The 72,089-nt window shown below is 41.2% G+C and overlaps 1 protein-coding gene across 2 annotated transcripts; it reads right to left on the reverse strand.

Moving 5' to 3' along the window:
* Positions 1-9,044: 9,044 nt before the first annotated feature.
* On the reverse strand, positions 9,045-58,145 carry NIPAL2 (NIPA like domain containing 2). 2 transcript variants are annotated; one of them, XM_027657056.1, is made up of 11 exons: positions 57,765-58,145; positions 39,927-39,995; positions 37,534-37,705; positions 28,799-28,858; positions 26,701-26,822; positions 21,556-21,652; positions 17,319-17,454; positions 14,837-14,925; positions 12,980-13,043; positions 11,583-11,677; positions 9,045-11,270 (listed from the first exon to the last, which is right to left on the reverse strand). In XM_027657056.1, exons 1-11 carry the CDS (start codon positions 57,867-57,869, stop codon positions 11,176-11,178), a joined length of 1,104 nt encoding a protein of 367 aa, XP_027512857.1. In that variant the 5' UTR covers positions 57,870-58,145; the 3' UTR covers positions 9,045-11,175. The 2 variants fall into 2 exon arrangements, with proteins under 2 accessions (XP_027512857.1, XP_027512858.1); XM_027657057.1 differs by lacking the exon at positions 14,837-14,925 and having other exon boundaries at positions 12,980-13,132.
* Positions 58,146-72,089: the final 13,944 nt, after the last annotated feature.

The raw sequence follows: 72,089 nt of genomic DNA on the forward strand, positions 1-72,089 counted from the left end.
ATTTTCAGCTGATTTTCATGAAGACTGCTGCGTTAAGACTGCTCAAACAGCCTGCAGCTTAATCCTCCAAAAAATTGGTGGAACTTTGGATTAAGGAGCATGGAGAACCACTGCTTTGGAGAAGTGTGCCCACTATTTCATTTATTTGTGAAGACACAAAGTCTTCATGCCTTCTCTGTACTCTTTAGAGTCAATGACAGATTGCCTCATCAGGCTTCCATCTTCCATCAGGTGCTTAATACTCACAAATGAAGCACACTACGTGCAACAGTGCTAACAATAAAAACAGCAGGTTAATATTACTTTATTGCACTCCTTTCGCCTACTGGACACCACCACAGATGCTGCCAAAGCCCTTACTACCACTGTTGCAGTAGGCCAGGTTGACCTTTCCAGTATAAATATCGCTCCTGGAATATCTCAGCTACTGCATAGCCTCCATTCAAATGCAAGTCTTTTCCCTTCCTCACAGCATTGCAGCTTTATTGCTGCAGGAAGCCAAGACTGAATTTAACAGCTATATCAGCTTGTGGAGCATAGGACAGGGAGTGACCTTCACAGCAGAGGCTCCTGTGCTGTTGCAAACAAACTCATCATACGTTTTACAGACTCCACCCTAAGATTAGTTAGGTTTCTTGCTCCTACTGTTTCTACTGTAAAGCTTTCTGGAACCTTGTTCCATTGCTTACTGTTACCAGAGCTTGCTGGAGACTTTGTAACTCCAGACACATTTTTATGGTACATGTAAGCTTATTTATTCTTTTGTTCATGCTGCTGTGGTGTCCCACCTTAAGGGGAAGATTCGAAGATGCCTGCGGTCGAAAAGAAATTGCCTTGGAGCTAAATTTATCACTTTTAATCCAAATTAATTATCATGCACAGTTTGTTTTTTCAGACCTTTCTGGAAATGAGTCAGAGCATTTTGGGGTCTTGGGTGGTCTTGATCCCCTTCTTCCGAGTCGACCTTTGGTCAACAGTCCATGTCTGCTTCTTGACCTCATTCCTGTACTTGCACTGCACTGTGTTGTGCTTATTTCTAGGAGCCAGAACAAGGATGCTTGTCCCAGAAAAGTGCTGCCCTACCTCCATATGGTCCTCTTGTCCAGCCACATCCTGTTCTTTCTCACAGGCATGGTTATTACCAACAATCCTTGGTTGACTCCACAGCTATCTGGCTATCAGAATGTTGAGCCATACACATTAGCCCCTTATCTTCGGGGCTTCTACAGCTGCCTTTTATCTAAGTGAATTATTTGTACTGCATACACACCCACGGGCCCTACCCAGATGCTGCTGAGCACTCAAAAATGCTGCATATAAAGCTGACCCAAAAGGATTCAGGACAACACTCTAAGCAGAAGATGACAAACACAAAATGTGTGCAGGGGAGTCAGATTGGTGTCCTGACTGCTGTTGCCTCCTCCATCACAGGGAAAACAGAAATACCCCAAAGTTCTGCTGTGAAAGGCAACTGGAGGGAATGGGGAAGACTCAACAGGGGTGGTTGCTCCAGAAAGGAGGGAGCCAGGTTTTAGAGCTATACCTACTTCACCTGATTTTGATTCTTTGGAAAAAGGAACCAAAACACTGCCCTACATATAAGCACCCAGGAATTCAGGATTCCTGTCTCTTACCCGTGCTGGGACACAATTTGTTGTAAGTACAGGCTCAAGGCAAGAGTCTGAATGCCTCCCAGTAAGCACCCAGCTCACACCAGCAGTTTGGTTGTTAGTTGTTAAGCAGCTGACAGAAAGCACGAGGACTCTGCTGTGGCTTCTGCAGTCTATGAGCACCAACATTTGTTGAAACAGAGTTAGGACCATTCCTATAGTTTCTTTAGCACTAGATTCTTGTAGGCTGATGACGAGACAACCTTAACCAGTGCTTTACTGAAGTGCATGTTGCACCTTTTACCCTCTTTCATGCAGTACCAGCTGCAGGTTCACTCTGCCAGTGGCTTGGTGTGTTTAAGGTCACCACTTGTCATAACAAAAATAAACACAGCTTTGAGTTTTGGGCAGACAAACACGACACATTGTTAAGATGTGATTTCGTTTTGGCCAATGGTTAATTACACATTTTAAGATCTGATATTATTTTGCATTAGAAAACACATTCATGCACACTAAATAACTACTTTTTCCCAGTTTTAATGATATTTACTGCATGTTGCACAACTTCATTTCTAAAAAAGAAATAATGAAAAGGTGCACTCTGAGAACTGAGTGGCACGGTATGTTGCACACTAACAAACACATGATAGGGCTGGTACCACTGAGATACTAATCTCTGCCACATATGTATGCAGTTAACCACACATACCCACAAACACTTTTTCCTCCAAATAACAGTATTTCAAGAGGGCTTTGTTCTCTGCTCTAAGATCACATTTTGAGCTGACCATAAAATTGCCAAATTTCTACTGTCTGAGTGGGAATTTTTCATATGAGGTGTTTACCTCAGAGTGCTGCTGATGGTTATTTATAGTTAGAAAATTTAACAATACTGTTTAACTTCAGAGAAGAAGGTAGTGAAACTGTTTATTTTTTAGGAAAACAACAACACTGGATTTTTTTTTTTTAAATGTAGAAGGAAAGAAACATCTTGTCCTGACAGACATGTGAAGTACCACCATAGCACCCTCTGGACTGCAGCAGCAGGGTCATGGCCAAGCAGAAGTCCTCTTTCCCCAGTAGCCCAGTTCTTCCAGTTCCTGAAGACATAGCTAATGGTCTTCAGTTCAGACTCGGAAAGGATTTCACCTTGGACTTTTAAACTTCACATTAACGTTTTGACCCAGAGCAATGTGAATCCTGACCTTATTTAGGTCATAGAAAGGCATTTGTTTTGTACAGTGCTGCATCCTTTGAAGCCATGCCCAGGACTTCAGGGCACCCCACTGGTGAGGCTGGTGGATAGGGCTGTACAGATGGTGCCTAATCTGCTTTAAGCAGTGAACAAGATTAATGGAGTTCTTCCTTCGCCGACAGTGAAGGCAATGGGAGGATGCTCAGCATGTGCTGTGTAATGGCGTTGGCTTTGGTCCGTTCAGCTGCCAGAGCTATGCAGCTTGATGGCAAGCAGCTGGGGGAAATGCCATTTTTTACTCATCACAGTCTTTGCAAAATTACAGTTTGTCTGTGCTATAAGTGTTTAGGAAATGTGTCTAGGAAGTACATGTCCAGGATGCTTCTGGAATTCATGTGAGTACTTGTTTGACCCAAGTGGGATACTTGAAAAGCTCAGCTCAGTTAAGCATCTACAGCATGAGACCCTGAATCAGGGAGGAGGGGGCTGACATTCAGATCACTCCTTGGCAAATTTGCCCCAAAACTTCTCTCCTTTCCCTTCCCTTTCAAGGGTGCCCTTTTGGCTTCCCAAACAAAGACTTTGCTGACTGCAGCTGGAGATTAAAGGAGCACCATAGACAGGAAGGTAGGAGTCTATTTATCTCTGGCACAGCTTGCCTTTTTCTAGCCTGGATGGAAAAGAAGACGCAAGTCCACGGAGCACTTGAGTGAACAACAAATGGCATAAGAACAAATGCAACGAAAGGGAATGCCAAGGTTGTCATCTCCCATCAGCAGTTTGGATGAGTTTCCTCCTCGGAGAAGCACTGGGGAGGCTCGAGGCGGGACCTCGTGCAGGAAGCAGGTGGTTTGCTTTACCAAGAGCAATGCGTAATGGTCAGGGAGCTGTGCCGCACGCCGGCCAAGCTACAGCAGATGGGCTGCAGTTTGCTTCACTCAAGGATATTTTTCACGTTATGTGTGGAAAAGAGCAGTAACCCTTGTTTGTTATATGAGGCCTTGTAGGATTTTATTTGGAAAAAAGCCATTTTTGACATTAAAAAAAAAAAGCCATTAAAAATGTGAGTCACTGTAATCACATTCAAAGTCCTCCGACGGGGCCTTTTATTTGCAAAGACTTCAGTATTAAAAGCAGCTTTTTTTTTTTCAAATGAACTCTACCACAAAATATCTTAGGCTAATTGAGGTGACATTAGAGATCTGTTCATTTGAAAATACCAAGAAGAACCACCCCAAACACCTCAGAGCACTGGATTCAAACTGTTCACAGTGCAAAGCTACTGGCAAAATAGCTGTGCCTGCTCTGTGGTGTAACGGGACCTTGGGCTGTAAAAACACAACAACATTCCCTCCAACACAGGTGAATATCAAATCCGATATCCACAAAAGGGCTGGAGAACAATCAGGGAGGAGCAGGACCAGAAGGGTAAGGTCCACCTGGGAGCAGGACCCTGTGGGAGCCTTGGAAACCTCAGGGTGGGACATCCACAGCCTAAGCAAATGGCTTATCACCAGAACGATTCAAAGAGGCCACAGCTGGCAAGCACTACTTGAGGTCCTGATGTCCTATTCAGCATTGGCAGGTGCTTGTGTCCTCTTGGAGGGGAGAAGTCCAAATTGCTGCTTTCACAACTTGTGCTCACTGTGAGGTTGTGAGCAGTGAGGGACAGAGGGAACAGAAGCTGATACGCTGATATGACAAATATCAGCATCTTTTCTCTCTGGTGCACCATCACCATCCTTGAGAAGAGATCAATAATTTGGGCAGGGACTACCCACATCCAGGCACCTCTCACAGGTCGTATTTACTTACCACACCTTAAGCAGTCACTGAATTAGTCATCCTCCTCCAAAATCTTGCTGAACTCTCAAGTCTCTCAGGTGTTGCAGAAAGAGCAGCTCTGTAGTGTTGCTTACTACAACTGCCAGGTGCCACCATGTCTGTGTCAGACCCTGGGCCAGAGGGTTTCAAGGTCTCCTGCTGTACCAGACCTCCTGGGGACCTCTGAGCAGGGGTACCTACTCTTTGGACCAGCGCTGAACTCAGTAATGAGTCAGACATCAAATCACTGAAAATAATTGATGCTGCTGCATCTCTGGGTGTGTAAAACAGCCAGTGTTAAAATACAGTGTCAAAACAAAGCGTAGGCACCTCCCAGGAGAGGTGGTAGGGCTGTAGGTGTGAGAGGAGGGGAAGCCAAGCACTCAATCATGGTGCACTGGGTCTGGTCCAGTTCTGTGCTACTTCTTCAGTGCTGCTAGGATCAGATTTTCACTTTGTATTTGACCAAATGCAGATACTGAAAAATGGAGAGAAATCAGAAAACCACCACAGAAAACAATTTGAGGGTGTAAAGAAAGATCTGATGTTGAGAGACTTAAAAGTTCCTTCTCTTTGGCTTAGCAAAAAGCCCAAGTCATCATACTATATTTCACTAGAGGGACTCACTGAATGCTTTAAATCACTGGCAAAAGACAAACAGTGCAAGTTAAATCCAAACAAGTTAAAATAGACATAAGGCGAGTTCAAAAGCAAACAATGACTCACTGGTAGTAAAAATTACTAATGGCATTGGTGGTTCCTCTACTTTGACTAGTAGGAGAGGATGGGTTGCCTTCTTCTATAGATGGGCCAAGGGGTTCACACAGAAGTGCTTAGAGGAGGTTGCCTGACTTGAACTGTAAAAGAGGCCAGGCCAGATGACATAAAGCTGCCTTCTTATATCAGCAAACTCCATTATTCACACTTCTGAATCAAATCCTGCAGCACATGCACGCACCCAGAATCCAGTCAGTATTGTCAGGACATGCAGTTAGTTAACTGTTAAACATTGTCTGGAAAAAAATAAACACATGGGTAACTGTGATGCTTAGTAAATCATATTCCTCAGCTCTTTTCCCTTATAAAACACAGAACAGCAGTTCTTGGAAAACTGAATAGAAGCTCAAGTAGTTTGTTGTATTCTATTGCTGTACAGTGTGTTACCAGCAGTGACCTTCACTGACAGGTAAGAACTACCTAATCAACAGGCTCTGTGCAGTGCAAGCTTGCTTTCTTACTCTTGGCTGAGGGCACTGGAGAGTGTTAGACAGCATAAAGCTCAGGGCTTGATACACTTGCTATTGAAACTCAGGAAAAACTTTTAACTTTTTTTTCAAATGGAGAGAAAAATCCTGATCTTGTGTTCATGCTGCTCTGGATTTACGCCCACAAGCTATCAAATGGAAGACAAATGACAGTGCTGTTATTTCAACCAGTTTAATGATTCTGGCAAAAGATCTGGCAGCAGACTCCAAAGATTTCATCTAGGCAAGGCAATGCCTATTCCAAGAGTGGAAATCTCCAACTAGAGAGCTGGCAAGTGCTTGTTTGTGCTGGAGGCTTAAATCAATCATTTCTATTTTTCCCAATGTGATTTAGCAAAGTACAAAAATTGGCTCCTTCATTAATGGCCACAGGCCACTTTTCATGTTTAAGGTATTAGTACCACGGACTACAGTGAAATATTGACTTCATGTAAAGCAGTCAGTGTTAGAGCCACCTGTTTAATCATTCCTTTACAGTAGTTCTCCTTTAAATATTGTCAACAAATTATTTGTTGACACTGTCAACAAGGAGTCCAGGAGACCACTGTAGTGTGGACCCCTCTGCATTCATGTAAAACTCTTCAGCCACCATGATTTCTGAGTCTGCCGCTGAACACTGTCCCCCTCATGGTTACCTTGTGAACTGAACTGACACAAATTCTCCCGGCACTGTTGACCGAGTCCATGAGCAATCAAAATGCTGCTGCAGGTTTTGTACTATGAAATGCACTTTGAAAGGCCTGGGCAAACCTTAGAGCAAAACTGGGATTTAGATTAAATAAGAAGCCTACTCAGCAACCACCTAACTATTTAGATCTTGAAGTTCCTGAGGTGTTAATAATTCTGCTTCTGTGGATACCCAAAACTGCCCTTGCTTACTTTGGTGGGAATCAGAAAATAAAGGCAATGTAATCTAAGACTGTAAGTTTATACAACTTCCTTGTAAAGCAGTACTCTATAAACACTTCCCAGGTCATGGGAACATTCTGGCAGTACTGTATCTTCTTATCAGAGTAATCCTGTGGTGTATATCCACCCCACAGTCTAATTTCCCTAAAGGGAGGACCCAGCAAGAGCTCTGCATGGAAGACAGTACATGCCCAAGAGACATTGACATCCTCAAGGCATGCTTCAAGAATATGTTTATGTGCCTAAGGGTTCAGATCAGCTACATATGCTCTGAACAGATGTAACACATGGCAAGAGGACCAGGATCCTTTCTAAATGGTCATGAGTGCTTAATATGTAGCGACGTATTTGCCAATGCTGCCTCCTTTTAGGTTGCAACTAAATGGTTACTGCAGCCAAGTGCCTGGAAGTTGTCTCTATGCATCTCTCGTCTTCAAAAGGTTAAAATATCTCCCATCCACCAAGGGAGATGCTTTTCTAGGCAGAGAATAGTCATCCTTCACTCTCAAATCAGTAGGAAAAAAAAAGCTAAGCTAAAACCACATACAATATGTGGAATATAATTATGGTATTAGCCTCTGTCTCCTTTGGGCTGATTGTTAACACAGTCCAGCTGATTTCTGCAGAGAGAATGAACAATAAATTCCAACAAGAAAAATGCCAAGTCTTAGAGGACGGTAACAAAACAGCAAACTGAAAGACAGCTCAGCCTGATCATCTGCACCCCAGTGTTATCAGAGGCAACACTTTTCTCTGCAAGCAACCAACAATCCTGTATAAAGTGGGCTGGAAGGAGAGATCACAAGAGGGAGACCATTTTGAGTTCAGAAGACTTTTCAGTCCATCTTTCCAGCACTGTTTATACACCTTAGAGCAAACAGTCATTGGAAATAAAAAAATTAATCCTCAGAATCATTCACAGTCAGACATATGTCTGGGCTTCTAGTTGAACCTGAGACACTGTTGGTGTCACGAGCTGCCTATCTCAGCCCCCTTTGGGGGGCTCACTATACAGAAGCCATACATAACCGGCTCACGGTTTTGCTTCAGGAGTCAGACACTTAAAAGTTCTTCAAGAAGCTCATAACTGCATTTGGGTTATGGTGATACATGAGGAGTGATCTTAGCAGAATGCTTGCTGTATAGAGAATCTCCTCAGGAGAGAAATAATGTAATATTTCCCCCTGAAGAAGAGAGGTCTCACTCCCTCTCCTGCTTTTCACATCCTTCACACCATACTCTCCAGTCAGCCTGGTTGCCTCAGCTCAGAGAGCTATCCCAGCAAGAAGGATGCAGATTGTGTCTGCAGGATGGGTTAGCTGAACTGGCTCACAGGAAGCCACAGGACCTCACATCCAGGAAAAAGAGGATGAGTCTTTCAGCAGCGCTGAACCATTCAAGCAGCTTGCCAAGTGCATGAAACCATAGCTTCAAAGCACAGAAACTCAAGCCCTTATATTGTCCAGCCTCTTTCCTTTGGTTTTAGGTAACCAGTGCCCTTACATGAAAAGCATGATGCTGCCAAAAGATGGGCTGTAGGGAGGAGCAGGCAATCAGCCTGCCAGGAGAACACCAGGCCCCTACCATTGGCAGATAGACAAATACAGTCCAAAGGTCACTTATATTTTGCCAGCTGAAACCATTTGGTAAATGCATCCTGATATTTTACAGCAAAAATTAAACAGCCTTGCTCTACTCCAGAGCTACCATTTCCAGGCCCATGGCCAGTTAATACTTCATCTCTTGCTGCAGTGTGACCAGCAGTGGAACAAGCATTAAACGAGTCCTCCTGGTTCTGGTCTGTCAAAAATCCCAAGCTGGAGCCTGGAGGACCACATGGGATGCTGCCTGCCCACCATGCCTTCCCCTGGTTTGATTTCTGCATATCCCATGGAGGATCTGTTCAGGAAAATTCAGTCTGCAGGTGCAAGTTTTGCAGCTTATTATCTAGCTCACATTTTTGATATCAGGAAAAACGTTACACTAAAATAACTCATTATTAAAGAGAAGGGCTTCAGAGATGGTTTAGTATTCCAGTGCAAAGGCTTTTGCTTTGTCTGTGGTGTTTGCTACCTAAGTATGGCAAGCAGAATCTGAAAACAGCATTGATTAGAAACTGATTCTTGAAACAAGTCATGTCCCTTTCTTGGCAGAGCAGTAATGAATTCTCATCACTGAGTTTTTCTGATCTTGTAATACACTAATTAGTTGGAACGTACTTGAGTTTCAAAGACCGTGTCAAATCACAACTTTTAATTGCATATAATTCTCACCAGTGTTTTGCTCCATAAATTACTTTCAAATATGCTGGGGTTTAAAGACAATATTTTAACCCTTATAATTTTTGTATAAACCCATAGGAAGAAAGAAAAAAGCATTGTTCAAGATGAAATACAGAAATATAAAATAAATAATAACTTTTGCCACAGATTTTTACATTTGATTTCTTACTCTAAAGAGAAAATCCTATACCTGGTAACCTTTATTACCTCCTCCAGACCTTCTGAGCCATGGAAACAGATTTCGGAAAGATGCCCAAGGCCAATCATTTAGAAAAGCAACAAAACCAAACCCTGTCACTCATTTGTTTCCCAGGTCATAGAACAAAAGCCTGTAGGCCTCCTATTTCCATCTTTACCACACACTCTCACTTGAGACTTAGAAAGAAGCTTAAATTTGACTTGCAAAAGAAAGAGAGAGGCATGCTCTTACTCCCTGGAGGAAGCACCTGAAAGTAATGTGCTTTTTAAAATCTTTATTTAAGCTTTAGAAACTTCAACTCAAGCTGTAAGAGGGGAAAGGAAGGCCAAGCCAGGCAGCTAGTACAAGTAAGGTGCAGACACAGAGCCTTGTCCTGTGTCAGCTGGGAAAGGTCCATATTGAAAAACAGCTTCACAAGTCCCCACATGCCCTAGTTCCTGGGCCATTGTTCCACAGGAAAAACTGCAGCTCTGTGTGTGCTTTGTAGCATTTGAAATTAAATTGCCTTATGGATCTTCAACTGTAGCTATTTTAAAATTAAATAAAAAATTATTCGAGAAAGAAAAAGAGACCTCATTTCCTCTTATCTCACTGAAAAAAATACACAGAGTCTATGGCCCCTATCCATTACTGCAGATTAATTTAAACTTAAAACAAGACATGCACATTTTTCAAGAGCACTTTAAGTTTTTATGCAGAGGATGTGTCTGCTCCCCACTGTGCTGGCTGAGGTGTATCAGTACTATCAGGCAAGGTTAAGTGGGCCCACGATGAATGCCCAGAAGAAGCTTTTTTTTGCTGGGCATCTGGGACTGAGGGACACAAAGACCTCCTAAATCTGAATACGGAGCCTGTATTGCCATCTTTCCCATCACTTCTGGCTCTTTAAATCAATGTGGAGACACTACCATTTAATGAAGGAAAGGTGGTACAGTTACCGTGACTCTTTGTGGTTCTGTTTTTTACAGCCTTTCCTCACACAGCTTTAGCAATGGTAACAGGGAGCTGCCCTATTTTTCTTTTTTAGGAGTGTTTTTCCAAGACACATCAAGAGAGGGAGCCTGGCTACCCCACTTCCTTTGAAGAACTACGTACTTTCTTCACTAAAACCTTCTTTTACTGAAAAAGAAGCTAAACTCAGAACAGACTATGCTAACAGGTCATAGAGCCCAGTGCACAGGACTCTTCTCAAAGGATGTAAAACGTCAAGCATAATTCCCTAGACCTGCCTTGGCTGGGCACCTCAGATATGTGCACATGCCCATGTGCCTATGTTTATGGCAAATATTCTCTTCCCCCTCCTCACACAAGTGTTTATTTCCTTGGAAGATAAGAGAACCAATCTGATGGTAGGAGATAATCGGGATTGTCCCTCTACGTATAATCCAAAATTCTTTGTGTTTACCTATTTGTGTCCACTGTATATATGCCCACAGCTTTGACTCCTGAACAGGAAGGAACAGATTTAAAAGGAATTGTACATGTAGCAGAATACTTTGAAGTCACTTATGAAAGTTCTCATTTCCCACCTTTGTCTTTAAGCAGCTACACAGATCTGAGGGGTTTCAAAGGGGAATTTTTACAATCCTGTTCTGTGCCTATTTGCATTTCAAGGCAATTAAGACTCTAAAAATACCCCCAAGAGGCATTGATACTAGGAGAATATTCTGTATCATTAATGGTTATTTAGTTTTTCTTAAGGCTTCCTTTATATTTAGAATCCATTTGGTAGAATCACAGGATAAATTAATTAGGATTAAATAATACTATGACTCATCAACATACAGGAGTTCAATGTGTACTTAAATACGTTCAACAAAAAAGTGCTGCTGTGCCTTGTTCCAGTGGTATTCCTCCTGTTAGTTGACAAGTAAGGTCCTTTCTTCTTTCAGCTTTGACTTTTCACCGAGTCATCTTCCTTATTCAGTGTGCCATAGCATGAACTGTGAGAATCTGGTTGTATTTTCCCTGTCAGTTTGTGTCCTAAGAAAATGTGGTGAGAGAAGGGAAAAAACAAGAACTCTGTAAAGAATTTTAATAAAACAAATCCCCCATCAATCCATCATTTAAACATTCTTTGCTCTAGTAATCATTGTTTTCATTTGACTGGTTGTAACAATAGTTTGCAAAAACTCTGAAAAATTCTTTGAAAAATCTGTTGGGAACAGGAATAGAAATTAAGGGAACAGTATATTTATTAAATATGACTAGAGCACATCTGTGACTCAATTCTCCTAGGTCAACCCATTATCAGATACCTCATTTAAACAGAGACAGAAAAAAACCCCTACGTACCAGGAATATGTCCACAGTCAATAAAAGGAATTTGTAAATTCTCCTCTTTTTTATTTCTTGTAATTATAAACACACCAAGGAAAGACAGTAGACACCTGCAAAATAACAGTGGCAGAGTATCATTAGAAACAGTTCGCTGCATCTGAGATGAGAATTCTTTCCATGTTTCTTTTTCAAGGACTTCCAAATACAAGTTGCTGAGTTTATAAAGAAACACTTCTTCCTGGCAGCTCTATAAATTCATCTTGGGCTTTCTTTCAGTCTAGGTTTTGCCTCCTGAAGCTTTATTATCAGTTCCAAAGGCTCCACAGCCAAAATTACACTTTCAGCAATATATACCTAATCAAATGCCTGGGAGTGTGAGACTACAACATTTGAATCCCTGAGCAAATCTTCACAGAGCATCCAAACTAGCATTCTAGCATGTGCAATTTCATTAACAATTCAGTCTAGCTGCAGACAATCAACATCTCTGTTGTTTTTCTCATTTGACTGTGTGTCTCAGGGGCAAGCTGCAAGCCAGAAGCAGTGAAAAACTGCTATGGTTGGACAAATCTTCTATCTGCTCTATGTTGGACACACAACTCCTAATTCCTATTTGCCAAATACATGGTTGCTCATCTCCAGATTTTGTCTCTTTTTTGTCTGCAGTCAGACAAAACAGCAGTTGTGTGCACCTACTCCAGCCCAACTGCAGAAGATGAAGATGTCTGTAGCTATCAGCCCCATTTATTTGACAGCACTGTGGCAAGACACCTCCAATAGTTCTCTGAGATGCTTTTAACCATCTCACACCCATTATCAAGTAACTGTCCCCTGTCCCAAAAGTTTTTATGGTGCTGAGAGCCAGGAGAAGGTTCCTGCTCTCACAACACCTAGGCCATTCTTCAGGAATTTATTTAGCATGCTCTGAATTCTTCTGCAGGCACACTGTCTTTCTTGACACGGGAAGGTGGGAGAGAGTTATTATATTATTCCCTCATAGTCAAGCAGCTCATATAGTTGCCCATGCCTAGCAGCAGCAGATACACAACTGGAAGGTAACATGGGAGATGTCTCACAGCTGTAAAAGCACCCCCTATAACTTGATATTTGGTGCAGAGCAGTGATTTCTCCTTCCTGCTGGAGCAACACATGCTGCTGGTTTTTCATTCCATCATGAGATTAGTAGTTCATAAGTGTCTCACATTTTTACATATTTGGATTCAAAACCGGGCTCCAAACTCCCAAAGCACAGACATCAATCTTTTTTTTAGTGTTTTTTTATCCTGCTATAATGGCTTTTCCATAATATTTTAATAACAAGGCAGGTTTCTTCTTACTGAGAAAAGAAGGCACAAGGCAATGCTGTTTCAGTACAAACTGAAACAGCGCAGATTTTAGGCTGATACACTTACCCGAACAGAAACATGAACACACTCAGGAAAGCTGCATTTTGGAATTCCCGATAAAATATGACCCCTGGAATGTGACAGAAACAAGAATTGCAGATCTTGACTGGCTTCCAAGTGATATGAATTACAGCTGGGAGGGTCAGGAGCAGTGTCATGCTTAAATGGAGCAAAAAAATCCCAAATAAGGTATTAATGCACATTGTGATGTGTTCACTTTATGTGCCTATATTCTATAATCTAGGCTTTTTCAAGATACTGCATGGGACTGGTGAAGATTTAGTCAATCAGGTTGGAACATGTGCTGGGTTAGTAACTGCACGGATGCACGTATTTTTTGCATTGTCAGCAACAGTTTTTATGCAGGTCAAACTCAAGGTCTTATTCACAAGCAGAGACATACCAATATAGCTAAGAGGTTCTTCATGGATTTCGTTAAGATACTCCAACAGACCATGTGGACATCTTAACTCCAATTGGGAACAGATTTTCAATAATTAACTGTGTCCCTCATGTTTATACCAAGTTAAGGGCTCCAGCAGACAAGTTCGCCAAATCTTTCTGGCTGAAGGGATCACTAGCTCTTTCTGGTCACCCCTCTTCCAGGAATTAGCACCTCTGTAGTGGAGGTGACAGAACCAGATGTGTATCTGGATCTCAGCTGCCCCGATTAGCAGCCAAGTATATTAGCTTTAAACCACTGATGAGCATAGTTCTGCTTAGAAACGCCAGTGTGAACCAGTGCAGCTGAAGTGTGACTGTGTCTTCAAAGGCTGAAACTGGGGATGGGGGTGGCACGAGACAAGATACCTTCTATGAGCAGCCCAGTAAGATTCAGCAGAGATTGTTCTTCTAAGCCCTACACTGGTTTAACTAACCTGGTGCAAATACATGTGTATCCAGTCTCAAAGCTATTAAGCCATTCCTGAATAGGTACTTGATCTCTTAAGGAGGCACCAGGCCAAACTTCCCATATGGCCATAGGAATGCAACCCCTTTTTGGCACAAGTCTTCTCTCAGTCACAAAGTGTAGGTCTCTTCTAACACAGGTGCTGAGGCAATCTGTGCGTGAAGCTAACTCCCTTCTCATTAATGGCAGCTCTGCATGAGAAACTCTGCACAGCAATGACAGGAAAGCCCCCAGTGTGTGTTAAAATGAGTCATAAATGTTCTAACAACACGATCATTTTGGCTCATTGCTGATACAGCATCTTAGTCGTCCTCCCTGCTCGTGTTCTGATGCTGCGCACCATTTCCAAGATTTGCAGTCCCTCTTTAACAATGCTGAGTTCAAAGTTCTCACCCAGAATAAAATGTTAAATGCTTAAAAAGTCTTTGGAGTAATTTTATTTCCTTCACTTAACCCAGAATTCCACCTTCTGAAACAGAATATACGCTAACTACTATGAAACACAGCTGGTTGTCATTTGAGTAGTTTGCCAGGCCATTAAAATTACTCTACCAGTTCGTATACAGAGAGGCTGGTGTGCACATGGTAAACGCATTTACTGGATGTCAAGATGGGGCTAGGATAAATGCAGGTACTTCTAGTAAGCCAGCAAGACACAGTAAATCACACATATCTATTCTGGAAGAGCTAGATTTTGATTGTTTTTCATAGAAAATAGGTTTGTGTTGGAAGGGGACCTTAAAGATAATCTAGTTCCAACATCCCTGCCATTTATTTTGCTTCAGAAGTTGTGAACTTGTTTATTTTTCAGAACTTAAACACCTGTGACTTAGGAAAAACTTTTTGTGAAGAGAAAAACCATGGCTGTTTTGGGTTCCTGTTCACAGGCAGTAATTTTTGAAAACGTGATGCTTAGAACATCATTCTGTAGAGGCAGAAGGCTGGAAACAAACCTGAAATGATGGCACTGGTGGTGAAAAACACAAAATTAATGGGCACAACTGCTGTTGCTTCATACAGATGCATTGCTTGATTCAGGAACCTGCAAGACAAGCATTATTACACCTCATGCCTACAAGAGGTTCCTTGTACTTTAAGTCAGGTTAAGCCACCTTATGTCAGTTTAACAATAAGTGCGACCGTTTCTTACCACAATAGCCCTAACTAGCATACATGTATTGAATTTACTTTCTGGTTTTGACTCTGCAGAGTACAAACAAGACACAAGAGACTTGGCATGAATCCTTCTGGCCATGGGCTATCAATGGATATTTTTTTTTTAAGCATTTTTGGAAAAATTTTGTCTGCCACAGATAAGGCAGGAATGCTAGGGTATTATTTCTTATGGTCTGCATCGGTTCTTGGAAGCAGTGATGCCTGCAAGCAGCCAGGGACAAGTTGCTCTAATTTAAACAGGTTGTGTAAGGGTATATTTACAGCACAAACATGAACATGTGAGTTCTTGGAGGAACTGTTTCACTTTGCTGAAGTCAACATTGCTGCTACTGCTCGATCCAGCTTGGCTGAAACACCTATTTGTATATTTATCCATGCAATCACACCCCAGAAACATTCTGTCCTGCCGGAAAAGTCCAGAAAGATAGCTCCAAGCCTGTGCTCCTTGGGTTGGAAACTTTCTGCTGTCGTCTTCAGAAAAGCAACATGAATCCTCACCAGATTCACGACCAAGAGTGTGCAGGACCACAGGAGCATACACTGCACACAGACCTGCAGGGTCAAGAAACTGGCCATGGAGTAGCCTGCACAGTCTGCATCAGCAGATCAAAAAGGCAAAGCAATTAACTCACTTTCACAGAGACCACAGCTACCAACATTTACCCATAGAGTGATCAACCATGAGTGTGAACTTGTGGATGCACCAGAAGATACTCTGTCATGTGAACAGTGCATTTCAGACCAAAAGAGAAAAATCAGGAGCCTTCAGAGTATATTCTAACCTATAAAAAGAACCACATTTAAATGTTTCACTGGTGCAATATATGTGCATAGTAAAAATCCAAACTTGGATCTGTTTTAGCCATTAAAGCAATTGCATAGTTATTTTAGCAACTGTTGAACAGTCTCCATGGTGCTTTAAAAATAAAGAAATCCTACATATCCACAGGATAGTCAGGATTTTGAAGTCATTGACAACACCTCATTATTTTCTCCCATTTGCAACAAACTTGGTCACAGGAACTAAAACAATGATACCAAGGCCCAGCACTGGATCCAGGAGATTGTTCCAGCACAGGCTGTTCTGAGCTAACAATCAAATAAAATAAGAGAGGAAACAAATAAAATGAAAAATTTATTCTGACAGTACTGTCCCCGTAAGAAAATGCATCCAAGAGAGAAGAGAGAAAGGGACTCAGCCCAGGGAATGAAATGGGCACATTTCACTTCTGTTTTAATTTTGGCCCAGCAAAAGAAATAAAGAAAAACTGGAAAGATGAAGCTTAATTCAGCAGCTTCCTATCTACCAAGCTCTTATTTCCTATTTTAAATGCCCAGAGTTGTTCTTCCAGTGAAGACAAGCTGGATGTAAATCACTCTATAATCTGCTACAGGGGAGTTCCTGAGTCAGCCATGGAGAGTCACTGCATAATAATGCACGGACTTTCTGATTCCACATGGGAATGGTATGTTCTGCCATGAAAAAGCTGGGTTGGCTCTTCTACCGGAAAATAATCATGCAAGTAAATACTCAGGCTCACACTGGAGTAGTCTAGATGAGATTACTGAATGATGCTATCAGCACCTGAAGCAGAGGGACAGGCATAAAGGAAACAGACACTCTGTTCAGCTGTAAGACATATTTTACCACACTGCCATACCCAGCAATCTGCAAAAGCAGCATAAACCAATCCCTTAACAGACCAGAGGCCTGCAGGGAAAACCTGGATGTCCCCTGCACACCAAAAGTTAACTATTTCCTAGAAAGGTACAGACATACAGGATAGCAAAGTGCAACATGCAGATTTAACAGAGGCAGGGAGAAAGTTCGGATAAACTCTCTTCTTCAGTCTGACTGGTGACACAAAGCTGGGGAGAAGAGATGCGTAATGAGGATAACATGGCCATTTGATTATTCAGTAATAAAGATTTCTAAAAGTAACCCCCAAAAGATTACATAAACATAAATTTCATTTAATAAGTTAAGACCTGTGCCAAAACTAGTCAAGCAAATTTGGGAAGACCTTGTAGAAGGTGATAAGGAGAGGAGGTAGTATCTATAACAATCAATAATAAACTAAGAAATAAAGCCTAAATAAGCAATACCATCAGTTAGAGACAATAAATGCATCTGTCAAGGCTCTGCCAGGAATTTGTTGCCTCAAAATGTGACTTGTATCTGGAATCATTATCAGTACCAAATAAAACTCACAGATAAAATGTGTATGAAGGTTAGGAGATAAGTAGAAGGTCACTTACTTGACTTGGAAAGCACAAGAACTTGCCATTAAAGCAACCATGATATAGAAAATGGAATGAGTTAGCTGCATTTTCCCCTTCACAGATAGTGTTATCATACTGGACACAGCCTTTACAGCAATGACAGTCATTGATGCTGAAAGGGAAAGGGATAGATTAGCAGGGCAGGATTCACAGCAGAAACCTCAGAGCACGAGGGAGAGAGGACAAGGTTCCAGGTCAGAGCCAGAGGTCTGATTACCTAAAATAAGACTGAGGTAGCATTTGGGCACCTAAAACCAAGTGTATAATTTTATAAACGCTTGCTAAGCTACATCAAAACCCAGAGTGGCCTTAACTCTATGTGTGCTTCGTGTTTTGCTTTTAAGTTTTTGGAGCACACTGGACTACCAGTTGGAGGTGGTACAACAGCCCCCTTGACTTCTAGACATACTTTACTTAGCTCCAGCTGCTAATTTGGAGCCCATGTTGTATTATACAGGAGAGGTCGGAGAGGTCTGGTTATCTGTTCAAAGCAGTTAGGACACCTCTTAATAGCAGCCTGCATGTGACATTGGCAGCCTAAAATAACACTTCACCCTCAGGATTTCTCTGCTGAGATGGGAGCCGGCCAAAGCTCGCCAAAGCTGACTTCTGGGATCACATCCCAAAGCTCCTAACTCTCCCCATGAGTTATGTATGGAGGGCAGACAACCAACACAGGGGTCTGCACTTTTTTTCAGGGGTGGTGCTCTTAAGAACATTTATGGGACTTAGCCAATAGAACAGAATATTTCAGTAGTGTGTTCAATGAGAATCACTCTCATTGCATCACCACAAACAAATCTCAGACAGCAGGCAATGGTTTTAACACATGTCAGTAGTTCACAGAAGTCTTGCAAGACAGGTCTTTTAGAAAAGGAGCTGAGAGTTTAGCTAAGAGTTACTTTAGATTTTCTTTTGGAGTGTGCTATTGGTTTGTTGAATCACAGCCTAACCCAAGTAGGCTGTGATTACTGCAAATAAAATGTAGCAAATCCAAAAGAAACGAAAAATTTTAAGAAGAGTCAGGCTTCAGAGACGACCTTTGAAGAAAGGTAATTAATTGTCAGGAGCACCTTTCCCCAGCTGGGGTCCAGTTCCACCCTCCTGCAGAGCTGAGGAGTGTTGGATTTCAGTGGTCTGATCCATCCTCCTGTAACTGCAATGTTCAGATTGGCAAGGAGACCTGCACTGTGCAAAAAGTTCAGGCCAAGGTTGGGAGAAAAGGTGGGGGGAAAAGAATGAATTCAGGTCTGTGGTTTTGATTGTAAGTATTTTTCTTATAGCAAGTCCAAAAGTTCAGGGAGAGTTTAAGAGTTGCACACATCTTGTGATGATCCTGTTCACCACCATGAAATTCACTGTTTTCATAACATTTTCACCAAGCACTTCACTTCTTTCTCTGTAATGGAAACAGGTGAAGTGGTTTAACAAACACAGCTGTAACACCGAGCAGAGGTCAAATGCTGGTCTGCAGTAGTGCAAATGGTATGATACAAAGTCAAAAATACACTCAAGCCCCAACAAGCAGTGCACATAAAAATTGAGATTTGCACTCTAATATGGGGGAGCTATTATTTTAAAAGAACACTTATAGGTAAAAATCAGTACTTTGAACTGTCCACCTAAGGGTAGATTCCTGAAATTTTTTTTCTGATGAAAGGGCAGTTTCCATGCCTTATAATTTGAATAAGGCAGAAAAGAAAGCACCGGGGGTTTTTGTTTGTTTGTTTTGTTGGTTGTTTTAGTTTCTTTGAAAAGTGGAATGGTCTTTTTTGCTAAATTAGCTCTGGAATAAGTTTCAAAACCTAGGAAATGGTTTTCGTTTCTGTGTTGTAATGACCTCCCCTCAAGGCTAGTGTAACAAATGATGTCACTTCCCAGCTGTTAGGGCAGAAAACTCTGAAATCTCACTTTAATCTGAAATATGTCCCCTCAAACGTATGATAACTTTCAGTATATACATGAGGTAAGATAATTCTCACCAAATGAATTTGCAGTTGTACTAAGCAAAATGTTTTCAGATTTTATGATCACCTCTGTATTTTCTTCATGATGAAAGTAGCTTGCATGTCCAGTGAAACACAAGGGCTGCCCTCTCTTTAAAGAAAACTTTCTACATTTAATTTACATCTGGATGAACACTCCACTAGGAATGTACCTGAACTGAAAAAGATGAAATTCCCTTGCCCAAGCTGCCAACAGGACCCCAAGCCTCATCTACTCCTCCAGCAGGCAGGGCCTTCGAAGGGTCACGTGTCAGGGGGCAGGTCACAGCTGGGAGCAAAGTTACTGGGCAATTTCTCAACCCCTCCATCACTTTGCTCAGACCAAAGAGAAGGCTCTAGGTGTAACTTTGTGGGGACTGCCAGGCACCAGCACAGCTGCAGGAACCAGAGTCAGATGAAATCATGTATTTCATCTCCAAGGGAAATATCAGTATTTCAGAACTTCTCATAAACCAGGATTTGTTTGTTTGTGTCTTTTTTAATAGAGCAGAAGTAATGACTAATTTTTCCTCAAGCTGGATATGCTCACCAAAACCTCAGCAGCCACCAGCTGAAATTGTATTTTTGGTTGTTTGCAGCCTGACTACCAAGCTGCAGTTAGTGCCTGCCAGGTCATAGGTTTGCAGCCCTGCTGCTGTTCAGCATCTCCAAGTGTCCCTTTCACACTGGCAGCATCAGGGCTGTCAGGCTCCACAGCAAAATAAGCATGCAAGGCTACACAGATGAATCACCCAGGTCTCCTGGAGCTGTGTGTTGACCTTGCTTGGGGCAGCCACAATGGTGGGCCTGCACAGAACTGTGGCAGGGAGGTGTAGGAGCCCACCTGGAGATCTTCAGGCTTCCAGCTATGCAACAAGGAGGGTGGATCCACTCATTAAGAGTGCTTAGGAGTGTACAGTGCTTCACACTCCTCATAGCAGTGCTGGAAGCTGCAGAGCAGCTCAGGAGAGCTCTGCCAAAGCTGCCACGCTCTGGGCTAGGAGCTGGGGAATGGCTAGACTCACACTTCCCTCCTGCACACCAGGAGTAGTGGAACAGTTAGACCTAAGACTTTTGGAGCTCTTCCATCTCTGCCTCATACAGGGAGCATGGACATCCTTCGATGCTTCTGCAGAGCTACAGATCCTAATGTTCCTAGTACTGGAAACCTATATGGGAGGACTATCTCAAAAAGTTGTTCTGAAAGTTTGAGCTTTTGAGCTGACTAAGAAACCACTCAGGTATCTGAAGGAAGATAGTTAATAAAGCTGTGACGGTTTTTCACATTCAGTCAAGTCCAAATTTTGTACCTGGCAAACCTAAGTGAAATTCTGTTTTATCAAAACCCTCACGATCATCTCCATTAGAAATGTGCTTTATGAGTCTTTGCAAACTAATATGTGCATTCACTGAACTAAGTGAGAGAATGACCTTTTACTTGAACGACACAGTTCAAGCACTTTTCACTTCAACCAAAGACTTGTGGTGTCCCGTGAGGCTTTCATGGAGAAGCAACAAGGACTGGACAATTTGTCACATGGGGTGGTGAAAATTCTTAATATAAGCAGTGGAGCTTCAGAGATAACCTCCTGACATTTCTCAAAACTGATTCAAGTTTAACTTTATTGAAAGTTACCTGATAAAGTGACCTCCCTATTTCTCTGGTTATTGATTGTGGTGACAGTGGCTCACAAACTTCAGTGGCCCACTGAGTTCTTGTTATGCTTCTGGAAAGGTGGTAAAATATTAAATGTTGCATATGCAACATAGATAATAGTCATCGATAATTCAAAGAAAAGTTGTTGCACAGTCACAGTATAACACTGCATTTGTTTAAGGAGTGCTTACAAGGTCTTAAGCTGCTCTGTTTTAAAGAACTGATTTTCACAGCCTGCTCTCCAAAACAAAGTTTCAAACAGTTCACTTTCCCAGGATCTAAACCTAAAGTGTTATCTAAAAAAAGCCTCAGAATACCATTCCACATAGCATATTAATTTCAGAGTATCTGCAAAAAGAAATACTCCCATCAATAAGCATAGAAACTATGTTTCATAATCAGCTTTTTTCTCCAAAAAGAGCCCCCAGTAAAAATCATGTGAAATGTTTCAAATGTTTCTCGTTCAGCACACCGCTTTGAAATGGCCCCAGCCTAAACTAGCTGAGAGACTGAGTGACAAGGAATTATCAAGTAACAGACAGGAACATTAAAGTGAATAATATGTTCTTACCCAGTAGTGCTACCATCATTAACAAAACCACGATGTGTTTCACAGCCTTTCTTTTGTAAAAATAGAGAAGAATGCAGAATATTAAAATTTCTAAGATCTGAAAATAAAACAGAAGAAAGTTAGAGCTGTGAAACTGTGTAATAAATGCTTCATTCAAAGACTGAGATGTCTTTTCATTGCACCTTCTGCTAAAAAATAATTTTATTGCCAGTTGACCGAGCTATCAAACAATTATTGTCATTTATCTTTCCTATTACAGCAAAATTTAAACTGAGCATTACTTATTTATTTAGTTTTTCTTTTTGCACTTCTATCTATATTTCATCACAGGTAATGTTGAGAAGACTTTTTTAATGTGACAGCAAAGGTACCCATATTTATTGTAATAATTCTTACAGAAACTCTGTTTATAATTCCTATGGAGTAAAGCACTTAGCTAAAGATAGAGCAGTCTACTTTTAGCTATAATATTCTCAATGTCACTCTTTGCCATGTGCAATCTCATTTATCCTACCCTTTTTGCCCCTCTCACCATTCCTACTAAAAACTCTCCTCAAAATTTTGTTCAAATTTTCTGCCATACATCATAAGGAGGAAAGCATTTATTTCACATAGTAGTTCTCAAATCAAAGGTGCCTGACAGAAGCTTACCTTGCAAATCTCAATGGCAACCAACAGACCACACTGCAGCTGCAATTGCAGCTGCTGAAGCAGCTTTACCTACACCATGCATGGTCTGGTTTTGCTCCTTCAATAACATATGACAGCTAAATGACAGACAGTTAAATTTACTGACTTGCTGTTAATTTGTGTCTGCAGATTCCCTCAGTAACTCTTGCCTTTTGCCATCTCAAAAGTGTGGGTATTCTCCCCCTCCATGCCTAAAGAAAGCAACAAGTGTAAGAACCATAAAGCTTCTGTGAGGCTCAGCAGACTTAAGAAAACAGGAGTGATGGACTTTTGCACTGAAAAGTGCTCAGAAGCCTGGTAGCCTTTGAGACAGCACAAAGAAAGAGAAATTTCAGTCTCACAGTAAGTAACTTGGCCAGCCTCCCCAGCTTTATTCAACAGTGCAACACTGGGTATGTCTAAATCATGAACCAAGGCAGGATACATGTTAAGATCTGCAGACAGGTGAGTTCATCTTGGCCTCCCTGTGGAAAACTGACAGGGCTTTGAGGGAACTTGAGAGAAGAAGTAAAAGTTAGCAGATTCGCTCTTCATGCCACTGGCAAACACATATTAGGGTCAGCACAGAATACCACATTATCAGGCTGCACCTACAACAACCTCCAAATAGCTTCAATTGCTATTTTGATAGTGAAAAATTGATAACAGAATAGAAGAAAGATGTGCTAAGTAAATACTCCTCACTCAGAAAGATAACCAGGCTAAGAAAGGAGTTCCAGAGATGCCTTAGGCATTCTTTTCCACGACACACAAGTCCAGGACTGAAACACAGGATGGTGTGCGATGGCACCAGGTGACACAGCACTGTGAGATCTGCTTCCCCCGCCAGGGCAAACCTGAGCACCACTCACCTCACCCCCTAGAGTGTACAGAAACCCATGAGACAACCCAACTGCAGGCAGCCAGCTAAACCTACACTGATTCATTTTATATCCTCTAGATGATCCCAGCAGGGGAAGCATCATCATCTGCCCTGTCACTTAAGATTTCAAACTATGCAAGAATAATCATCTAAAACCAAGGCAAGGGACAATCACTGGCTCAAACTGTTCCATCACAGCAGCTCTGGTATTCCACTCCCTCTTCCACCTCACTCCTACTCCCTGACTTGCAGGTATTGCCAAGCAGCACAAGCCTTGACTGAACCAGGACACCATAGCAGGCTCTGTCCATCAGCCTTCTGTTAATCCTCACCCTGTCATCAGCTCTTCTCTTGCTAAAACTACCAAAAAGCTCCACTGTGATCTCATCTTGCTTAAAAGCAAACAAACCCACCAAGAAGACTCACTCTGGAAAGGAAACAGCCAAGAAAAATGACCAAAAGGACATAAGAGTCCCTGATGGCAGCTCTTGAAGGGGTGCACAGATCTGTGTTCATGTCTGCTTCTGCCTCCTGAGGAAGCCCCAAGAGCAGAAGTGGTGTAGGGACAGAGATGGCAGTCCTGTGGCCAAACCTAGGGAGAAAAAATGATGTTTGCTTTTCAGGGCTGCTGTTTAAATTTATTCAGCTCTGCCAAGTCTCACCTACTAAGCATGAAATTCAAACATTAGTTCTCACCTAGTGCTGCCCAGCACTATTCTTCTATGGTTCTTTGCCACTTGGTGAACCACCAACAGGCCACCTTTAATCACAAGACAAAGGAGAATCTGTGACAATTAAGTCACTGCAAGCAGAGTGCATGGCTCCTAACAGGACCTCACACAGACAGGAGCCCTCCTGGGGTGTCTCAGCTGTTGCCTATGATTGTCTCCTGAGAACTACCCAAAATAGTGCTTGCTCTCATAGCTGTAGCAGAGTTAAATATGAACTCCAGGAATGGTAAGTGCGTAGATATATCGGCTTCACATATTCTGTTTAGAGGAATTGAAGGAACATGACCTGTTTTACAATGATCTCGGCTGCTGTAACTAACCTCTACAGAAGTCTCCTCAAGCCCTCATCAATGTTTTTTTATAATCATGATGTTTTTCATCTTTCTGAGCATTATCAAAAGGCACCAGAACAAAATACCACACTGTCTGCCTCAAGTGTTTTCCCAGCATATACAGCAACATAAGGACCAATAAACCAAGAGGGTCTTCTAGGCACTTTGAAAGAAAAGCAGAAATGCTTTGAACCTGATTTTGCAGAGATTAAATATTAACAACCCAATAGTTACTATGCTTCTGTTTAGGGAAACCTAAGAGCTTCCTCTATAATTTATGTTATCTGTAGCAACTCGAAGTGCACATAACCAAAAGACAGAAAAACAAGCTAGGCTAGTCATTCTTGCTCAGACATGATTATGCTACTGCAAAGTCTCAGAAGGTGACTCAAAGTTGTCTTGTGGGAATTGGAGGCTATTTCTGCACAATATGCCAGTGGAATGCCATGGGATGGTTTACCACCCACAGAGAACATTTTGTACCATTGGGGCTTTGTATTTCTCAGCAGACAACACTTTGGGGCTACTTTTAGAAAAACTGTTGGACTGCATTATACTTCTGAACTGTCTCCTCACTATATATTTATACTGAAAACTCTGCAACTTCTGCTGCACTTTTTTGCATCTTAAGAGCCAAACTGTGCTAGGCATTTTACAAACAATTATGAATAGCTAGCTCCCTGCCCAAAGAGAACGTGCACAACATGGTTTGGTTGATTTTCCAGCAGCATACAAGGATAATAAGTCTGATATCTCACAGTCTCTTGTGGAACCTTTCACTCCTCCCTCCCTTTTCTTTGGAGAGAAGAAGCCCAACACAGATGAATCCAGGGAGCAGAAGGAACAAATAAAGACTGATATATTGTTGATTCAACAAGATTTGCTGTGTACTTACTCCATCCCTCCCTACGACCCATGCTGTACATATAGAATTAGATGCTGGCTGAGGCAGGGAAAAGAGAGAAGAGGGGAAAAAAAGTCCAGGAGTTACCTACCACTTCCTCATAATCTTATCTAAGAAGAATACAGCACAGTCTTCCTGGGTATTCAGTTGTGTTCTTACAAACTTTTCTAAAACAAAGTCAATAAAGTCATCAGACGGGGAAAAGCCCTTTTCCAGCAACCTGTTGGTTTCAAAAAAACGTGAATGGTATGTCACCCAGAAATTTCTGGTGTCACTGGATGTGAATGGAGAGTTTTCTCTCTCCAGCATTTCTATACAAATGGGTGAATCAAAAATTTAAAATCAGTGCCTAAAATGCCAGGCATTATCATCTAAAGGTGAAATTGCATGGTAGAGGGGGATATTCAGTAGGAAAGAGAGAGGGTCCTCCAGTGAGCACTGAGATCCCTCTTCTGAACCCTCTCCTAAAGAAATCCCTCTTGCTGTGCTGATTGCACGGACTTGCTGAAGCTCTTGTGGAGGCTGAAGCGATCCTTGGCACTGCTTTCAAAAGCCTCTCTACTGCCTGATTGAAAGTGCCTGTTGTGATTTATACAACATGAACATTAATTTCTTCCATTGAGCTGTATCATCATCTTTCAGGATCTTTAAAATGCACAAAAAATTGAAAGAGTTTAAAATGCACAACAAACCGAAAGAGAGGATCAACATTTTTTTTATGGTAGCATGTAATTTGCGCTTAATCAGTAGTCTCATGGATAGTTAGATGTATGTAAAGTCTGGAGGTTGGCTAAAAGATTAAGGTCCTCAAACTATTTACTCAGTGGCTTTCTAACTGAGCGTCCTACCAAGAAAAGCCTGGGCACTAAGAATCTAATTCAAGTGAGTCACTTTACTGGGAAAAAAGTAACTGCTTCTGAAGCTCCTATATTGCATCTTTTACATTCAGCTGGAGGAAAACATTTTCAACTTTCCAGAGGAAAAGAGAGACAGAAATTCCTCCTACACTCTCTGGTCTTGTTTCTGATGCTAATTAAATACATCAAAGAAGACATATGGCATTTGAAGTTTGTACACAGATACTTTAATCAAAATGGTTTTTTTGTATTTGAATTCTAACTCAGGTTAAAGCAGGCCACCCCTTCACATCTCAGCTCCATACAAAGCTCCTTTCAGCCAGGCTTAACAGTATGGGGATAAACCAGAGTGATAAGAATGGAAAAAACAGGACCAAGAGTCTGCATAGCCTTTTTTTAAAAGCACAATTCCATCACATTCCAGAAAAGCCCTGTAACTTAGCTGTACATGTAGACAGAGTGGCATGAAAACATACATAGGAAATATAAGCGGTACCAATATTTAGGTTTTCCCTCAATATCCCCAAACCCCCAAATCTTTCCATTCTTGTTAATCCTGCACGACTATGACCTTCCCCTGGCACATAGCTCAAAAGACACCTTCTGGTGCTGCAGGGGACAAGGATGATGACCCAGGGACTTTTTCTCTTATGAAAATCACACAATTTATCACCACAAGCAGTTTTTCTACCACTAATTTATAATGCTGTTAAAGGCCCCATAACACCAGTTTTTCTGATTTAGGGAGTAGTAAGAATCAAATACTCACTGAATATACCAAAAAAGGCCAGCTCACTAAGTAATTCTGTACTTGTCTTGCTGTGAGCTCTTGAGGTACATTTGGAGCAAATGTCACCAACAAGTATGTCCCTGTTACTGTCAGTGTTCCACCTTTAAAGAAAAGGATACATTATTTTGGTAATACAGTATTTGGCAATCATGGTCATCCTTGTTCTCCAGATGATTTGAAAATGGTTTCTAGAAGAACGTTTAAGTCTGTTAAAGCAGATCTGTGCTTAGGTAATTGGATTGTCTTGCATTTGTGGTCTTATCTAGTCTAATTTTTATTAAAGACTCAGAGAATTTTGGAAATGTGAAAAAAGTTGTCAGTAAAGCCTTGTGATTTTGGGTTCCAATTCAACAAAGCATTTTCACATATTCTCAACTCTAAAACCAAGAGTATGACAAAGCAGAATCAATTCTTTGTATTTCTCACAGGCACAAAGCACATCACATAAACTTAGCCTAAACTGAAAGGACAAATTGCTTACTGGTGCAGTCAGCTAGATCATTAACCAGCGTAAACATATATAACTCTCCCAAAGTCAGTGTGGCCACTGAGATCTGCACCAGATATCAACCTGCCCTGGAAACATTAGATGCAACACATATGTTCCAGTCCAATGCTTATGTGAAGCTGCTGTGAGGCCAACATTTTGGCCACTCCCTGTTGTATTTGCAGGCCTATGAACTGTTTTATAAAAGGTTGATTTCCAAAGACTATTCAGCCACTAGGTTGCCAGGGCCCCTTTTCAAGGTCGAACTTGCATTATTGTACTTTTAATAAAAATCTGGAAGTTCTGCCTTGTGGACATCCAGCTGAAAAACACAGATGTTCACTGAAGTATCAAGATATAAGAGAGCTGATCCTGAGCTCATAAACTGTATTGGATTAAGGAAGATATTAGCTAATCAATTTTTCTTCAAGTAATCCTTAAAATTCTTGGCAAACCTATAAATTGGGGTGGAATACAAGGCTCAGGAATACAAAACAAAGCACATCCGGAGGGCTTTGCTGGCACTGTTATCTCACACAGTTCCTTTGGAAAAGCAGAATTGTTCTATATTTATGCGCTTGCAAAACCATCACCATATTTCCCATCATACAGCTCATTCCTATGGAATGTAGTGACATTGTTAAATCCTTCTTGCAAAGTCAAACTCACAGAAATAAAATAAATCAGTGCTGAACACTAGTTAAAGCAACACACAGTGTATAAGGCCATAAGGGAAACATGATCAGTGAAGGGAGGGGGAGTTTTGAATGTAGCAGCTGAGCTGGCAAACTTGGATTCCAAACCTAAATAAATAGTATATAGTATTCCTGGAATGATACTGAACAGATCTCTCCGAAACATTAATGAGAACAGCTGTCCTCACTATAGTTTGGACAATCAGACCTAGAGATGCTAGGAACGCACAGAAATATCAGGTGCCCTGCATCAGGTGTGCTGTCCCAGCTGAGATGGCTTGGTGTAAAGCCCAAACCCTGTGTGCTTGTCTCTCAGTATTGCTGTGTTCAAGGTGGGCAGTTTTGATATGCAAAAACATCTGAGACATAGACAAAAAGTTGGCATGCTTTTAGAGTGAAGACCACATTTCTCAACAAAACACTTGGCAACATTATTGTTTGTTCTTTGAAGTGATAAAATTAATACCTAAATGGAAGTTATCACTTTTAATTGAGCTTGAATTTTTGTGCGAGGTCTATGCAGTAAGAAAAAAACAATTTTTTTTTTGAATGAGTAACTCAATAACTACCCTGTTTTTATTAAAACTGTGTTGTACTCATAAAGATAATACTAAAGACAACCTCAGAGGCAAAAATAGAAAATGAAAATAAATTTGAGCAGTAAGGACACATAAGGAATGAATTATGGTTGTAAGAGCAGGGGATTTGGGAATGCAGTCTTATCCTCATGTACTGAAGATTCTCTCTTTTTATCACTTCTTCCCAGTTGTGAAAGTATCTGCCTTGAAACACTTGCTCGGGAAAGTGGGAGTGTGAAGGTGGGGGTCTATGTGAGAGTTACAGCTTGCTAAGCATATGGCAGCACACATGTCCATATTAGCAAATGCTTACTTACCCAATATATCAGCAGTCCTCATGGTCTTCTTTAGGAAAAAGACAGAAATAAATGCACTACCTAGAATAGAAATATAAAGACCTTTTATATATGTGTATATATATATATGTTATAATATCAAGTGCTATAGCAAAAAGCTGCCTTGGGCCAAGTTTAAATATATCTCATAACTATTGTTGTTGCACCATATCATGATATAAACAGCCAGGAGTCCATTCCTACAACCAACAAACGCTCAGTTTTTGTAATATTTCAGATATATCCAGCAGGCTCTTACGTGGTTGAAAAGATGCAATACATTTCCCATCTCCCAAGCAGACACTGCTTAAATTGCTCTGATTCAGTCATATGTGGAAACATCAGGAAAAGGCACCAATCAGCCTTACTGTTTCACTCCCCATTCTGCTACCAACTCACTATACAGACTTGCTCAGGGTACATGGAAAAATAAAATTCTGCTTCTTTAGAGGCTTATAAGTAAAGTAACTGCAGTACAATTGAGAGGAAGAAAGCCACTGCAAAAGCATAGCATTGAATATGAACTAATAGAGTGGTCATGATGTCTGCTAACAAACAGGTAGAAAGCCCCACATATGTACCATATGGGAGCTCTGCCCATGCTCTTCCACAGGGACTTGTACTGAGGAAGGAGAAAATCAGACGTGAGCCCTGGAAATGATGTCCCATTTCCTGGAAAACTCCGTCCCTTGTTCAGCTCTTGCATTTGCCCTCTGCCAGCTCCTAGCCCTGCCCGTTTAGGATGGGAAGTAGCGCACAGGTGAGCAGCAGCAGTGGTAGGGCCAGGATTTCTGATAAGCAACCCAATGTGGACATGTGCTAGAGAGGAAAGAAGGAGTTTGAACTTAAAATGTTGGCCACCTGGGAGAGGTGGCTCCATTCCAGCATACAACATTAGAGCATCTACCTCTAAAAAGAAGCAAAAGAAGTTGGATAGCTCCTATGTAAAAGAGATGAGGAAAGTCCTTTGGGAGAGGTGCATCAGCAATGTTGGATTCATTTAGAAACCTCAAAGAAAGTCTCTGCCCAGGAGGAATGGTGAAGGCACACACTGAACCTAAGTCATGTGATGCTGCTACAAGAGCTCTGTTCCTGTCCACAGCATGAAATTTTTGTTTTATTCTTGAAACAACATTTCAACCTTTTTGCAACTATCTTTGCATCATTACCTCTACTGTTCTGATGGAAAATTTGATTTGTGATTAGCTAGTAGATGTACTCCAGATAAATCTGGAGAGGTACACACCAAGACATAAACAGAGAAATGGAGTTCAGCATCATGTCTGTGTTATCCAGTCAGCAGAAAATCAGATCTAGCAGAAGTCACAAAGTTAAACTGTATCAAGAGTGATGGAGACCTATACAAATTAATAAGTGCAATAAAAGAATCTTCAGCTGAAAATACCTCACAGAAAGTAAGGTGCTTGACACAGTTTTCTCTAATGTTTCAGTGACAACTTTGCTGGAGCAAAGACATTGGTGGTATCCAGGCAACACTGGTAATAGCAGAGCTACCCAGCTTTAGAAAAAAAGAGAGGACAAAAACCAGGGAAGAAGTAGCATCATCCAAGACAGTGCAGGAATTAATTACTGCTCTGTCGCCCTGCTTTCATAGCTTTCCCAAATGTCCCAAATCCCACCTTAGCCTACCCACCTAGGCAGTCAGTGTCACAGCAAAGACCTGTTGCTTAAATCACTGATACCTTAGTGATTTTTTTTTTTTTGAGTACTTCCTTATCGGGGCTCTCTGCATTCAGCAGAGATCTAGCAAATGCAGTCTAGAGTTCAATTTCACTGTTGGCATTCAGTCTGGGGTGAGATGAGTTATGCCCAGATTTTCAGAGCTCAGTAGTCTGCAGATGACAAATGGCAGCTTGGGGGGATCACAACCTCTGAGGCTGGCAGTGGGCACAAGGAGGTACAGGAATGGAGCCAGATAATGAAACTTGTCACTCAGCCTGTCATCCGCTTTAATAATGCATTCAAATGCAGCCAGCTCTTTCTCCAGAGATAGCTGGTAATGCACCAATGAACATGAGCTCAACAGAATGTATGTATAATTAATGTAGAGTAATATGTAGAGGAATCTAAAAATAGCAGAGGTTTGAAGAACGTATATTAGGCCATCTGGGATTAGAGGAAAAACTGAAGTAGGGGAGGAGGTGAAACACCAAGGTGAGGAGAGTAAGACCAAGGAGATACTCTGAACACAAAAGACAACTGTCCCTGTAGATAAACTGCCAGTGCTCCATACACATTCTAGTGAAGAAGAAAAGCAAAAGGGGTAAATCTAAGAGAAGAAGCAGAGAATGGTTACACAGATCTGATGAGATGCTAGAAGACATACATGACTGATCAGAACTCTGGCAAACTCTGGCTATTACCTCAAGGGCTGAATTTTAAGCAAGTTATGGTAGCACAGCCAAGAGAACACACTGGCTAACAAGATATTTTAATTTACTTTCCTTTTCTTAATTTTCTCGGTTTTAAGCTCCCAAGTTTGGCTTTCGGATAGTCTTTCATATTCTTCAATTTTTGAGGTAGTGATGGATCAAGTTAAAGCAAAGAAACCATGTGGGCCTGGGAGGAGGGATATGGAGGGAGCCTGTGAGTTGCAGGTATGCAGGCTGGTGTTTTCTGTTTTTCAATTCTGATGGCTTTGCAGCTTTCCTTGGCTTGCAGGATAAATGGCAGACACCAAAGTGTATCCCAGGAATCCAGCAAGAAATGCATAGCCCTCCCAGCTGTTCTACTCCTCTTCCTTAACTCCCTTGAGCTCCCACTCAGCCTCAAGTGCATTCAGCTGCTTAAGACATTAACTCCTCCAGAAAAGGTAAAGACAATATGTTAAATGGCCAACACATACTCCTTGCCATCTCCTTTCTGTTGGATGGCCTCCAAGCTGATCCTGCTGTGAGCAGGAGGTTGTGTTAAGGACTTTCCAAGGTTCCTTCTAACCTGAGTTATCCTAGGACCCTTGAACTCGTGGCAGGAGAGTAAGTGGGCATCCAGAGGCTACAGCTAAGCCTACCAGATATATGGATTTAAGCACTTACTGTATCCCAAATTCAGTTCCTAAATGCATCCCTGCTGAAACTCACCGGACTCTCCATTTCTTTCCCACCATCCCTCAGATCACAGGGGAGGTGCTTTGCATCTTCCCACCTTTCCTACCCACTACCAGTGGTATTATTCCCTCACACTTTCCTCCTAGGCCACTTTCCCTTCACCTTGATTTCACCCTATAACCACAGCAGAAGTCTAACTTCCTACCACCCAGTCCCAATTTTCCCTTTCCCATGCCAGGGTCCTCTTGTTCTCCCTCTGTCACAGATACTGTGTGCCTCCTCCTCCTCCTTCACCATTATAGTGATGTAGGAAATAAATTATTGAACATTATGTTCAACTCTGTGAGTGAATAGACTGAGGATCTTGGGCAATTGCTGTGCTGCAACGTATTAATATGTCTTTGCAACTGGTTTTTTGTTTGCCTTTTTTAAAATAAAAAAAAACCCAAACCTATAGACAGTTAGAGATTGAGATCCATGTCAAAGTGAAAAATAGTCTCTGTTGGTTTGGGTTTTTTCAATTGGTCAGCAATAGAATACAGAAATGCAGACATAAAAACTGTGTCAAAGAGTAAGCTGGCAACAGCTCGGCAACAAAACAAGTGATTTATCATTGTTCTGAAGCCTTGCTAGTTTTGAACCACTGGTTTAGGGAATACAACACATGCACAATTCTAAGCCTGGATTGTCAGCCTTTAAATCATCAGAGCAAAGACTACATTCCTGGTCATCTGAGAAGACTTGTATACTGTTGGGTGAATCAGAACTATTTTTGGCTTTTTAACTAATTTTTAAGGTAAAACTTTCAAAAGTAGGCACAGATCCAACTCCCATTCCCACTGAGAGTGGTCGCCTGCTAGATCAAGAGAAGGGCAGAAAATCTGCAAGATGATCTGTTAAGGATTAAACATTACAGAACCAACACATCCTAATGTAATGGGAAAAAAGAGTTTGCTCAGTAGCTTAATTTTTATGTTGAAACAACATCTTTTCATGCATGAGCATAAACTAGGCTGTTTTACATTCATTACTGAATGTATATATATTCACTGCATATTGAATGATTATACATTCACATTATTGAATGAACATATATTCACTGCAGCATGCAAATTTCAATTTAAACACAAAAAATGATTTAAAAAATTGAGTTTCTTCATGGTGTGCAATTAAGTGCCTTGAGGGAAGGCTGTCATGGTGCTACACATAGCTCAGTCAGCTGCTCATTCTCTTAGGAGAGTGATAGTTTACAATTATCTCCATATGTATGTTTTCTCCAGCACAAACAGAAATAAAGAGCACTGTGATGTGTGGGTTCTGCAACTAGCAGACAATGAATGGTGAGAATCCAGCTCACAAAATAACTCCTCTGCATCCTAGACATGAAAGCTGCAGTTAGGATTGTTTCTTGTTTGTTTCTTTAAGAAAGGGATAATACGCAACAGGAGAAGTTAAGAGGTAGAAAATATACACTGATTCATAGTGTATATTTTCTGTATTTGTCCAATCCAGCCTTAAAAATTCAAATGAGTGTCTATCATTTATTTTTCCTACCCATAACTATTTTAAAAAAAAGGTATATTTTACTACCAAGCCGTTTTCCTGATACTAAGGCTATTTATGAATATGACCTTTTTACCTCTTTTTTTGTCATCTTACACCACATAGTTTCTTTCGCAATCGATCATGGCTTCAAATAGTAGTATATACTTCCTTTTCCTCTTTTTGATTCCTAGATGAGTTTTCTGTATGATTTAAAAAACATTAGTGTTCTCATAAATGCATAGACTGCCTGTACTACTTCTGTCTTCTCTAATAGTTTAAAAAAAAAACCACACCAAATTTAATATTTGCCTCAAATGTTCATTTTGTTAAGTGTAACTAATTCAGTCAGGTAAAGGCATTTAAAACTACCCATTTAGCAGAATATTTTGTCCCCATTTCACTGGTGGTCTGGATGAAATACCAAAGGTGGAGCACTAGCCATGATTCAAAGACTATTGCACCTCTCCCGGTTTGTGCAACAGCGTTTCACTTTGAGACCAAGCATTTACTCTGTTTTATGCCCACTTAAGGGTCTACTTCCATGTAATCAAGTAGTTTAAATTCATCCAGTTAATTTTGCCCTAAATCTGTTGAGCAGTGCTCAAGTTATGAGGATGCAGTTGCTGCCAGTTACATTTGGAGATGTGACCTGATTAAAAAAAGAACACAAACATTGAAAATATCAGAGGAATTGCTCAAAAGAGAGACTAATAAGGTGAGCTTAATTCTGGAACTTGGATTGCAGGACACAAAAACTGCAGAGAGAAGGAAAAACTTTGAGAATTCTTTCATTGCATTTTCTAGATGAGTACAAAAATAATTTTAAAGAATAGTTTGGTGAATGTTTCCCAGATATCATTAGCAACAGAGTCCTCAAAATTCCAAGTTCTTGGGCCACAAAGATGTTACATTACCTGGAGTGGGTGAAATCCACTTTTACAAGAATGTTTGAGGATCTTTCCAAAGTATCATCGTGTTATCAATATTCAAAGCCTAAAGCAATTTCTTGTCCCACAGCTATTTACAAGGAGCACATAAAAAATGCAAAGGGATCTCAGCAATGTCAGTCTAAGTGATTTAAGTGTAAAGAAACTCTCTACAGCATGATGAAAACTGCAAAAGAAATTATCTCGAATGCCACTGGCCTCTACCACCCCAATCCCCCACCTCCAAGCTATTTCTGCAGGCGAAAGCAAGATGACGAGCTAAAAACCACTGCCGCCTAAAATTACCCGAGCTACATGTAGAACATGATTTTTATTTTTTAAGTGTAGAAAGTTTCTTAATGATCACATCAAACATATATTACTCCTCCACTTTTAAATTAAAATTTACCAATTTATCCTCTTGAAGAAAACAACTGCTGTCTTCTCAAACTATTTAAAACCCTGAACAGATGTAGAGCTTGCATCATTGCAACCACACAGAGGAATACTTCCACTGTGTAAGAAGAAAAATATAGCCTTTGTAGCTTAATTCTAACAAAAAAAAATTAAAATCTATTGGTGCCATGCCAGTTCATGGTCTGTGGTGCTGGATTCTTTTTAAAGCCAGTCATTGGAAGCATCCAGTTCAATAGAATGAGGCACAAACTTTTCACTATTTAATTGATACCAGGTTAAGTGCAAAATGCAGTTGGATGCAGTTAAATGTGGTAGCAGATCATAATAGATGTTGGCTCCATCTATTTTAAGATCCTTCCCATCAGAAGTCTGGAGATATATGATGGGTACAGCTCAAATCCATTCTGGGCAGATACTCCAGTCTGCCTTATACTCCTCCAAAACCCTGGTTTCCAAGCAAAGGCAATTTTCCATGCAGACCCAGAGTGACGGAGATGTGCAGAGAGCCCCCTAGATGACTGGACGTATCACAAAGCACATTTCTCCTCAGTAACCATATGTACTGCATTCCCAATGCCAGTGAGAGTCAGCTCTTACCATATGGGGCGTGTTGACACTGAATTTGGGAAAAAATGCGGCTCAGAAGGTTGGACTTAGGGTTCAGATATACATTTGGAGTTTTTTATCAAGTACTTAATTTCTTCATTTAAAAAATTAACTCATGAAAGACAGAAATTCAACAATACCTCAAAACAACTACCAGACTCTGCAAAGTCCACCCTCCACCACCTAAAAGAGGTCACAACTTATTGAGAAAAATATTTCTTGATCTTTTAAACTGGAAGACCTGCTGCCTACAGTATCCTTTGCCCAGTTGTTAGCAGATGATGCACATGTGTCTTGGTTAATTTGTCATTGGCCTATATGATGAACTCTTCTCAAATTAAGAGATGTTCTCTGGCTTTAATTTCAGAAGACAGGAAAGTAGTAGAAAGTGTTACTGGGAAGTTATCATTGTTATTGGCTGTCTACACAATTTTAATTTTCCCTTCCTTAAGGGAGCATTTGCTAGACTAAATAAAATTTCAGGTATTTGTTTGGGCTATGAAATGGATACTGTCAGCTGATATATGGGAATGGAATATAAGCTATTAAAGTGCTTTCTGGGGTCTTACTGGATAAGCATTTTGGGTCAAAAAAAAGTGGATGAGAATTTTGATAACACTTAACAGTTAGGAAAATGATTTCTTGGTATTTTTTATAAGTAAGGGGAAATGGAGAATGGAGGAATCATCAGATGCAACATTTCTTCACATTTTGCAAAAATAGAGAAGAAGGGATCTGCTCAGATAAAAATCAACCCTAAATGTGATCTCTTCTTTGCAGCAGTTTAATAACCAGTGGGATTTTTCCCCTTCTCACTGCTTTTCACTTCTTCTTTCTCATTTTCTATATTTGCATTTTATTCAGTTTGGGCAACAAATTAGATTGGTCAATATCCTTTTATGTTCAGAGACATGTGGACATGTCTACAATTGTTAAAGATATAACTACTGCCACCAAAATCACCCTGAGATACGTCATATTAATTTACATTTCCATCTCAGGTAATACTGCATTCCTTTCTTTGAGAAATCTTTCCTACTGTGGTGAACTAACATGGCTTTACATCTCACTCTGAAATTCTGCAATAGTTTAACATTAAAGGTTACAGTAAATTGTCTGCAGTTTCCTTTCTGCACTAAATTGCACCCACACATGGTTAGCTGCCTCCTCATACAGCCAGGCAGTCCACTGGGAAGATAATTCATCTTTTCTACATTCCCATGCAGAATCACTCACTGCAATGTCACTTCTGAGCATAAAACAGGTAGCCAGTGACAGACTATGAAGTGTTATCACCTGCCAAGAGCAAGTAAATGAGCTCCAGCATATGCATATCTTGAGATATCTCAGCCCTGGATGTTTCAGCTGTGGATGTGAAGTGACTGAGTTAAGGGATGCAGCTGCACCCTGAATTCCTGTTTTCACAGCCTCTGTACAATATCACCCTCTCCACCATGCTTTGCATTAGCACAACATGATAACATATTTTAAAATTTATGTTACTTTATCAAAGAAACATCACACTTGTCTCAATATCTTAATCACAAAAAAACCCCCAAATTAAGAAAAGATTAAGATCATATCACTTCTGCTGAAGTCCAGTTAATCTGTACACAAAGGAACAAATGAACAAGTTTAATAATGTCCACAAATACACTAAATTTGTAGGCCCTTTTTGTCACACAATGCAGAGAATCAAGCAAGTTTGCCCATGTTCACATGAGATACGGGGATGGGCAGGGGACAGGTAGCAGAAACTACTTGGTGTGATGGTAACATAGAAAACATGTAGGTACTCAGGATCAGACCACAGCTCTGTGCAGTCAGCAGGATGGCAGCCCCCCTCTTCGGGGGCTTGCAGAGCTGGCGACACTGGTGCAGCACTGGGTGGCAAACTGGCAGGAACTAGCAGAGCACAGAGTGACACAAAAGCAAAAACTGTGGAAAAAGAAATATATTAGAAGAGTCTCTGAGTTAAGTAGACAGTTTTTGTTAAACTGTCAGCTCATGTAATTATATGAATAATTTCTTTTCAAACCACAACATTAACATTTTCCTCTTATGTTCCTTCTGCAGTTCCTGCGGTTTTATTCCTAGTCACAAGCAAGCGTTTGATTAAAGCATGTACTCAAGCAAGAAATGGCAAAAATCTCACCTATGACAGATACACATCCCAGTGGAGCAACAAGAGCAATGGGGGCAAATCCGTAGGCTGCGAAATTGCCCACCTCTCCAAGCCCCAGGAGTGTAATCCCACACCACCACAGCTTGCTCGTGTAGTAGGGCTTCAGCTCAGTTTGGCAAACCAGTCGGAGATGAGCGCATTTCTAGAAAATTAATTATTAGGAACAGGCATGAATAGAAAGACTTCCATTGTGTTTTTATGTCTGACAAAAGTGGAATAATTAAGGGGGCTGTCAACTTCAAATTCCAGGTGCGTCAAGGTTTCTTTTTAAGCATGGTTTTCAGCTTGTTATTGCACAGCTTTGTGTTAACTCAGTGCTGCTTCAGATGGGTGCTTTCTGAGCCGTGGTGGAAATGGCTGAAAAATTAGGCCTCTGAATAAACCTGAAAAATACTAAGAGAATACTAGCTAGTGCTTCTGAGCTATCACTGCACGCATCTGTTCTTGTCTCAAAGCAGAAGCCCAGCAGTTGTGCTCTGAATCTGGAAACACTCAAAGGCAGGAGATGGAGCAGAATCAGAACTGCGGCAACAAACTGGAAGAAGGGGAACAGACAACATGGCATTCCTGCCCATGAAACATATCCTCGCCAGAAATATAATTTCAAAATTAAAAAGGCAGCACTTAATCACATCTTCTGTAGGGAGGACTCTAAATTAATTAGACAGAATTTAGGATTTGGCTACAATCTCCTGTTTGACCTTAGAAGAAGATCATAGGTAAAGCATTATTTTCTGAAGGAAAACGAGCTATACCTGTGACAACAGGTATAACATATACTCAAGTAATACTCCACCAACACTTCCTGTTACATGAAGAAGGTATCATTGATACAGGTTATAATTGTTTTCTCTCTGGCTGTACAGCAAGAACCTGTATATAACAAGATAATAATTTGCCATTGATCACACTGATCTTCTGAGACAGAGTCCAGGCAGTCTCCATCAGGAAGGTGTCATAATTGGGAATGATGCAATGTTTACCACATTAGTTCTGCAGAATATAGTTTCCTTTCTCAAATTACTCTCCAGCCTCTCTGCACATGGGTCAAAAAAGTTGGAAATCAAATGCTACAGTTATTGCAGTATAAATGGTGGTAAAATAAATTTTTTTCTCCATTACTTGATATTTGATTTTAGAAGCATCCCTGCAGAGCCCTGGGGAGGTTGTAAACAATTTTCCTCAAACTCCCTTTCTACTTTGTTGGCTACTTTACAGAGTATGTGCCAAACAGTAATGTCTGTGACACTCCATAGACTTAGCCACTCCTCCTATTGAGAGAATGCAGCACATTACTGCAGCTTCACTCTGAGGAACATATTCAGAGGATGAAATCCTAGGAAGTTTAGCCCTCTGAGGAGAAAAAGAGCACAAGAAAATCAAACTTCCTTGAGCCATAAACCTGGATGTTATTCACAGTAACATCCAGGATTTTGAGTGTTCCATATTTGTAAACACAGGGAAAAAAAAGCCCAATAAAAATACAAATGAAATTAATATTAAATAATATTCAAATCAAGAATGCAAGTTTCTGCTGAAAACCAAGTTCTTAACTGAATCCTGAGCTGTGTTTTCTCCCCCAGATTCTTGTAGGATTAAATCTTGAAGGCACAGTGCAATTGAAAAGATGCACAACAAACACAGGAAAGTGATCTCAGCAACTCTCTTATAGCCTTCTGTCTCCAGATGTCTGCCTTCTTTGCACAGTAATGTGTGTGAATGGTATTTAGGTGGAGACTGTTTATAACCCAGATGAAATACATTGCAAATGATGACCTGTTCTTTAGCTGACAACCTGCTAGAGGGAAGAGAGGAGGGTTAATGGACTGCATAGTGGGAAAAGGGTAGAGAAAAAAAAAGTTCAGCCTATCCTTTTAATATCAGTATGAAAATAAATGTTGAGATCCAGGGAAACTCATTATTCATATTTAGAAGATACTGTTACTAAATGGAGAAAAACATACTTTCAAGGATTAAAAAAATTTCAGTTTAAAATGTCTGTCAAATTGCAATGCAAGCTATTGGGTCTTCCTAAATAGCATTTAAAAAACTGGACGATAGTTCAAATCCAGCAAATGCTGTTAATGATTACAAGTGAGTCACAGCTGGTATTTCCTTATGCCATATTACAAGGAGGAGCACTAGTTATGAATTCTTATTCTGTTCCTGTATGAGAATCACAGTACAAAACAGGTTGAGAGCTCCCAACAACTACAGCAGGGCACTGTTAAATTATAGTTGAAGAGAGAGATTGTTTATTAAATGCAACAAAATTTGTATTTTGAACTTCATCAAAACCAAACTGCAACAAAAGCTACTTGAGAAATATAAACAACTCTGAATAAATAGAAACAATTTCATACCTGTATATTCAAAGAGACACTAATCAGCAAATTTGAAGCAGCAGCAAGTAAAACTCCCAAGAGCTGAGTCTGCAAGACCACAAAACAAAGAAATAAAAAAATACTTACTAGTTTAAGAAGAACAATATAATGGTGGTTTTCTGATAGCACATTGCAACCCAATCAAAAACAAATTATTGCACTTTTCAGTCACTGAGTTCATGCTGCACTGAGTAAACTGATAAAAAATACCTTTGTGCAGTTGACTATGGCCTAAGTAGTAAACAGGTGGGAAGAGAAAGGGCATCTCAGTGCAGGGGATGGTTTTGCTGTCCTTCAGCAGAACACCTTAACTCCCATGAAATAAAAAATTAGGCAGGTCTCAGTTGAAAACTACACATAGATGTTCTTTTTTTCAAAAAAAAAATGACCTTTTTTGTTACATAATCCGGAAGGAAAATCAGCAATCAAACAATTCCTATTGGAACACAACTGTCTTACATGTTAACATATCTGCTATTTGACAGGGCAGCCAGGAACATAGGTCTCCTGACAGTTTCTTTAATGTATTTTGTTATTGCGTGAAATGATTTCCTAATCAGACTGTCCAATTTTCAGTAAGATTTGCAAACTTTCTATGAAGCTGATAAACTAAAAACATTCAAGTAGGATTTGTTATTTTGCTAAGCGGCCACTTAAAGATGCCATTTAAGCAAGACCAAATAACAGGTACATGACAGAGCTTCCAGTCTGCTTTCAAAATGTTGAACAAACATTTTCAAAAAACACTTTGCAAGTCACCATAAGTGTATTCAAGACCCGTTCAAGGTTACTGTTATAGTGCTGTGAGGAGCCCCATTATTTCGTAGAGAAGACAAACATACTATCAATTTTTATAAACAAGGTCATGGTAACATAACCCAGCACAACTACTGTTTGCAGGCTGTAAAGCAGCATCCAATTCTGTGTTTGCAGCCTCGGCTTTCATGACTCTTACCCAAGAAGGTCCCTGGGCAGCTGTGAAAAGGCAACGCCCACCAGCCGCAGAGACTGGTGCCCCTCAACATTTATACAGACCAACATGTGGTCCAGCAAACGCTTGGAGGAGGGATTATTTTTGTGGCTAGATGATTCCCAGACAAAGAAAAGGCATCCCCAAAACTGTGAAGAAACACACCTTTATTATAAATCGACTATAATATTCTTACTTAAGAGATACAGCAGAATCCAACCATTTCCATCCCCTATGTTTCTGTACTGACTTAGGCTCAGAAGGAGAAGTAGGCAACAGAACTGCTCTGAGTGAAATGCTTGGCTGACTGCCAGGTGCCAGCCAAGGTGCAGCCAGGTGTGACTGATGGGTACAAGGGGATGCAGAGTGGAGAATATAGGAGGTGAGAGGGCTCCCTCTGCTAACTATTACAGCATCAGTGCCACAGCTTATGTACAAGAAGCATTACTCAAGGGTTTAGCCCATGCCTGCTGGTCTTTTCCATCTTGTATCCTCTCCCTGCCTGCCACCCCCCCTCCAGTATCCTCCAGTGGATGTTCCAGCAGTGTTTCCTGGGCTCTCGCGCCAGTGCATTTTCCATGCTCTAGAAATACACCTCACTGGAACCAGTGGGGAGAGTGTAACAAGACATCTCAGCATGCATCAGCACAGACATCTTTGCTGAGATTAGGCACTAACTAGGACATAAGCTGCCTTGCAGCCTCCTTCCACACTGGGGAAATGGTGTCACATGGACACCACACAGGGCCTTGGTGGAGCAGAGGGATGGGTTTTCCTTCCTTTGACCTTGATGCTGTAGCATCGAATCTTGAACACTGATCTTCCACAAAGTTTAACCACTTCATCCTGCACGCACAGCAGCTTCAAAAAACAGCAGTTAAATTGAAATTGTTTTCTTGCTCCCAAAGTCTTGTTCTTTTTAAATGACAACATGCTCCCTTGTGAGGAGGCGGAGAAGTGGCCTTGTCAGCCTTGTCATTAAGTGTTTAAGAAAAAGGAGACAGCAGGGAATAGAAAACAGAAACTGCCACTTCATTTACCCCATCATTTTATTGCTTTCACATCAGTAATTGTAATACATCCCCATTACTCCCAGCAGAGAGCTCAGCCTCTCTGCAACTCTTTTTGTTCCAGTGGCTGATCCTATCCTTATGGTTGCATCTCTGGATAACGCCTTGCGGCTCCTTCCTCCTGGTTTTCAGCTGGGGGTCACAAACACTGCATAGGACTCAGGAGGCAGCCAGAAACCCAGCAAGGAAACACAGTTGATCTTGAGCCAGCCCAAAAGAGGGTATCCACCCAACTCTGAAGGTAAAATTTGCATGCAGCTGGTGAGTAGAGGACGAGGCTCTGTGCTCTCTCTGCAATCTAAAAAACTGTGTGAAATCAGATCCATGTACAAGTACTGATGATGACCTGAGTATGTGCCTCCGGAGGCTGTGAATCAAATACCCCTTTGATGGCTTTATGCACTGCATGGACTGGGTCTCCAGCAGTAAGTCTTCCAATGCCTTGCATCATGGGTGTCCTCCCCAGAACAGCAACTACTTTTTGGTTGCTTCATCAGGTACCTGTGAGCTTGGCTCACATATCCTTGTGGGACACGTAAGATTTCTAACACGATGACCAGCCAGTGTCTCAACTGGAACCATCTCATAAAAGTCAGTTCTCTTCTTAGAGAAACATAGAATCACAGAATGTTTTGGGTTGGAAGGGACCTTAGATATAATTTAATTCCAACCACCCTGTCATGGGCAGAGACACCTTCCACTGCACCAGGGTGCTCAAAGGCCTATCCAACCTGGCCTTGAACACTTCCAGGGACGGAGCATCCACAGTTTCTCTGGGCAAGCTGTTCCAGTGCCTCTCCACCCTCATTGTAAAAAGCTTCTTCCTTATGTCTAGGCTAAATCTACCTTATTTTAGTTTAAAATCATTACCCTGTGACACTCCCTTGTGCCTAACTTTAGCAACCTTCTGCTCTGTACACAAGGAAAAACAGTGCATGTGTATTATCAAGGCAAATGCACAGCAGCAGTCTGGGCTCAAAACCTTCCCTCATGGCTCAGGTCACTTTATTGCAATGACCACATGTTTCACCTGAGCCTTGCTGTTGGCATATATACTGCGCTGCCTGCTCCAGGCTGACAGGTGCTAATGAGCTCTGGTTAGTATGGCAGTAGAACCATACTTTCAAACCCAGGGCTGGACAGACCCCTAAAGATTAAAAGCAGAGTATGATGCCCTAAGGAGGTCAAATATCACATGGATTCAGTCAGGGAGATGAGATGAAAGTACAGTAACACCATGCAGCTACAGCACGGCAAAACTGTCTTGCACAGGTTCGTACTCAGACAGGCCTATATTAAATAAAACAATGGGAACAAAAAATGCAGTAAAGAGGAAAATTACATTGCAAACATCACAAATCAGAGTGAATCTTAAATCAGCAGGCAACTTCTATTGCACAAGAGATATCACATACAGCAGTGCTCAAAGAGAAGAAGAAAAATGGAATGGCATATCTCAGGCTAGTAAAACCATGCATGAATGAAAGACGACCTGCAACAGAAGATAGATCACCCTATCAAACTAAAAGGGTTGCTTTATCACTCTGAAAGCCACCATAGCCCTTCTGTTCCCACCTTGTCCTGTGAAAGGTTTCATTATTTGTGCAGTGTCTGCCATTTAACATCCTTCAGAGGCTAAAGGACTGGTGGAACAGCCAGTTTTATAAGTAATAAACATATTCTCTGAGTTTCCAGTTGTGATATCCATTTTGATGCCATCCACAGTACTGCAGAATTTCCCACATGTAAGTCTTGAGACAAACTCCAGCTGGGGAATTCAGTTGCAGACACAACTTCAGAGCCATGGTACTACTTCAGTCAGCTAAGGACTTCTACAAGAAAGAGTCTTAAATATTCAAAACTGTTGCCATAAAAGGCAAGTTTCTTCATCACTGAAACATCTGTCTGAGTATACAAGCCACTTTGTCAGATCCCAGATTTCAAACCGTTGACACATTCTTCCAGTGCTTCCAAATACATGAGTCTTGTCACAGTCTTAAGCTTTCCAGAAACTAAAAATCACTACTTTTTTTATTTCCTTCACCTTAGTATGTTTTGGAACAAGCCATGAAAGTCACTCACCCGCTTTGCAGTCCTTTCTAGATAATCCTTGAGCACACAGACCATGGACTGAGATTGTGAATCTGCCAGCATTTCCCTTGGTGGCAAAACAGGCTTGAGGAATGCCTACCTCTGGCCCCCCACTCCCTCACTGCCTCATTTAAGCACCTGAAATAATCCTCCCAAAATATATCCCATTAGCATTATGTTCTTTATACATCAGCTGCCAATGTTTAACACTAAAGGCACATTAAAATTCACAAGCCACAGCAAGGCTTTTAAAATAGTGACCCTGCGTGGTTTGCCAGTGGTGACATTGACCTGTACAGGGGCTGCTGGGGGAACAAGTTCAAGAAATGGCAAATTCAGCTTGAGCAAGGCACCCTCAGCACTCACCTGGCATCCCCCATCTCAGCTGCATGAAGCTCTAGTGCAAGCCCAGGCGTGGGGAAGGGAGGTTTGAACAGTTGGTCAGTAGAAATCCATTTGCCAAGTGCAGTGGTAGCATATTACTACTCCAAAGAAGTGAGTGGCAGAGTGGCACATTGCTGCCTATGGTCCTGCTTCAAGCACTCAGGCAGGACCTGATGCTTATTTACCATAGCACCTTTTCACATCATTCTGACAGTATTTTAAAATGACATCTTACGTGTAAAGTCACTATTTATTGTCGAAGTAAAGTAAGGGGTTTAAGGCAAATGAAAGCCAGTGTGAAATCTATATCTTTGGCACTAATTCTAATAAATTTATCCCTTGTAGACTAAAATCTGCATTGGAGATTCAGTTATACAGTGAAATGAAATTTATCTATATTACATGTATGTTTTCCTAAAGCACATCAAAATGCAGTTGCCAGGTCTGTGAAATGAAAACTTGTAAAAATGAACTTAATTTGCATTGAATAAAAGGTATATACCATTATTTATGAAAACTTGCTATGCCTATAAATTGAACTGATGAGCAGAAAAAAACTGCTCCTTCTACTTTTCTTGATTTCTCCATTTATTTGTGATCTAATGATGTTCCCAACAAATCTAATGACATATACTGTTTCAAAAGCTGTGCGTCATTTCCAGTAATTAGGATTTTGTCAGATCTCAATGGATCTTATTAAAAAAAAAAAAAAAAGAAGGCAGGGGAATGCCTTCTAAACTTCCAATTATGAGTTAACTCTGAAGCAAAGGGCATTCAGAGCCCTTAACAAAAACCGTATTTTTCAAAGGGCTACCATGTGGGATTGAAAGAGGCTTATCATTTAGCTATTATTATTCACAGAGCTCTGGCTGTACTCAGCACTTTACAGATGTATAAAGAAAATAAGGTCCTTGTTTCAATGGTTTTCATAGTGCAATTCATATACTCATATAGGGGTTCAGGTCCATATGAAGTACTGAAGGACAGCTGAAATAAAAGGGCAATTACCAGTGTGGGAACATGAAATGAAAATACACTTGATTTCTTCATTGTGACATGAAAGAACATTGTCCAATATACAAGAAGGAAAGAATTACAACATTTGGCATCATGTCTGTTAGGAATAGAGAGAGTATACTTAGTAATTAAGTCACGATAAATTTGAGTAAAGACAAGACAGTTTGTAGGTTTTACACAAGTTGCTGGTCTGGATTCCAGACCATAGTAGATAATGTTCCTCTCCCATTAATATTACAGCATACTTACCTTTATTAGGTTTTATCTTTCCTTATCTCACAAATTTAAAATATATCTTTTTCCATAAAAGACACAAATTGTAAAGGCTGGAATAAGAGCCTGTTAAGTTTTGAAATGGTGTGGGTACTTGAGGGGATAAAGCAACTATGGAAGTGAGACCCTTCTGTTTATCTCTATACTTTAATTCTTTTCATGAGACCCTATTTATATTCATCAGTCCGATTATTTCAGTTAATATCCACAGTGGATAACAAACCTAGCTGAAGAATATGAATTGTGAAATAGAGTAACTAAAGTAAATTTAGGATATGCTAACTAGGATTGTATATGAACATATCCATCCACTATCGTGTTAACAAGTATAGAATCATAGAGTCATTTAGATGGAAAAGACCTCTGGAGTCCAACCATTAATCCAGCACTGCCAAGTCTGCCACTAAACCATATCCCTAAGCACCACATCTACACGTCTTTTAAACACATTCAGGGATGGTGACTCAACCTCTTTCCTGGGCAGACTGTTCCAATGCTTCAGAACCTCTTCTGTGAAGACAGTTCTCCTACTGTACTATTTAAACCTGCCCTGATGCAACTTGAGGCCATTTCTTCTTGTCCTATTCTTGTTACTACAGAGACGAGACCATCACCCACATCACTACAACCTACTTTCAGGTAGTTGTAAGAGAGCATTATAAGTAGTTTTTTTTTTTCTTTTTGAAGTGTTAAACCTCTCAACTCATAAATGTCATTTTCTTATTCTCAGGAAAGAAATCTCAAAATTAGAAATAAATGGGAGAATGGGGAAAGGGCAGAATGGATTTTCCACTGTTCCTGTGAATAGCCTGTGATACTTTGGGACACTTTAGTTCCTGGGATATTTTGCTGCATAATCAAAGACCATTTCATGTTTTTAAATGCTGTCTGCTAGAACACAAAGAAAAACCTCTCAAGTGACTGTATAAAAATGTCAGTCACAGCCAGTAACATCTTAATAGAAAGATTCTTCTCAAGTATCATCACGTACCATCTCCATGGCAACTACAAAAATTACATACCAGGAAAAATAAGAATAGTGTTATAAACTTTTGCCAGTTTCCAGGTCCCACAGGAGAAACAAGGAGGCAAGCCAGCACTGCCTCACCAGCTTCTTCCACAAAATGGCCAGTTGGCTCAGGGATACTCTTCTATTGCTGCCCAGGAGCAGGATTTCTGGATATTCTTGTTTGATCCTGCCTAATTCCTGATGTACAAGGGAAGGTTCAAGCCAGACCACTCAAAGCCTAGGTATATTAATCCCCAGAGTCTGGCTCACATTGAGAGGCTGTGCTGCTCGTATCCTTGCTTCATGTGGCTCCCTGGACCCCTACACTGAGAGCCAAGGAGGGGACACATGGCTTACAGGAAGCTGGAGTGTACCAGTTCCTGTCCCGAGAGCTCTGTCTGTGCTCAGAAAGACAGGCAAGCTCAAAAGGGAGCTGTCTGAATAACTGAGTAAATAGTGCTGTTAAGTGTTACATCAGGCAGGGCAAGGCACAGCAAGTACTGTTGAAGAGATGCCTCACTCTGCATGTATGCACAAACGTGCTTCCAAATCAAGCAGAGAGAGCTCATTTCCTCTTGTTATTGTAGTACAAGTCTTGCTGAAGAATAAATGAGCTATTTCTGATTCCATTTAAATCAGAAACACAAAACCTTGACAGAAATGTAGTCAGCTTAATACATTATTTACCAAATCCTCAAAAGAATTTTTATATAGAAATCTCCCTTTACCAGGTAAGTGGAGCTCATGAGAGGAATGGCATGCCTCTTCCAGCATGCACCTCTCCAGCATCACTTTCCGACAAAGGCAGGCTTGTCTCCCATCCTGACTCAATTAATCTTATGTTAGCTGTAACTAACCCTTCCTTTGAAGTGCACAGAAAACAGTTTTCCACATCACAACCTGAGTGATCATGCTCAGCTGTTGAACTCTGGTGTCATATATGCAGGATAGGGGTAAAAGCAGGCTGGGAATGACAATGTTTCCAAGCCAGTGGCATTTCAGAATTGCTTCTAACAGGAGTTACAACAGGGGAGGGAAAAAAGAAAAGACCTGACTGCATTTAAAATGAAGTTTGGTCCATCTGTTAAAAGAATTACTTGATTTTACAGCAGGGGAATGGGCAGCCCAAAGGTTGTTCCAGCCTGCTGTTCCTGCAGAGGAGGGTTGCTCTACAATAGTGCCTTGCTTTCCTTCCTGCACCTCATGCACTTGGCTCTCCTAGTTTCATTTCCTCAGAGTGTGTTAATCATTTACAGATAGTTCCTAATGCAAAAAAAATTACTGGACTCCAGAAGGCAGAACCTTCTGGTTAGCAGCATTATTCATTTAAATATAAACAACTGCTAGATTATCAGTGACGATTTAAAAACAAGAGGTCTTGCACTCTCTAAAATATTCAGACATATATAGATGGGTGCATACACACAAAACCACACAACTAACTGAATGCTTTTAATTTGCAGATATTTATGTTCAAAACTGTAAGAAACAAATCTGGGAATAACAAATAAACTCTTTAAAGAAATGGCCTCACATGCAAGTTTCTTGCAGGGGCCCCAGATATAGACAGTGGACTACTGTTTGCTTAGCTCTCTCCCTGTGACACATTACAGACGTACATTTTGACTTTTCACTACAAACTGTAACCTGGTTTAAAATATTGGTTAGCATTTTACAGTTCATGGTGAGTGCTGACATGAAGAGTAGGCATCTAGTTCACAGGAGTCCAAAACATCTACTTCATAGTTGCCTTCTGCTAGAGAAAACTAAGAGCAATGTAGCTGAATAATCTCTTCTAGGTTCCTTTAACACCTTTTTATACTCTGTTCTACTTAAATAGATAACAAGGTGGCAAGGGTTTTTTCCCCAGTTTTGAGTATTATAGGTCTTTCAGCAACTGTATCTTATGTGGATTCTCCAATATAGAACTTTCTGGGTTTCTTTCTGGTATTTTAGTGTTAGTATAGGATGTAATGGTTATAAAACTTTTCTTGACAGGGATTACTGCAGAAATGGGGCCATGAAGATAAAATGCTTTTCAGCAATTAAAAACATGAAGGAGAACTAAGCACTCATTTTAATGAGTCAGATGCTATCATCTCTCAAATGCATGTTTTTTAAACCATGCTCTTTAGTTTGTCCTGGTAGTCTCTGATGTATAGTCGTTGTCGTTTAACTCTAGCCAGCAGCTCAGACCCACACAGCTGGAGCCACTCCTCCGGCAAAATGGGGGAGAGCATCAGAAGGGTAAAAGCCAAAAAAACTCATGGGCTGAGACAGAGAGAATTTGATAGATAAAACAAAAGCTGCAAGTGCAAGCAAAGCAGTATCAGGAATTCATTCACTGCTTCCCATCGGTATACAAGTGTTCAGCCATTTCTAGGAAAGCAGGGCTCCATCATGGGTAAGAGTTACCTAGGAAGAACAACACCATCACTCCGAATGTTCCCCTTTTTCCTTCTCTCCCCTGCTTTATATGCTGAGCATGACACCATATGATATGGAATATTCCTTTGGTCAGCTGGGGTCAACTATCCCCTGTGTCCCCTACCAACTTCTTATGCATCCCCAGCCTACTCATTGGGGCAGTATGAGAAACAAAAAACTCCTCAATGATATGCAAGAACTGTTCAGCAATAATTAAAACATCCCAATTGCTATCGATACTTTCTTCATCACAAATCCAAAACATAACACTATACAAGTTGCTATGAAGAAAATTATCTCTGGCCAAAGCCAGTACAATAGTCAAGAGAAGGAGCCAGAGTCCTGATCAGACGAAAGCTGATATTATTTGTTTGACTGAAACTTCTACAACACTTCAAGCTTTGCTCTCGGTCATCTTGACACAACAACTGAGTCATTGCTGCATGATAACACAGACACACAATGATAATGTTCATGGTGCTTTAGTCACTGCAGGGAGCAAAAGACTGTCACTGAAAGAGTGAGAAACAAAGCAAAGAGAATAATGTAATTAGAAGTCAATAAACACAAGAACCTTGTGAAAATTCCAAAGCAGGAAAAAAAAAACGGGAAAAAAACACATAAAAATGGAAGAGAAACATTAAGAAATAGTAGGTTAGACTCACAGAGCAAAGTAATTGGAGTCACTATCCTGATATTCCATCGGGAGCCCCAAAAAATTAAACTAGGTTTCAAGTGGGAGTTAAATATCTAGATACAAGTCTGTTATGTACATAAACCCCATATTTTGGTTGGTTTTCACAGGAACCTTTTTCCAGTGGAGATATCCTTGGTTGTTGAAGAAAAAGGCTTCAAGTGTAATCCATATCAGCTGGCAAAATTACTTTGGTTTGAGCAGGGTTACAGTTAAGTCATCGGACATGTTATCTAGGACTCTGGTGGAGATTTTAGCTTTAATGAAGCTGATTTGGTTCTAGGGAATTAAATGTCAGCAAGAGGTAGGTTTGTCCACAAAAAGGTATGTACTTCTATGTTACTACTTCACTTCACCCACCATGAAGAAGCCCTGCCCAAGGAGCCAGTATTTGCTCAGCTCTGAGTCATTTCTTCCATGTGTAGAGGGGTTTCCTCATCACAGTCCAGACCTTCCATTCACCATAAGCCTCTGCCATTACAGAGGTATTTCTGTTAAACACAGCAGGATACAAAGGGGAGTCACTTTAATGAAGGGGAGTCTCATTAACCAGAGAATCACTGTGTGCTTCATTCAAGAGTTAAACTCCAACAATTCCATGATTTTTATCATACTTCCATAATCTCTCTAATTTTCCTATTATGGGCAAAACAGTTCATATCACCAAATGAGGCCAAAGCCTCCAGCCTAAATGACAAATCAATCATGGACATCATTGAGGAGAATGAAGTTATACTGGTATAACCTCAATTTAAGCAGTACACATCTGTTTAGTTTGATATTGACTATTAACTTTCAAGCATACTGCAAATATCACTGTCATATTTCTTAAGAGCTCTGCTCCAGGCCTGGTGTTGATTCACACACCAACTGGCTGTCCTTTGAAGCTGCTGGCCATATGTTTCAAAGTCCGTAGTAGTCAAAGAATGGAAAGCATATCTCCCAACTGCTCACATTAACAAATGCTATTCTCCTGGGACAGTTTGTGGTGACATTGTAAACACAAGCATAACAGTTTATACATGTCATCAAAACTCCAAACGGAGTAACTGCAGTCTCCAGTTAGCCAAAAGTCCTCCCCTCCCTTATGACTAAAGTGCACAGTCTGCTGTGTTTTCATCTTCCTAAAGCCTTGTTGTGTTTTCATCTTCCTAAAGCCTTGTTGTGTTTTCATCTTCCTAAAGCCTTGCGTTTTTTTGAGTTTGGTCAAACTTCTACTTGAGTAATTTGGGTTCTTTTGATTCCTTCAAACAGGAGTTAATCAGATCCAGCAGACTGCTGGAGACAAGCAAGGATAAGATTCAGACATCTCTTTTTTTTCGATGCCCAAAGCAGACTTCAAGAGCATATGAAGACAAGATCATACTTAAAGTTTCAAAGAGCATTGAAGTCTTTGGATCACAAAATCATAAGGGGCCAGTATTACAGGTGAGATTTTACAAGACGGACAAGCTTTATTTTAAATGTTATATCAATGAGTCAATTTACCCGACAAACTGCCTCATCAAGCAGTCAAATGAGTGCTCGTGCAAATGAAGCAGAAGAAGCACAGATTCAGGGTGGGAGCAACACTACTGCTTTGGCTGACAGTGATGTCCTAGATCCACACAGCAACTTCATGAAATCTTAGGAGCAGACAGGTGTTAGTATGAGCAGCCAGACGTTCACCCTACATCACCTTGCAAGTCACAGAGAAGGCTGTGAGACACCAAAAGCAATACAGAAGCCACAACCAATTTAATTTAAAGTCCATTACTTGGAGAGTAGTCTAGAAGTTGGAAACTGGGAGAGCAAAGCACTACACTGAGCCAGGCACCTCCAAAGCAGCCTTGGAGGGATTCAGATTCATCCCATGCCTAGCCTTTCCTATTCAGTGCTGACTAAGAGAAGAGGAGAACTCACCCTACTCTGCTGGCTCCATATTAAATCTGATTCTGCCGCACTGGATCACCGGGCTGAAGAGCAGTGCCTATGTTTTAAGCCCTCTAGTCAGTGGCTAAGCTGGATACCAGATATAGCCTGCACTATACCCCAATCTTTTAATAAAGTAACATTTTGAAGCAGTCCAAAGCAAACTTAAATTCTGTACCAGGTAGGAAATGCGTAACTAATGACTCAAGGTTCTCTGCATTTGTTTTCTGCACCCCACTTTCTGACAAATTACAAGTACTGTAATGTTCCTTATTGCCTAAAAATTTCTTAATTAACATTCTCAAATCTCTTAAAACAGATTAGTGTAATTACAAAGCTCCTGCTTAACTCACTGTCACCTCAATCATCAACAAAAATAAAAAAAAGGAAAAAATCAAATACACATGTTCTTTAAGATCCTCAGAAAAAGAACGAAAACTCATTGTACCATAGCAGCTGCTGGGAAGGGAAGCACTGAAAACAGCCTGGGATTTGGGGAAAATAGCCCAGTGAGAATCAGGGAACAGACACTCAGATGAGCTATAGCTGATGCTCAGCACAGCCCCAGCCCTGTGAGAGCATTTGTTTCCAATTCCTGGATGAGGTGTCCAGGAGGAGCCACTAAGACTGCTTCAAAATTAATTTTGAGCCATCAGCTTAAATAAAGGGGCTTTCTTCACCAGCTTCTGTTGTCTGTCAGGCTAGGAAACACTCATGCAGGCAAGTCTACCAGCAATGCTGAAGAGATGAGAGCGTTCAGAATAGATGGAGTATGAGCTCTCCTATCATCAGCATTTGCTTTAAGTCTGTGTGCCCAAAGCTCAAAATGTGGAGCTGGGTTGGTTTGCTGTTTCTGCTGCCCAGCACCATGCTGGGCTTAGTAGGGAAACTGCCAGAGGCACCTGACTCCTTCCAGGCTTCGTAGGATTAACACAAGCAGGGTGGTAGAGGCCTGCCAACAACACGCACTAGGAAATTCTGGTTTGGGATGCACCGAATCGCCTGGTGGAAACCAGATAAGCAGGTCACTCCTCGGGCTGGCTTATAAAGCTGCATACTGCCTCCAGTTTTTGGGCTACTTTCCCACCTAGGGTATCTGTTCCAGGCCTGGTGCTTCATGTCCAACCTATATTCAGAGGTATAAACAAATCCATGGTTTGCTCCCACTCTGCTTGCAGTGGTTGATGGAAAAACCCCTAAGGAATTTGAGAGCCATGATGATACAGACATGCTTGTAGTACCATGCAAGGGGACAGGCAAGGGGTAACGCTCTCCTATGCTTATATCCCCTAACTCTGAGTAATGAGCAAGTTACGATGCAGCAGCTAACCTTCCTTTGACTGGGAGGCTGCAGTTTATCTAAGCTGTATACTCATTTCAGACCAGGCATGATCTTTACATCTGCAGGGGCAGTTGATGTTCAGCAAGGCAGAATGGTAGTATGAGGTTGTAAAAAAGATGTGGGTGATCCTTTCTAACAAGTGTTCTATTTTGCCTTCTCATCCAGCTTCTTGGTCACACTGCAGCTAATCAGAACACAACCCCCAGCATATTAGACCTACAGCTCTGGCAGGGCCTGAAAGCTTGGGTGCAAGCTGGCCTAGCTGACAGTCCTGCATTTATGACCCAAAGCCACAAATTCTTTTTTAGCAGAAACTAATTAAATGGGGACTAACCATGGAAAGCCACTGGATTCTTAACAGCAGAACAACACCGAAAGACCATGCAATGCTTTTTCATGCCTTGTGCTGCAGTGGGCAGAAACTGGAACACAGGAGATTCTATCTGAACATGAGGAAAAACTTCTTTACTGTGAGGGTGACAGAACACTGGAACAGCTGCCCAGAGAAGTTGTGGAGTCACCATCTCTGGAGATATTCTAAAGTCATCTGGACACAATCCCGAGTAATGTGTTCTTGGGGAGTTGAGCAGGGAAGTTGAATGACATGACCTCCAGTGGTCCCTTCCAACCTTACCCATTCTGTGATTCTGTGCTTCATTATATAAGCTTTGAGTTTTGAATTCCCCTATGAGAGATTCAAAAAAGTTGTTTCTGAAAGGATGAAAAAAGTCGTCTTCTTAAGTTTGATTTATAAGGACTGAAAATAACATACATTTCCCTAATACATAGAAAACAGTATGCATTTTCTCCCATACACGTTCCCCAGTAAGATAAAGGAAACTGAAACTGTATGAACTCTGAAATCTGATAGGTAAAGGACGACACGATGAAATGGAGTCAGTGTTTGGATACCCTTGTTTGCTTTCAGTGAAAAAGTTTAGAATAAGGAACTGGGGGGTGAAGTTGAATAGGAAAAACTTTTCACCACAGTCTTCGCAGAGGAGTACAGCAGCAAAAAGCTGAGAGAGGACACGTTTGTCTCTACTTTCCCCATGCTTGGGGACTGGTTTAATGATTAATCTGAAACAGCTAACATCTGCAGTGCATCAGGGAGCAGACTGGAGTATGAGGTACACTATAGAGACTGAGAAAATAGCATTAAAAAACCCTACAAAACACTTGAAGTGGAAAAGAAACCAGGAGGGTTTGCCTTCACCTTTAATAGCCTTTCTCTTTTTTCTTGCACAGGATAGATGTCCTGACTGAAACCCACATGTGCTGTGGCCATGCTGCCCTTTTGACTCCCACCCACACTTCCCATTTACACCTTGACTTGCTCTAGAGCTTCTCCTAACTGAAAACCATGTTTGGAAATGTCATTGTTAAAGTGTTTAAAATATTATGATGAACAGTTGTAAGGATGTGCCATGATAACACTTTTCTCTGGTGGCAGTCCCAGCTAAAGAGAACTTCACTGTTACTGGGGTGCTCCTTCAGCCAAGGCAAAAGGAGAGATAATCTTCCTCTTCATGGAGACAGCCCCCCTTGCCCTCCTGCATTGGGTGCCTCATAGCACAGCTGAAGGGACTCCCATGGCATCAAAAGTACCAGCACGGACTGTGCTGCCACTGAAAGAAAACAGGATCAAATCATGCTCTCACCACGCTGAAGCTCAGGGGCGCTAGACATCAAGCCCCTAGTAAAGAGGGCTGAGTGGAAGCACTGTAGACTTTCTTCTTGAACAGAATGTGCTAAAAATCTTAATTGTGCCACTTCATGCAAAATATACATTTCACGTATATGACAGAAGGCAGCATAGAAATACCTCTGCGAGGATGTGCTTAATCTGTGGGATTTCTCATCACACCTGCTAGCAGCTACCACTGCCCACTGGTGAGACCACACAAAGGATCAGGTTTCCTGGCAGCACACACTCACCACCTGCATGTATGGCCCATGACAGGCTGTGATATATTATCATGGGACAAGAGGCCACAAATCCGTCTGAAGGAACTGTTAACATTTTCAACCTCTAAATACAGAGTGGAAATGATTTATTAATACAACTCACAAAATAAAACAATCTTTCGAGGTGACTGTCTGGGCAGCCAGTAATAATTCTGAGTTTATTAAGACCCAGGCAAAGGAGGAAAAAGAAGCAGAAGTGAAATATCTTTCTATCTCCAGCTCAGCTTCTGCTCTCAAACAACTACACACAGTGTCTACACACAACGCACATATGAAATGCTGAGTTACGGAAGAAGTATTATGGGGCTCTGAGCAACCTGGTCTAGTGGAAATTGTCCCTGCCCATGGTAGGGGGGTTGGAACTAGATGGCCTATAAGGTCCCTTCCAACCCAAAACATTCAGTGACTCTATTACATCTGAGCTCTCAATGACTATTCTCGCCCAGCTATTTTCTCCTTCTCTGATACAAAGGCAATCCAAGATCAATAGTGTAGGTAATAATCTCAATTAATCTTGCAAATTGTTTTTGTCCATAAACAACAATATTGGAAATAAATAAAAAACCTTTGAGAAGTCCTGAGGGAAATAATAAAATATTACACTGAGGCAATTACATACAGTTTCTATTAAGCAGACAAAGTCCACATGTTGAGGCCTCTTACATTCATTACTTCAGCAGACACAAAAAATATTACAATAATATTAGTTTGTCAGGAAATACTTCAGGTAACAAAGTATATATTTCATCAGATTTTACTGCACCATTAAACACATTCATGTCCCATAACATACAATGTATACACAGGGAGAGATCCTACCTCCACCTTTTTTTCCCCACGACCATGTATTCCCACTTCTACCCTTATGTCAACAGTTAGCACCAATTAGCCTGATCAGGGACCTGGCAGAATAACTTCAATTAAAAAAAGACAAAGAAATGTAATGCTGGCACAAAGGGGGATTATACTACATAGCCACGTGGATACAGGCATTTTAACTTTTTCCAGGGAGCTGCTTGTTTACAGACATCAGTTAAGGGCACTCTAGTGTCATGGATTTTCTTAATTAATGTATCAGATCTGCTGATCCCGTGTGGATGTCTCTGATAATCACATGGCAGTAGGCAACTGCTACTGATAGCCATACCAAGCCCCTCAGGTCTAGGAGCTCTTGAAAGGGGATCTCGCTCTTTCACTTCCTGATTGTTCATGGGGTTGAAAGGGCTAAAAAATACTCCCACAATAGCAACTCACCTCAGCTTTCCTGGAATGTTTCCAGGCAGATGAGAGCCAGTGCAGTTATGGTCTCTTATAGAGGCAGAAAACAAAGAGCTTCTCTTCAAACCAAACCAAGAGGACCAAACGGCCTCAAGAAAAGGGGAAGGGAAAGAGCCCTGTGTGAAGACCTGAAACTGGGCTGATCCACTGAATCACAGCAAGTATAACTGAATGGGAAGAGGAAATGGTTTCTGAAGCTTCCAAAAGTGTAAAATGTGAAAATGGGGGTATTGGGAAAATTAAGGTTGGCATCAACACAGGACCCATAGTTACCCATCACCTGCTCCAAAGCTGCAACCCAAGTAAATAAAAGAACAAAAATCAGGTTTGCCCAAAAACACCCAAGCAGCTCTAAAAAATTATGAAGGTCTTCCCAGAAAACTACTATGCTTAAAATCCAGCAATCCTTGTGCAATAGTCCCAAGGAGTACAGGAGCAGGGCTGGGAGGTTTTCCAAGCAAACAAATAACCCCACCTTGACATGCAGGTGTCCCCATGCCAAGAGAGTTCTCTCTTGTTGCCTTCCTCGGGCAGCTCTGCAGCTGGGACCCTAACTCATAAACCCACAGTAAAACTGTTGGCTCCACATTCTTGTCTCGCAATAAGAGGTCCCAGCTCCGGTCCCGGGAAGCACTACCATCAGCCATCAGCCAGGAGTCCTGCTGCACCAGGTACCTGAGCACAGGAATTCACAGGTTTCCTTCCCTCTGAGAAGATGGGGCTGAAAAATACCTCCTGCTCTATGGATATTCACTCACTAGCAAATGCAGAATCCAGAGGGGAAAGTTTTTGGGACCTTCCTCAGGTTATCACCTGCAACTGGGCTGATCACAGAGGAAGGGGAGCAGCTAATTGCAAGACATTTTATGCTCAATTTATACCAATACTTTGCACTGTAAGAAAGTTGTTTGCCTCTCATGCCGAGAAAAACAAGAATGTTGAGTACCCTCCCATGCCTTCTAGTTTGTGAAGCAAAAAGGAGGGAAAAGGTAAAGGGTTTAATCAACCTCCAATTCATTTTTATTGTTAGCAGATGCTCCAGCTTGCTAGTTTTCAGGGGCCGCTTCAGTCTCTCTTTTGCAGTTGCCTAAATGCATTGTCAGCACTGACAGTGACAGATACACCAATGACAAAAACCAGTGATGCTCTAGTGCAGAACAGCACAGCTCTCTGCCTGGTTCCTAATTGCAAAGGACTGCTTGGACGGGGAAGCCAGAGCCTTGCAGGCTGAACAACAGGGTGAAAAGGGAGCAGAGCCAGCAGCACACAAGTACTGGAAGGGGTCTTTTCACAGGACGCTGGGGAGAAGCTGAAATTATTTTCCCGCTTTCTGCAAGCCCTCTTCAGGGGGCCCCACTATGGTGCTACATGGTGGGTACTTACCTTGTGTGTGCTGTACCAGGGGCCAGAGAGGGGCCCACTCACGGTGCCTGGTCCCCCAAAGGATGCATTCCAAGACGCCCTCTCTGAAACTGGGATGATGCCCATGTCCCTGCCCTCAGGCCCCAGCCACTGGTCATACCATGCACTGTCACACCAGTGACAGGGGATGGGTGGCTGTGAGGAAAGGCAAACAGGATCTGGATGTGGCACTCACTTCCTGGTGTGGGATAGGCTGCTGGCAGGGGTTACTGTGCACGCAGGTGTAGAGACTTCGATTGCCGGTGCAGCCGAGGCTGCAGCCGAGGGCTGCCACTGCAGGTGTACACCATGAGACCCTCAGCTGGGGAGTAGCTGTAGCATAGGAGAGGAAGGGGAGCTTGACAAGAGCTTTTCCTACTCCTTCCCAGGGCATTCAGGTGCCTTTTTTTTCTCTCTCTGACTTCTCCGATGCCCCACCCTGCTCTGAAAAGGCAGCCGGGGAATTTAACTCCTTCAAATCAGTGCCTAAATCTAATGCTCAGTTATTAATTCCTCACTGCTAGATTGCAAGACTTAGAAGTTGTTGTTCCCAAAGGCATATAGTCAGTTGCATAAGTTCTAACTTATGTCCTGTATTGTTCTCTTGTAAGTATTTCCTGAATAGTTTATTTGCAGATATTTCAGGCAATGTGGTTTTTTCCCCATCTGTGGCTTTATCCGTTCATTCTCATATTGTTGATTTTATCACTTAAGTTCTCCTGGAGAAAACATAAACTAAACAAGGCCACTAAAGGCAGAGTAGAGCTAACAAGGTAGGAACTTGGCAGAATTACATGGGAGACAGAAGTAAAATTCTAGAGAAGCACAGAAAGAAATATTAAGACACTGAATCTTCAGGCTCTGGACAATACAGCTGCTTGAAATCCAGAGAGTTCATACTGTACTTGGAAGAACTAACTTGTTCATCCCATTGGTTAGCTGGCCTTGAAAATGTCCAAAGTCGTGACAATTACTGTAGCAGACAAGGGTCAGGAGAAAGATATTCTGCCCTCTGCTGCAACAGAGTTTTCTCCTACTCTTAAGAAGAACTTCCATTGATTGCTTAGTTCCAGCAGGACTGGTGGTCCTACCATATGGACCAAGAGAAGAGGGAACAGCTCAGCATGCAGGATATCGGTCTAGAGACTGGGCTTCCAGCAGGCAAGGAAATATGATCCCTAATAGAAATGCAGCAAAGCTGGCTGCAGAGAGAGAAATGAGGATACAGCCCCTCAGTATGATTAATTTGTTCAAAAAATGGAAGTGACACACAATTACAGGAAAGAAACTGAAGTTAAATTAACACTCTCCGACTTGACTAAATAATGTCTGAGCCACAAGGATGTTATTTGAATCCAGATAGGAGGTGATATAGAAAAGACAGAAATGGCAAAGTAGTGCTTCAGTTAGGTGATAACACCCCAAAACACAATACCTTGCCTTTTAACAATAAATGTTTTGTTCATGTGTGTGGCCTAACTTGAAATACCAGTTTCTGTGATCACAGCTCCAGTGAGTCCCCTGTAAATACTGGAATTAGCTGTAGCCATGTATACATAGGTACACTGGAAAAAACCAGCTCCAATATTTCACGGCTATGTAAATTGCTGCAGACTATTTTTACAGTGTTGTGTAATTATTCTCTGCAGTCCAAGTTTATATTAAAGAAGAAAAATAATCTGGGTTATGGTTGCAAAAAAACCCTTTAAAGTGGAACTGGAGTGTAAACTGCTGCAATGATATTTGCCCCATCTAGAGGGAGTTGAAACAAAAGCTCAGAGGGGAGTGTGAACGGACCCATTCTTCTAACTCCAGCACTAAACTGGAAGTCTGCTGACAATTTAAGTGTCAACATCAGCTACTTCAAGGTGGATCATTTTAGCAGAAACACCAGGCTGATGTTCTTATTTGTCATCCTCAATTTGCACTTGTTGGATAGCAGATCCTGGGGCGAAGAGGAAAAGCAGCAATGATTGTCAAAGGTTGCTGGGCTGAGGAAAGTTCTCGTGTTCCTCATGCTTCTTCACCCAGTCACTCCTACCCCAGCTCAAAATGGGGAGCAAAGATGTCAATGCTTCCCCAGGCTGGGGAAATTGTCTTTGGTAGCCAAATGCCGCAGCAGTCTCCACCAGCCTGCCAGTGACCTTCGCAGTATGGTTCTCTGTTGCCAAAAACACACAAACTGGTAGGAGATTGAAAAGGAGTGTAAGGGGAGTGGGAGGAGAGGAGCAGCCCAAAATATCTCTTGAGGACAGTTGCTGTTGTTTTGCTTCATTCTTGTTGGTTTGCTTCCTAAAATACAAATGTGACTGTGGTTTTCTCTTGCATAAGAAAGCTATCGGAACGGGTTTTCAGTAATGTTGTCTATATGAAGCCCTTGTTCAATTGCTTTTGAAGTTGATCTAGCAGTGACACATCATTCTACAGTTGGATCCAGACACAGTCACTCTGTCTAAACATGTCAGGGGCCCTTATGGCATCCTTTGTTTATTAAGTATTTCTGATTGTCTTGCATATATAACTGCCTTGAATTATTCAGATTAATTTAACTTTTCTTTACATTGTAAGCCAGCTGTATTAAGAAAGTAAAGAATATTTTAGAAACTATATCTGCTCAGTTACTACCCTCCATTAGGAAGAACAACTATGTGCAAAAGTCCCTATACTTGTGCATTTCTGTTTTCCGGCTGAAAGTGATGCTGGGATGTTTGGCATAAAGGTATTAAGTCCTTGGAACTGATGCTTGAAATATCCTGCAGAAATATCCCATAAAGTGGAAGCAGAAGACAGGATCTGCAGGATGGTTTAACTGAGAACATTACTTCCAGTCTTCAGTGGCAGAAAGTTTCTGCTTAAAGTCTAGTTCTGTTTGATGGTCCTTCAAATCAAGGTTGTCCCCTGCCAGCTGGGCTGGCAGAATAGACTATAACAACTTTGAAAACATGGAAATATAAGGTGTTTTCAGTGGGCACCACAATACATTAGCAAAACAACACAGCAGAGATCTGGCACCAGGGTCAGAGTTACATCACTGGGGATGTGTGCAGAAAGTACCATATACTATTCCCTATGTGTGTATTTTCAGTTGTTGTCCTTGTTGTACTGTGGGGAGACTGGGGTAGCTCAAAAAATACCTTAGTGAAAGTATCTGCAGAAAGGTGACCTGAGACTTGGTATTGTGGGATCTGTCTGATCACCTGAGCAAAGGCAACAAAAGTGCAGGTTTGTGTCTAGCTGTGGTGGCTAACCCACATCAGTATCAAGACAGGACTGTTCCTTCCTCTGAGTAGCAGCTCACTCCCTTTGAGTAGCCCACAGCAAGACGTAGCACCTGTGAAGATGGAGTAGATACTGCTTGAGTTAGTTTGCTGGAAAATCTCAAGGTTGGTTAAACTGATTAATTTGCAAAGTGGCAGTCTTTGACTTCTCTCATTCTCTTGCCAGTCATTTTTGGGTAGAACAGAAGGGGCTACACAGCCTGGGAAATTACATTCAGCCATCAAGTTCTTAACAGATTGGGTTACTTCTGAGCAATGGAGATGCAACAGACTACTTTGAGTGTTAATTGTATGGACTCCCTTACTTGGATACTGTATTCCTATCTGATATTCTTTGGCCGAGCAACAGTTGCTGTTAACAGTAGATGATGTTCCTTTGTTTGGTCACAAGGATTTGGTGATTGCAATGGATGCTATGTCAGCCTCAGGTTCAGATGATTTGGGACAGTGCTAGATCCGTGTGTCTCCCTGAACTCTGGCTTGTATGATATTGGGACCACATAAACCAATGGAATCATTATGCAGTTTCCTACCTCTAGTTGCTTTATCCTTCTGAAGTCATCCACAGAGAGCTTGACCTGGCATCAGGATCCCTTCATTTCAGATACTCAGTGAACTTGGGTGTCTGAAGAGGAAATAAGGGTTTTTCGTGTTTGCTTGCCCGTGTCCCATCACCTCTCTGAGTTTACACTTTGTCACTGTGGATGAACCACACTCATAGTTGAGAAGAATCCACATCCTTGACTACTGGGCTCTGGTCAGTTACCGAGACTTCCTGAGCCAGAAGATTAAAGAGGTAATGTTTTCCTCCTCTGCCTTATAGAAAAACAGCCCTTTGTCCAGGGTAATTAGGTATTCCATTGTAAGGATAGAGCCCAGGTAATGGCGAGGTCAGTGTTGGAATGGATGGTCCCTGCTGAGTGGTACAGGAGAGAGTTGAAGACCTTGCTTTCACCTGCTGTTCAAGAGTGCCAGATTAGTGCCAAAAGTACTAAGCTTGAGCAGGATGATCAGACATGTTCCTGAGTTAAATGTCTACAAGCAGACTTTTGTTGGGTCAGTCACTGTATGTAAGGCTGTACCTGAAGGACTGAGCCCATGAGCTAGGGAATCTGCCTGGGGTGGGTTGCAGGCAGGGAATACTGTGCAGTGGATAGCAAAGGACAACTTGTGGAAGACGTGTCTTGATTTTTACAAACAGCTTTCATCTCTCTTCCCCCAGCAGCTTTACAAGACCATGGTGCAAGTATGTACTATTTCATATGCTAGCAATTACAGTCCTTACTGGAAGTTGCTTTCCATCTTGAAGTCTACAACTGTACAAAAACCAGGAGCCCTGGAATCAAGACATACCTTACAGACCTTGGAGAAGGCTTTTGTCCTTTCTCTCTGGATGGTGGATCTGTGAGAGACTTGTAGACTTTGGATATTTTCATTTTTGACTTTTAGACCTTACCAATTTAGGCTTAATCCTGATCTTTTAAAATCAATGTCAGTTCCCGCTGACTTCAAAAGAGGTAGCCTGAGCTTTCAAATACTTTAAACAATAATTTAAGCAAACAAACCCAAGATGGATAAGAACTGCATTTTCTCTCTCTATTAGGCATGCAACTTATTTTCTCCAAATGTAAATGTTGCCTGGAGAGCTAAGCAGTGATGTGGTTTTTATTATTTCTTTAGGAGGCTACAGTACCCAAAGTATATTCCCTACATTCTTCTTCATTTCAGAGCCAAACATAACTATGTAAAGTGAGTGGCTTGTTTACAGTAGGTCCTTATGGCTTGCTATCAAATTAGTGGCAAATCAGGACTGTAGTAAACAGAGGTCAAAGATCAAACCCACAATTTCACATAAAATTCCAGACCATGTACACAAAATTTAAAATGAAAAATCTTCAAATCACAAGACCATCAACTGCTCTTAAAACTAATCAAAAGCAGGATAAGGACTGGAGGAAATGAAATCTAAACATGATTTTAATCCAAATTTTAATGGAACAGCTACATCATGGGTATCTTTTAACCATGACAGCTGATTCCGTGCTACTTATTACTTATCATGAAACAAGGTTTTCATACATCTCACTGGCCATTCATGCATGCTATTTTGCTTCTTTTTCTCCAATTTGAAATAAAGATAAAATAAATTACAAGAGAAGGGTTACTACCTAAGATTTTACAGTAGCTCTGTTGCTGCTAAAACCCATGGTAGTTTTGTGTCGTTCCTATTTAGTGCATTAATTCTCTGTGTTCAGAAGAGGGAATGATAAGATGTCACTTGCTCCATTTTGTACTGGAACCACTGTGTTTTAACATGGCCATGTCCCTTGGCTGATAGTCCCTTCCTTGTCAGGAGGTCAGTGCCCATGTACGTGTCTCATAAGAGTTCCAGGATCATGCTGGTCCCATACATGTGTGTTAGACTAATCCCCAGTCTGAAGTGGTCTGAGAGGAATTCTTTTCTGCACACAACTAAGGGAAAGTAAGAATGCCAACTCCTTAAAACTGAAATATATTTGTTTAATGAAGATTTGGTTGCTGAATGCCACCAGATGTCAGTATACACTATATGATTAAAAGCAAGTGTCTAAGACTTCTGAGAAGTGAGCAGTAAAAAAAATGCTTTCTGTCTCATGGAAATGATGGACCATATCAGCTTTGCCAGGGGAAAAATAATGGCAGGGATTAGCTGGAAGAAATTGCTGTGAGGTTCTTCTCAAATATCTGCTTAGTTCTTCCATCCTTGGGGCATGCCCATCTGCCTTTCCTTTACCCCTTCTCCTCATCCACAGGTCTGTGAGAGGCCTGTATTGGCCCTGCCCCCAACCTCTACCTTCCTGGGGTTTCCTAGCATGGATCCAAAGACCTGCATCTTCCTCAAATCCAGGGCAAGGGGGAGAGGGGAACTTGCTGAGGATGCAGAGACCTATTGTTCTTACATGTAGTTACAGAATATACACCTCAACCCCAAAATACTGCAGGAGTATCTGCTATGGCTATGAAAGAACATGAGAACTCAATAAGCAGGTGGGCACAGAGAGTGGTTTGTGATGACTTAGGCAAAAAATATGACTAGCAGGAAAATTGTGATGTGATTTTTTTATTCTGTGATGTACTCTTTCCCACTCTGGCAAGCACCAGAAGGTCAAAGTTCTCCTTTGGATGACCCAGTTTAATACCTGCTCAAATGAGGTTTTCTACTATAATCTATGTATCTGAGGGTTGTATTTTCTCCTACTGAAATCAGTGACACAGCTCTTCAGAATAAGGGCCAACCTTTGAGAACCTGCAGCAAGGCTTCTTCCCTGCTTTTTATTATCTGTCTTATGGCAGGCCATGAAATACAATCAAACATGCCAATCCACATGCTGAAGTCTTGGTGATTTAAATTCTGTTCACATGTACACACACTGTACATTTTCCTCTTCCTCCAGTCATGTGCACCTTTTAAAACAGCTAAAGCAACAGGGCCCCTTCAAAACTGTTTTTCTTAATGAACATGTACAGAGCTGAAGCCATTATTCTGCTACTGTAAGTTTTGACCTAAATCTGCCATTGTCCACACACATCCTGGGAAGTCACAGAACGTTAATCTGTCAGAATGCACAAGTCCAAATAAGATAGTCACTACCACAGGACAACCAAGCAAGGTCGCATTCCTTTGGAGCTGTGAGTCAAAAAGCCATACATCTGAGTTTTCCGGTGCATGTCCTCTTTTTCTGTCTTGGAGTTTTAATCTAGTTTGCAGAATTTTGATGCGTTTGGCTGACTTCCTGGGTGTACAGCAGCTTTGGTTGAAGGTCCAGTACAATAGCTCCAAGTGCACTGGCACCCCTCCAGACTTCACAGCCCTGACTACTGTGCTGCAGCAGGTGATTCTGCTGGAGGCACGTGCTGTTGTCACCACGCACCAACACAGCAGATGTGATGCTTTGAGGTAACTTCAGAGGTCTCATGTTCATAGAGAAGACACAAAAAGCAAAGTGCTTCTGGACACTATCAGCACCGCTACCTGCATGTTATCCAGCTGCTTTGCTCCTGCTCAGGCAGTCTGGTATATCTCAGGAGCATCAGATGTCCACACCAGAGGCACGTATATGCAGATGATCTGTGCAGCAAGCTCACTGCATGTGTGTATGCAGTAACGTTGCTGAAACTCAAGCAATCCAAGGGCAAAAAAATCCATCAGGTCTTTTGGTCTAATCCATGGCATGAGGTAGATCAGTCTGAGGATGGTTCTGTTTAAATCAATTGAGTCTCAAAAGAAGGGCATGTCCTGCCTATATCTCATGCTAGTGGCCTGGCAGTAAGAGTAGGGGACAAGTAGCCAAGAGATTGTCTGTGGAGTGGCCAAGTGCCTTTTTAACCTGTCTCTGTCTGTGGTTTAGGAAATCTCCCCTCTTTTGAAGGGAATAAGGCAGGCACCTTGTTTCAAATCAGTGGAATATTCTTAAACAGGATTTGGGTGTCTATGTGCCTTTGAAGATCTGACCTGTGCCTCAGAAACCTTATTCCACTGAATAGCCCACTGACTTCAGAAGAAGGAAACTGCATATTATAAAATCTGTATTCCAAAACTACAGCGAAACCAGCCCTGGAGCCAGATACTTTATGTATTACAGCCTTGACAACACTTACATAGGGTGGCAGTGAACTGAAACAGAGTATGATAAGGTTTGATCTGGATTGAATCTGTTTTTAAAAAAATAGTGATTTAAAAATAAAAATTATGGTATTTTGGTAAATCCATAAAATCCCTGCAATATTAAACATAAAAACTAAAATAACCTGAGGCAACGTACAGGATAACTGGACTGAGAACACACTGCTTTTCTTCCCTCCAAGAAATAAATTGTTAACATGAATATCACATACGTGTCTGTGTGTGTGTGTGTGTGCTGGGAGCAGGGGAAGAGCTCAAATATGTTTAATAACCAGTCAATTGATATTGCAAAGCTTGTATATACACAATATATTGTTAAAATATTTGGAGAATTGGAAACAAGCTTTCTTCACATTACAAAGGACAAAATCTTTTTATGTCTTTGCGTTTTAAATTAAGATTCAATAGTTTTACTTCCTTAGAAGTTCTGTTTTCATAAATGTACCATTTTGCCTTCTAAGAACAGATAAGATATTCTGATTATAAAGTAGCTTTTATAAACACCAAAGATCAAAGTCCCATGCTTTTTTGCTATAACTACAACAGTACTCACTGTAGTGTTTCGGAAATGCTGCTTTCATCCTTGTAAAGCCATCCAAGCAAGCAAAGGTCGTATAGATCTTCAGAGATGGGGATAAAATTTTGGGATTATTTGGGCAGCACAACAGTAAATAATAATAAATCAAGAACATGGTGATAGAATTCTTTCACAGAGAACATCTTCAATGAGGTGTATTGACACAGATGTTTCCTGAAAGAGCAAGTAGAGATCCCTGAAGCATTTGCTGCAGAAGTGCAGATGTTTGCTTTGGTGAGGAATACTATCACCGTGTAAGTAAACAGGATTTTGCAGGGTTATCTCTTGGGGGAGGTGTTACATTTTCTTCAGGCAAATGATGGATTGTAAGTACTTAATTGAAGAGGAAGCTGACTTCATTAATGGAAAAAATACATATTTTGCCTGTGATTTGGGGTTTTTTTTAAGACATAGACAGATTTACTAAAATATGTATTCAAGTTCTTAAAAATAATACATATAGAAAATATCTCCATCAGGGTTACTTCATGAGTTTTAACTTCCTTTGAGGTAAGTATTTATTTTCTTGGCACAAATTTTGTTCTCTATTTAGAGGCTGCAGAACATTTCTTCCTATATTTATTATAATTTTTACCATATCGTAATAATTTTAAGATTAGTAGAATTTTTTTTACTTCAGACTGCATGACAATGTCCCTTTTTCAACGTAGACACAAGGAACTGATCTTTCTTTTGAAAATACCTTTTTTAATATTAGAAAGCCATTTGCAATACAAAGTTTACAGACTGTTTATGATCGTTTTGAATATGATGGAAAGAAAAAAAGGAACAGTATAAATTGAAATCAAGCTATACCAGACAAGGAAACATATTATATGAGGAAAAGATTTACAGTATTTCAATCAAGAGTGGCTTATGTGTGTAACACATGGAGAGGTTTCAGTTTAGTTGCTGCGGATCCTCCAGTTCCTCATCCAGTCTTTGCACATGTGGAATAAATGGATTCCACCCAAATCTCGAGCCTGCAAGGTTTTCCTTTGCTTGTGTAATATACTCTGCTAAGTGGAATAGGTTTTGTGGGTTTCTCCTAAAGGCTGGTGATCAAATCCCAGATGCATGTGTGGGTGGGGAGAGACCATTTTCAGTCCATAGCAGAACAGGTTTTTTCAACTATTAGTATAGTTTCATGTAGAAACTTACTCATCTCTTTATAAATCAAATGCAGCAATTCCTGTTATTTTAATAAGCACAGCTTGGAGTGTGCACAAATATCTTCGCTTATTGCCATGGTTATATTGATCAGGTTTGTATTCACTAGTTAGCTAGCTCAGGACGTGTGTAACAGAAACGTATGACAGAAACAGTGGAGATTGGCTTTATAAATAGCTCAAATCTGCACAGAAACTGTAAGCCAGGGGGAATTTAGGTCTTTGACATTTTGAGGAGGTTTTATTTTTTCCCTTTTTCCTAGAGGGTGATTTTAATTCTCTGTGAGAAATTGTATTTTGGAGTTTGAAGGGTATAAGAGGTTTTCCTTAACTTTAGATGCAAGCTGTGTTTGCCACCTCTGTAAAATCTTGTCTCTTCCCCTTGTCTTTTCTATTTTTACATTATCCTTCATTATATATTCTTTATATATATATATATATATCTCATATATATATCTCTGTGTGTGTGTGTACATCCTTTTGTTGTGTACATCCTCCTTTTTCCTCTCTGTCTTCGGATATGGAAATGGTAAAGTAGGGATCAGACCCTTAAGTCTGACTTCTGAGATGGCATTTATTTAGCCTGTAGAACTCCTGAGATTGCTAATTTTGAAAATTCAAGTGAAGATGAAGACTACTAAAAAGAAGAAGATGAAAAAATTCTAGTTGCTAGCTAACAGGCTTGCAGGGTTAACCTGGGAGATGAGAAATCCCAATGGACAGCCACGCACCACTCCAGTGTCACAAGTCGTTCCCAGACCAAATATGCTCATAGTTCCCGGGTGGTAAGAGGGACAAGGGATTTGGAATATCCTGTCTTTCAGCTGGGGTTGCTGCATGACAGCTTCTGCCACGGCCTGCTGAGGCAGCTGCCTGGAGTGCTGCAGAGCCGTACAGTGCAGGGGGTGGGGATTGGGGGCAGCAGGCTGCTGGGCTGGGCTCTGACCGGGTTTGTAGTGCTGCACAGACACTCAGGTCTAAGTGGTCTAAAATGACCTTGAGCTATTTTTGTCTTATTTGTCTTACAGAATGTAAATTTCCTACCATTAGCAGTCACAGCACGGGTAACACTGCTTATAAAATGGAATTTTTTTTCTTTTTGCAGTTATGCTTTTTTTGTTTTTTAAATGAAACCTAATAAAAATCAGAACTCAGTCTCAGGTTTCCAAATGAACACTTAAAAATTGTCCAGGAAAGAACATCTTCCCACAGAAAAGACAAAAAATTATGAAGAAAAGCAAATAAAAGCAAATATTTAATTTGAAAAATGCCAAACTAAAACATTTTTGCAAGGCATGTTAGCTTTTGTAGGTCACCCATCAGCCTCAGGTGTGGCTTGCAAATGTTCCCTGTGTCAGTGGTTTTAAATAGCGTTGCAAGTATCAAGCTTTTGCAATAAATTAGTTAAGTGCCAGTTGCTCAATTTTATGGTGTCTGAAGTTGTGAATACGGATTCCTCTAATCCCCATATTTTCAAAAAAGAAGGAGGAATTTGATGTCTATTGTAAAAAATTTGCATTCTAGTAGCATTGACTAAGACTCCACTGTACAAACAAAATGATAATTCATTCCCCTAATAATGATTTTCACATGGAGATCAAGAGCAAATTCTCTTTGCTCTGAGCAGTTTGATTCAATGCTCCAAGGCACTGAAAGCAGCTGCTTCAGAATCATGTTAGCTCTCTGCATGCAGTCCCATTATAAGCAGCTTTTTGTTTAGGATTCCCCATGTGTAGCATACTGTCTTGTGATGCATGCTTATTTTCCAGCACATGCTGATGCTGCTGAACTGTCAAAGAGAAATTCCTTCCTTTGCAAATGTAGCATTGCCTTTGAAGTGGTTTGTTGTGAGCTGCTTCTCAGTAAAATTGTGTGTGATACACACCACAAGAGAATTGAAAGGGAGGTGATTTTAAATTAAGTGGAGAAAGCTCCACAAGGGATGGCTCAAGTATTGTAGCCCTACAAGACCTAAACTTGTTACCCACAGTTTATGTTTCCAATTTATCCAGTGGAGAATAATCATAGATAAATGTTACTAGAGGTTTCATAGGCAAAGTTTTTAGTAAAGGGGGGATTTTTCTTGTTTTGAGACTGTTGAGAAAAACGCATGACCTCTTTCTCTGAAGGCTGTTAAAATCAAAACCAAAACAAACAAAGAAACAAAAAGCTTGTTGGCACTTTTAGCCAGCAAGCAGAGCATGTCTGCACCATGCCACTGGAATGATGGTGAGGGCTGGGGCTCAGTCCTGCCTCAGCTGCAGCACCTGTGGCGTGCAGCTGAGTCACCCACTGCTCAAGGAGCTCAGATGGGAGCAGAACCAGCCCAGTCGGAGGATGGTTGGCCTCCCAACAGCTGTCTCACAGGCCTTGTTTATAATGGGAAATTACACTGTGGTGATAGTCACTGGGAGTCTCAAGCAACATGTTCTAACATGATGTAATTTCCCAGTGAAAACCATCTCACTGATATCTCTTTCCAGTTTCAAGGCCAAAAAACAACATTCATATTGGACTCAGTTGCCAGTGTTGCAGAAGTGTCCAAAGATGCCAGTTTCAGGAAAGTGCAAGCTCTTTTCTCATGTGCTTCAATGTAATGGAACTGTAACAAGCCCAGGTGAGACTTCACATCTGTTTTGCGTGTGCAGAGCATGCATCAGCTTAATTATGGCAGCTTTAAATGGATTACATTTAAGCCAGTGCACTTGTTCAGATTCAAGGTTGCAGCCTGCCTTTCTGGGTGCAGTTGTGATTGCTGTCCTCCCCTCTATTAGAAGCAAAAGGGATGTAAGCACCCCTGTCCTTCCAAACAGACAAGTCCAAATCATCCTATGTGATTTAAGACGGTTAAAATTGCTGGCCTGAGGCAGTACTGGGGTTAGGCTAAAAACACTTCCACCTGCATCCCCAAGAGCAAACCATGGGGATGAGGAATGAGGACAGCTGCCATGAGCATCTTTTCCATCAACACAGCTGGATCTTGAATAGGATATCTGTCCGTGTAGAGGAGTGGAAAGCTGCACTAAGTACCTCCAAGGCTGAGCAGAGCAAAGGAGAGCAGGAATCTCAGCAGAACATTGACCTGTGTAGTGTAGGTACTTAAGCAGTCTCACAGCTCTGAATTACTTTATGATTTATAAGGTGTACACCAACAAATACTGACATTCTGACAGCTCTTTAGCTGACCAGTGGTGCTTAATGATTTCCTACAAGCAAAATCAGATACTTCAAAATCACAAAATCTCAGCTCCACATACAATTTAACATTTACACTTGACAAAAAGTCATCTCAGGACAGTGCAGTGAGGGACAGAGATGCAGAAACAGGGGAGCACAGAAGGAACACTGAAAATTACTTAAGTGTACTCAATATCTTGCCATGTTGGGAGCATTTTGCAGGAGGAAAAAAAATATTATGGCAATAACAATAATAATACTTTGCAGTTGGTATGGAGCAAGGACTAAAGCAAGTGCTGACCTCACCCTGTCCACAGGGAGACCAAAGGATTATCTGATCTGTTTGGTTTCATTCATGATATTTTTCCTTACATAAAATTTTACTGACGGCAACTGATTTACACCTGAATAAATAAACTAAAGCTGTTGTAATTCTTACTCCTCAACAGAAAGAGGAGAATCTAGAGTTAAGATTCCAGTTTAGGACATTTTTCTCTCTCCTAGCTAATTGATAAGATGCCAACATTTTCTGTCAGAAAAATGGCACAGTAATGTAGAACTGAGCCTTTTCATAAGCTCCTTACAAGCTAGGTGGATCGCTGAACACATTCTCAGCACATAAGAGATTCATTTATCCTTCCCTTTTCCTTTAGAGTTGGCAAGCAAAAGCATCACAGCCTGAAGTCCCATACCTCTAGAGACATCATGGTCTTGGAATACAACCATGATCTCAGCTGAAGAATTTACGAAACCTAAATCCCATAGCATTTGATAGCGCTTGACTCCTACCCTAGGATTTCTCACATTTTGCAGCTAGGAGAGGCAATATAGTTGTGTTTATGCTAGAAACACAGAAAACCTGGGCATAGAAAAGAATGCTATAAGAGGAAAGGCTGGTGTTTGCATTTCAGTGCTGTCCATCCCACACCTGCAAGTAAAATGTATTCCCTTTATATGTCATATGAATTCAAGGTCTCTTTGCCAGGCTACAAGCATTGCTAGAGCCTTGTAGTCCTTGCTCAATGTCCTCAGCTCCCCCCTGCAACGTTTGCTGGCAGCAAGGAAAGCCCAGCTGTAGGTGCAGGTGTCCCCATTACCTGCCATGCTGGTGTGCAGGGCCATGGGAGTCTGATAGCCTCAGGTGAAGTTTTTCTCTCCAAAGGCACTTTGATACTTCAGAGCTGACAGCAATGTTCTCTTTTTTCAGCTGTAGAGAAGGTAAATACACACAGTGAAAATCACCCATACACAAAATCTTAAGTGCTTGAATTAGATTTAAACACCACTGCACAGGAGTTTCCTCTGCAAATAGTGTCTCTCTTCAGACAGCAAATACTGGTTTAACACTGCCATTTCTCACCACACAGCCACAATTCATTATATCAGCCAGTTATGTTGTCATAAACCTGGTTGTCTCTGGGGGCATTTGATAGCCTTTGCAGG

Source organism: Corapipo altera, unplaced genomic scaffold, assembly GCF_003945725.1.
Source record: "Corapipo altera isolate COAL_440 unplaced genomic scaffold, ASM394572v1 52b, whole genome shotgun sequence".
NCBI classification, from domain to species: domain Eukaryota; kingdom Metazoa; phylum Chordata; class Aves; order Passeriformes; family Pipridae; genus Corapipo; species Corapipo altera.

Coding starts and splice junctions, on each gene's coding strand:
- NIPAL2 (XM_027657057.1), bottom strand. CDS start 57,869: ATGGGCATCATCCCAGTTTCAGAGAGGGCGTCTTGGAATGCATCCTTT. Junction 13,133..17,318: donor TCTTGTGCTTTCCAAGTCAA/GTAAGTGACCTT, acceptor GCTCCATTTAAG/CATGACACTGCTCCTGACCC. Junction 11,678..12,979: donor GTGTTCATGTTTCTGTTCGG/GTAAGTGTATCA, acceptor GTTATTTTGCAG/GTGTCTACTGTCTTTCCTTG.